This window comes from Lactuca saligna, chromosome 7 (assembly GCF_052625555.1).
Source record: "Lactuca saligna cultivar CGN05327 chromosome 7, ASM5262555v1, whole genome shotgun sequence".
NCBI lineage: Eukaryota > Viridiplantae > Streptophyta > Magnoliopsida > Asterales > Asteraceae > Lactuca > Lactuca saligna.
The window spans coordinates 125,960,354-126,032,442 of NC_136423.1; the positions used below are offsets into that span (position 1 = coordinate 125,960,354).

At 37.5% G+C, this 72,089-nt stretch overlaps 3 protein-coding genes, 1 long non-coding RNA gene and 1 other non-coding gene across 5 annotated transcripts; 2 read left to right on the top strand and 3 right to left on the bottom strand.

Moving 5' to 3' along the window:
* Nucleotides 1-11,153: 11,153 nt before the first annotated feature.
* Nucleotides 11,154-11,227, bottom strand: TRNAR-UCG (transfer RNA arginine (anticodon UCG)). Its single transcript has one exon. It is a non-coding gene; the product is annotated as a tRNA-Arg (tRNA).
* A 6,879-nt stretch (nt 11,228-18,106) lies between these two features.
* Nucleotides 18,107-18,876, bottom strand: LOC145007613 (uncharacterized). The gene is made up of 3 exons (XR_013663008.1): nt 18,627-18,876; nt 18,401-18,505; nt 18,107-18,318 (listed from the first exon to the last, which is right to left on the bottom strand). It is a non-coding gene; the product is annotated as an uncharacterized LOC145007613 (long non-coding RNA).
* A 3,714-nt stretch (nt 18,877-22,590) lies between these two features.
* LOC145004619 (xyloglucan endotransglucosylase protein 1-like) lies at nt 22,591-40,116 on the top strand. The gene is made up of 3 exons (XM_078963574.1): nt 22,591-22,895; nt 39,437-39,630; nt 39,720-40,116. Exons 1-3 carry the CDS (start codon nt 22,713-22,715, stop codon nt 40,114-40,116), a joined length of 774 nt encoding a protein of 257 aa, XP_078819700.1. The 5' UTR covers nt 22,591-22,712.
* LOC145004620 (uncharacterized) lies at nt 22,718-24,001 on the top strand. Its single transcript, XM_078963575.1, has 3 exons — nt 22,718-22,834; nt 23,228-23,548; nt 23,636-24,001. Exons 2-3 carry the CDS (start codon nt 23,378-23,380, stop codon nt 23,891-23,893), a joined length of 429 nt encoding a protein of 142 aa, XP_078819701.1. The 5' UTR covers nt 22,718-22,834; nt 23,228-23,377; the 3' UTR covers nt 23,894-24,001.
* Nucleotides 40,117-48,479: 8,363 nt separating the features above from the next.
* Nucleotides 48,480-52,403, bottom strand: LOC145004879 (transmembrane 9 superfamily member 1-like). Its single transcript, XM_078963896.1, has 12 exons — nt 52,136-52,403; nt 51,120-51,312; nt 50,921-51,025; nt 50,800-50,817; nt 50,623-50,717; nt 50,391-50,543; nt 50,181-50,315; nt 49,939-50,105; nt 49,763-49,857; nt 49,312-49,685; nt 48,945-49,218; nt 48,480-48,843 (listed from the first exon to the last, which is right to left on the bottom strand). Exons 1-12 carry the CDS (start codon nt 52,241-52,243, stop codon nt 48,776-48,778), a joined length of 1,785 nt encoding a protein of 594 aa, XP_078820022.1. The 5' UTR covers nt 52,244-52,403; the 3' UTR covers nt 48,480-48,775.
* Between the last annotated feature and the right edge of the window lie 19,686 nt (nt 52,404-72,089).

Sequence of the window (72,089 nt, forward strand, 5' to 3'; positions counted from 1 at the left end):
AAATGACGAATATGCCCTTTGATAATTCTTTTTTATTTATTTTTAATTTGTTATTACTATTTTAATTAAAAAATAAATTAAAAAATTAAAATAAAATAACCCTACCTCTCTCTCTCTCTCTCTCTCTCTCTCTCTCTCTCTCTCTCTCTCTCTCTCTCTCTCTCTGTAGCCATTCTCCAAACACCACCACTCAGTTTTGATTTAGGGATTTTGAAGATTGCTTCCAAAAATTTAACAAAGAACCACCGATGGACCACCCGATTTCCTCCTTGAACACCACTATTCTCATCACGGTAACCAGAAAACACCACAACCGGGACCATCCTTCTTTCTTCATCTCCAGAAAACACCACCAACGGAAACCTTCTTCATTCATCGGTGGTCCCGATCTATATTTTTAGGGCTATGGTTTCCCTGTGGTGACAAATGGTGATGGTATGCGACAAAAATGGTGGTGGTCAGATCCATTGTGCAGAAGTTCAATCAAACACAGTAGAGCACCAGAAATTAACTTGAGAAGGTGAACGAGATGGAGCCCCCTATAGAAGAAGAGAAGAACGGTCATACACAAGCCCTAATTTTCAAAAACTAGTTCAGGAGTGTCACACCCCCAAACCAGAACGACGGAAACGTTCGGGGGCGGAGGACGTCATATTCAGTATCATAACAGTTCATAGAAAGGAAAGTACACACCACCATATATATTAAAGTTTCCAAGATGTTTACATAATTGTATTCATTACATGTTCAAAAGATAAATACATAAACATCATTCAAAAGAAGTAATTAACGCCAGCGCGTTAATCCCAAAAGTTGATTCCCAAACCTGCTTAGCGGTTCCCTGAGAATACAAGTTATTTCAAAGAAAAAGTGTCAACAATTATGTTGGTGAGTTCAATAGTAGTTTAGAAAAATTGGATGCTATTCCAAAATGGGTGTATGTTTTCCAGAAAAACTCAGTATTTCAAGTGTGAAGAGTTGTGACTTGTTGTATTGAAAATGAATGTATTAGATCCTGAAAATCTCATATTTTCCCTAATGGATGAGATATGATTTGTTGTATCTTCCAAGAAAAACCCTTATTTTCTTATAAAAGTATGAAATGCATATGAATGTTCGTGTCATAAGTTGTAAGTAATTGCACCAGGAAAATCCCTTATCTTCCTATTAGTTGTTTGGTTTGTATACAGGAAAAACCCTTATTTTCCTAACATGGCTGGCAGTCTCTAAGACTGAAAATCGCAAGAAAACGACATTCTTAAAAGTTGTGTCATAGTTTTATATAATAAAGCTATACGAAGATCGCGTTTGTTAGCTGAAGAATAGTTTTAACAGTCACTCGTTCATAAAAGCATAATACCATAATAATTGTATATCCGATGAGTTTTATAACCATACTAAACATAATATGCCTGTAACGACGTTCTTCAGGCGTCGCAGCGTTATGACAACTGTCACCCCAAAGGACGGACTGTAGCTAACAGTCAGGGCGTGGGATCATGACTTCCCGTATAGATCTATACACATTTGACACGTTCTCCGAACGGGAGACTCTGGTTATAGACAGGACTTACAGCATTACTTTCTAATAAAGAAAAGTAACGTTTGAAGATATATACGTCTCATGGATTCTCAACTAAGCCTGTATTAAAGTGATAGTTTTTGTATGCAAAGTTTATCCTTTTTCACAATGTTTGACGAAACATGAATCATAAGTTTTTAGAATGTATAAAACAACTTAACGATGAAAGGTACTTTGAAATCATTATATACTTTGCATAAGTCTAATGCACACAAAGTATGACAGGAGTTTTCCATAATAGTAATGAGTTCCAAGTGATTTATTCGGTAAAACAAGTGAAGTGAAACTTTATAAAATACACGATAATAACCGTATGTTTACTTGTATTCCCCCCTAAAAGAGTATAAAAGCATTTAAAAATGTATTTAAAGTGTGTTTGAAAGGGGTATGAACTCACTTGATTGAAGTGGTTGATTTGAAGTAGTCGAGAGAAGAATCGAGCAGAACTTCGATAGGAAGAGTTGAAAACGCGGGAAATCTCGAGATTCTCGGGAATCTTGGGAACACAAAACCTTCCTTCGGGACTTGAAGGTGAAAACCGGGGCTTCGGGAGGGTCTCGGGGGCTTAAACGCAGAGTTTCGGCGCGAGAAAGAAAGGAACTGAGCAATGGAGCTCGGAACCCTTGAAATCTACTTATAGGGGCGTTTTTGGGGTGTTCCACGTCGTGGCAAGTGATGGCCACGTCGTGGGGAGTCAAGCTTATCCTCTTCCATTGATTGGACGCCCTCAGTCACTTGCCGGGTCGCGGCAAGCTTGTGCCACGTCGTGGCAAGCCTGACAGCCTCAGATTTCGGACCTCGAACTTGTAAAATCCATAACTTTCGCGTACGAACTCCGTTTTCGACGTTCTTTATATGCACGCGTAGCTAAAAACATGATCTACAACTCTCGTTTAGACTTCATCGGCAAATTCTGAATTTTTTTTAATTATTTATTTTTAACGGGCCGGGACGCGATAATTCCGTTAGAAATCCATAACTTCTTCATCCGATGTCCGTTTTCGTCAGACTTTTCATCGTTGCGCTACTAATGTTGAGACCTTAGATTCTCATTTAGGTTGTTTTGGTCAAAAGTATCTTGAGCTATATTTTGAGTTTTTAGCTGTCTACTGCTATACCCGAATCTTGGAAAAATCATAACTTTCTCATACGAAGTCAGATTTGGACGTTATTTTTATGTACGCTCACGGTTTGAGGTTATCTATAACTTTAATTTAGATAATTAAGGCTAAAAACTATTGTATTGAAACTTCGCGTTTTTCGTTTAATCGGTGTTGCCGGTTTTGCCGAGAATCTTCGGTTGGTCATAACTTCTTCGTTATAACTCGGATTTTAGGGTTCTTTATATGTACGAAAACCTTGATACGATTCCTACTACTTTATTTAACCGAAATAAGATTTTAGGAAAGTTATATTTTGACCTAAATTTGATTGGTTTTACATTACATTGTCTCAAAATATCGGGTTGTCACATTATCCCCCCGTTAGAAGGAATTTCATCCCGAAATTAGAATTTAAGCAAGGAAGTATGCACGAATGATCGAGTCGTGAGGAGGAAACTTCCTAATCGATTGGTTCTATTGCACCTAAGTGATAACGGGTTCTCGGTTGGCATTCCAACGAAGGTGAGGATCTCGACGAGTGGACTTGCAAGAGTCCTAACGGAAAGGTATGGTTTCACGATCGAGATGCGAAGAGTAGAAAGTACGTTACTGAGTTCGCGGAGTAGGTCTAGTTTGTGTGAGGCACATGACCGATTCTGATAAGAATCTCGGAGGTCTTGTCTAACTTGTATTTAGCTTTCCACGCTTTACGAAGCATATTAAGCCATTCCCAGAGTGAGTTATCCTAAAGAACTTGGTCACTCACTTGGAATCTCAAAGGTTCCTTTTCTTGCGTAACCTCCCAGTCAAAGGCCATCCCTTGCTGGGTCAAAGTCGTACGAGTTTCTGTAGCTTGCGAGGAGTTCTGAATGAACTAAGGCGGTAGGTCGGTAAGACCTAGAATCTGGCGAAAGACTGTCGGCGTCTCTGATGTCGATAAATGATCAACGGTTTTGACAAATTGCAAAAGTGCTCAATATTTCTCACATTACTAACGGCGTGTCTTTGGAAATTTGACTCTTCAATTTCAAAACTCGTGCTTTGAGAACATCACTAAAAGTTCCTCTGAAGGAAATGTTTTCCCATGGGTTCCTTCTTACCTACTCGTTTAGCTCATAAAAGCTATGGGCGTATTGGTCCTATCCGAAGGGTATCACTACGGACTCGAAGTGTCCGCATCGAGTTCAGGAGATAGTCTTCCAGACATCTTTCCCTAACACTCGAACTAGTGATATTCGGATCCCGGATCCATTCCTGGAAGTAGTTTCTTTCTTTGCGTTTGCTCAACCATTTTGTCTACCCGCGGCAGAGATAACGATTACTAATGAAAAATCTCGACGGAGTCTTCGATAACCGAGGTACATGCAATGCGATCCGTCGATCTCTGGAAGAATATGACCGAGGTTCTCTAGGGTGAGAAACCTAGTCTTCTAATTCTATTTATGTGTAGTTCGCTAAGTTGTCCAAATTGTTCTTGTATCTCCGTGGGTGTTTAAACTATAAGGTGATCTGTTTACGGGAGTCGTACTGGGTTCTATGCTTGTTCTCATGATGATGTGATTACTCGTACTTAGGCAGTTCTCCGTCCTGAAGTTCATATTAGAATTCATACCTAGTTTCACAATCACCCTTTCGTGTATACGAGTCATATATAATTAAGGTTGAAAAGGTAGTCGAATAACTGGTTCTTCTTTAAGTTCACATTCCATCGGGGAAAAAGAATTTAAAGTGGAATCATCAATTCTAAACCTGTAGAACCTTGATTATATATCACTCTTATGCATACATTCTTCAGTGATAGATCAACCGCATGAATCCCTGGATTAAACTTGACGTACTGCACGAGTGGTACTGCGGGGATTTCTTCGGAAAGAAAATAACTAATAGGTACTCCTGGAATGAGTACTTCGGCGTTCTAATGTGACGGTTTCGCTGGAAAAGTGATCTAGAAGAAAGAAATGTACGTATGAAGCTGTTTTCGTGAGGATCAAACTGAATCAATTCGTATGATAATGTTGAAATCATACTGAAACTTAAAGACATTGGATTCGAACATAAGACGTTTACAGACAAAGCACAACCATGCAACCATGAACAGAGTTACAGTACTTTAGATTTACCATAAGACTATTGCTGCGAATAAGATATACTACAAAAGACAAGTATACGCAGCACGAGAATTTCTATACAGACAGGATCTCGCAAAAGGTAAGACTCTAGTTGCACTAGTTTTAGATAGTTTATAAGTCTGTTACAACGAAACGCCTAAATTACATTTAATGTGGTTCCGGAGCAGGCTCTCCTGCAGTTGTGATCCTGAGAATCTTCCCGTCTGCATCAGAGTTTTGTGTTATCGGGCAATCTGTCTAGAGGTGTCCAATTTCACCGCATTGGTAACATATATGGACAGCACCCACATTGGTGGTGGAAGTGAAACGTCGAGTAGGAGTTATGGGGATGCGGGTTCTTTCCTTTTTCGGGCAATCTCTCTTATAGTGCCCAAACTCTCCACAATGATAGCAAGTCTGGTTCCCATCGGCGTTGGGCGAATTGTTGATCGGTTTTGTTAGGCTCTTGCAGTAACGTTTGGTGTGCCCCTTTTTGTTGCAATTTTTTGCATTGCAAGGCTCGGAAGATTCCCTCGTGGTGGTAATTGCACCGGTCGCACTTCGGGAGTGTTCCCTTGTATGGTCTGCTCGGTACTGGGATGGCAGAGGTTTCCGCTTGCTGTTGTTGCACGGAAAGTTTTCGGGGTTTCTCGCGTTCTGTCTGAGTTTGACGCTTCCGTTTCTTGTTCTTTGGTTTTTGGCTTTGCGGGCCTGAGGCCATTACCGTTTTGTGACTTCCTGGATGGATACCACGATTGGAAACTTCATTCCCATCAGTAGCATTGACTGTGCTGTTAGCGCTACGGTGCGCAAGAACCGCGGTTACGACAGCCACTGCGGCAGCTGTAACTGCTATTTGAAAGGTAGTGGCATCCATAGGAAAAGTAGAGGTCTCGTTGCTTGGTTGGTTGTTTCCGGATGACGAAATGATTTTGTTAATACGAAAGAATAAAGGTTTTGTGAGCGATGCTGGTTGACCCTTGATGTACTTAGATTGTCCTTGAAAAGAGTAAGAGTATGATCTCGAAAGTTTGACCTACATCCCTATGATGCAGTCCTAGTAAAGAATGAAAGTATGTTCGCGAAGGTTTGACCTACATCCCTATGATGCAGTCCTAGTACGGAATGGGAGTATGTTCGTAGAATGGTCGCAAGACGTTTGTCATTCGAGCTGAGGTATCATGGGTTGGTGAATAACTAGATCCAACCACAGAAAGAGGCTTGGAAGTGTCTCCGGAGATAAATCGCTATAGTCAAATGACTTGACTAAAGCATGTTTCATATAGACTCCAATGAAAGTATGATAAAAGTACTTGAATGAAGAATGACACAGAAGTTAGCCGGCTGTCAATATCTTTGATATTCACGATGTAAGGATTCTGGAAAATGACCTTGTAAAGGTCTTACATCATATCCGCAGAAGATAGTTCCTGACAGCCTAAAGACCTAGCTAAAGTACTTACGGAACAAGAAAATTTCCTAGAAAATGCCACATCAGGTATGGATAGAAAATTACGATTCTTCTTTACAAGGAAATAAAGTAAAGCGTCTACTACTGGCGACGGTCATCACTCTGGTGAACTCTTAGTTCAGCCAATTGACGTTCCATGTCAAGTAGGTGTCTTTCGTACACCATCTGGCGTACTCGGAGCCCTATGACTTCAGCTCGTGATTCAGCCAGTGCTTGCAGCAGGGTTTCATGGTTTCTCTCTGACCTCTCGTGAGCATCTTCTAGACGAACGGTGCGGAGGGTATGCATTCTAGCATAGGCGACTACTTCTGTAATCTGACTTAGGGCTGTCCTACCTTGAATCTCCTTTCGAGCCATTCTGCGGACCAAGATTGGCAAGACTCTATCTGCTGAGCCCCCATTGCTCAAGTTGGAAAAGCTTCGGTCGCCATCAAATAGCATAGATTGATCTTGTCCTTGGCTCCATATTTCCAAGCATTCCACTCACTCAGGGTCGGGCCATGGAAAATCCGGACGAGGGTTAGGAATTGGAAAAGGAGCTGCTCGGGGTAGGTTTTCAACCTCTGCTTCGGAGTTAGCATCATACGAAAAGTCTTCATCATGGTGATCATTCAAGAGGAAAAGGATGATCATTCTCTGGTTATTCTCCAAACCAACCAGCTATGACTTCATTTGGAAGGTACTGGTTGTCGAGGGGATAGAGTCCAGTTATGTTTTTTATGCGAGAATTTAAGGGTAAGAGAATAATTATTAGACGAGCTATTTAGATAATTATTTAGAAAACCTTCATTAGTTACATCGCTATTTGTGAAGTGCATACCAGCTATGTGTAATCTAAACAGGATAGACCTTCGAATAAGTGACCTTAATTCCAAATTCACACAGAATAGGGGCAAGGCAAAATTATCACAGATTCTAAGTCTATAACATCCTAATTACATATAGCCTCAGTGTATCCACTTAGCAACTATCAACTTAAAAATGAAGATCCCGTTTTAGTTCTCAAGTATAAAGTACTTCTAGTAACACCAAATACTCCTATAGTATTTTAAAATTTATTGTTATGTTCTATTGTTCTCATTGTGGTAGGGTTTGTAAGATTTTAGCATTGTTGCAACCACACACTTAAACTTAGGCACATGTTAGTCAACCCTCGGATAATATAGGTGATCGGACTATATCTTCCCAGTTTTGACCATATGTCTCTAAGCCCACTTGTGTTGTCCAACAATCGTAATTCTTTTGTACTGTCCTAGTGACACTGATTTTAGTATGAATGCAGGCACGTATACTTACTTAAATATTTTATTATTTAAAGTATAAACTCTAAATCAGAGTATTTTTAATCCCATTGTATTTATAGTTAGTATATCTTTTATGGGTTGATATACTAAATTCACTATAAACAATGCTCTGATACCAATCTGTCACACCCCCAAACCAGAACGGCGGAAACGTTCGGGGGCGGAGGACGTCATATTCAGTATCATAACAGTTCATAGAAAGGAAAGTACACACCACCATATATATTAAAGTTTCCAAGATGTTTACATAATTGTATTCATTACATGTTCAAAAGATAAATACATAAACATCATTCAAAAGAAGTAATTAACGCCAGCGCGTTAATCCCAAAAGTTGATTCCCAAACCTGCTTAGCGGTTCCCTGAGAATACAAGTTATTTCAAAGAAAAAGTGTCAACAATTATGTTGGTGAGTTCAATAGTAGTTTAGAAAAATTGGATGCCATTCCAAAATGGGTGTATGTTTTCCAGAAAAACTCAGTATTTCAAGTGTGAAGAGTTGTGACTTGTTGTATTGAAAATGAATGTATTAGATCCTGAAAATCTCATATTTTCCCTAATGGATGAGATATGATTTGTTGTATCTTCCAAGAAAAACCCTTATTTTCTTATAAAAGTATGAAATGCATATGAATGTTCGTGTCATAAGTTGTAAGTAATTGCACCAGGAAAATCCCTTATCTTCCTATTAGTTGTTTGGTTTGTATACAGGAAAAACCCTTATTTTCCTAACATGGCTGGCAGTCTCTAAGACCGAAAATCGCAAGAAAACGATGTTCTTAAAAGTTGTGTCATAGTTTTATATAATAAAGCTATACGAAGATCGCGTTTGTTAGCTGAAGAATAGTTTTAACAGTCACTCGTTCATAAAAGCATAATACCATAATAATTGTATATCCGATGAGTTTTATAACCATACTAAACATAATATGCCTGTAACGACGTTCTTCAGGCATCGCAGCGTTATGACAACTGTCACCCCAAAGGACGGACTGTAGCTAACAGTCAGGGCGCGGGATCATGACTTCCCGTATAGATCTATACACATTTGACACGTTCTCCGAACGGGAGACTCTGGTTATAGACAGGACTTGCAGCATTACTTTCTAATAAAGAAAAGTAACGTTTGAAGATATATACGTCTCATGGATTCTCAACTAAGCCTGTATTAAAGTGATAGTTTTTGTATGCAAAGTTTATCCTTTTTCACAATGTTTGACGAAACATGAATCATAAGTTTTTAGAATGTATAAAACGACTTAACGATGAAAGGTACTTTGAAATCATTATATACTTTGCATAAGTCTAATGCACACAAAGTATGACAAGAGTTTTCCATAATAGTAATGAGTTCCAAGTGATTTATTCGGTAAAACAAGTGAAGTGAAACTTTATAAAATACACGATAATAACCGTATGTTTACTTGTATTCCCCCCTAAAAGAGTATAAAAGCATTTAAAAATGTATTTAAAGTGTGTTTGAAAGGGGTATGAACTCACTTGATTGAAGTGGTTGATTTGAAGTAGTCGAGAGAAGAATCGAGCAGAACTTCGATAGGAAGAGTTGAAAACGCGGGAAATCTCGAGATTCTCGGGAATCTTGGGAACACAAAACCTTCCTTCGGGACTTGAAGGTGAAAACCGGGGCTTCGGGAGGGTCTCGGGGGCTTAAACGCAGAGTTTCGGCGCGAGAAAGAAAGGAACTGAGCAATGGAGCTCGGAACCCATGAAATCTACTTATAGGGGCGTTTTTGGGGTGTTCCACGTCGTGGCAAGTGATGGCCACGTCGTGGGGAGTCAAGCTTATCGTCTTCCATTGATTGGACGCCCTCAGTCACTTGCCGGGTCGCGGCAAGCTTGTGCCACGTCGTGGCAAGCCTGACAGCCTCAGATTTCGGACCTCGAACTTGTAAAATCCATAACTTTCGCGTACGAACTCCGTTTTCGACGTTCTTTATATGCACGCGTAGCTAAAAACATGATCTACAACTCTCGTTTAGACTTCATCGGCAAATTCTGAATTTTTTTTAATTATTTATTTTTAACGGGCCGGGACGCGATAATTCCGTTAGAAATCCATAACTTCTTCATCCGATGTCCGTTTTCGTCAGACTTTTCATCGTTGCGCTAATAATGTTGAGACCTTAGATTCTCATTTAGGTTGTTTTGGTCAAAAGTATCTTGAGCTCTATTTCGAGTTTTTAGCTGTCTACTGCTATACCCGAATCTTGGAAAAATCATAACTTTCTCATACGAAGTCAGATTTGGACGTTCTTTTTATGTACGCTCACGGTTTGAGGTTATCTATAACTTTAATTTAGATACTTAAGGCTAAAAACTATTGTATTGAAACTTCGCGTTTTTCGTTTAATCGGTGTTGCCGGTTTTGCCGAGAATCTTCGGTTGGTCATAACTTCTTCGTTATAACTCGGATTTTAGGGTTCTTTATATGTACGAAAACCTTGATACGATTCCTACTACTTTATTTAACCGAAATAAGATTTTAGGAAAATTATATTTTGACCTAAATTTGATTGGTTTTACATTACATTGTCTCAAAATATCGGGTTGTCACAAGGAGGACTTGGAAGAAGCTCCAATGGAGGATGATGTTGATGGTGGCTTTAAAGAGCGTGATTTTAGAGAAACTCCACCATTTTCGTCCATTAGAAGCCATGTTTCGATGAGTGGTCATAAGATATAGGAGAATGAGAACCAGAGGAAAACAGTGGAGGAGGGAGAAGTGACGAAGATGCTGGTAGTTGACAATGACGAAGGAGTTTGGTGTTCGTCTTCAGAAAATGGAAAAGGGGAACAGATAGAAGAAGAAGAAGAAGAAGAAGAAGAAGAAGAAGAAGAAAAGGAAGAGGACGATTATAGGGGTTGTGTTGGAGTTCAGGTGCTCGCCGGAGTTTTGGTGTTCGTCGGATGTCTTGGTTTTGGATGAAACTCACACTTCCTGTTATGATTTCTGGTGAAAAAATAACATTCCCCTGTAAAGAAGTCTCCTACGTTTTCGGCGAAAATGGTGGGCGTCGGAGGTGGTTTCAGGCGAAACGGCAGCCACCGATGGTGGTTCTGGACAAAAGAGGGTTGCACCGGTTATGGAGGTGGAGTTGGTGATGAATGGGTTTTATGATAAAGATGGAAGAGTAATGGGTTATATATTTATTTATTTATTTATTTTGTTTTAAGATGATATATATATATATATATATATATATATATATATATATATATATATATATATATATATATATATATATAATTAAACTAATTAAAGTATTACAAAAAATAGAAAAAATAAATTATAAAGGTATAAAAGTATTTTCAAGTGTATAGGAACCAAAATCACTAAAAAGATTCAAAATTGGACCACTGGTTCACCACCAAACTTTTTTGAACCAAAATTGTATAATTTTGACAACCACAGGGGCCATTTTTGCAATTTTGTCATGGTGAAACTCAAAAGTAGAGTAGCTAAACACAATAGAAAGAAAGTGCAGGGATCATAACTGCATAAAGGAAAATAGAAAGAGCAGAAATTGAAAATATTCAATGGGTACCAAAAAGTTAATTAAAAAACGACCACAGTGGGAGTCGAACCCACGACCTTCTGATCCGAAGTCAGACGCGCTAATCCACTGCGCTATGCGGTCATTTGTGGTATATTCTTTATTTATTAATATATATATATATATATATATCCAAGATTCTGAATTCAACAATATTATGTTTTTTTTTTTTTTTTTTGATTTTTTAATTGAACCTAGAAATAGCAAGGAAACCTACGAAAATTACGAATCTTTGTTGATAATAATTTCGGAATATAATAAACTTAGTTTGATATAATCCATTTTTCTAATTTATCCTTCCACTTAAAAAAATGGTTTTCCAATTATATCCTTTCACTAATCAAATGAAATCAACAGTATAGTCAACAACTTATGAAAATATTGAAAAACATGTAATCAGCTTGATGATTATCACATTATGAACCAGATGAATCAGAAAACTTATTAATCAGATAAATCAGAAAACTCATTTATCAGATGAATTAGCAACAATGCAACATAACCAATATGTCCTTAAAAAGATGAATAAGAAAACTTATTACTTAGATGAAACAAATGTAATCATCAAACATGTAAGATGCTTTGATAGGAGATCGACGACGAAGCAGCGCCAACCGGCAACCTGCGATGAAGGAATAACGGCCAGAGATGGAAGAGCGGGATTCTTGAAAGTCGATTAGGAAGGAAATTAGGGAAATTCCGTTCAGATTCTTCTTTCCTTTTTCATATATTTTTTAATTAACAAAAGGGTATAAATGGAAAACCAATATTTTTAAGTGAAAGGAAAATTTGGAATAGTGGATAAATATCAAATTGAGAAATTAAATATCCTTCTATATTTTATTTTTATTTATCTTCATTCCCTGTCAAATGTTGATTTGTATCATATTTAAATATGACATATTTAATGAAATTGATAATATTTTAAATCTATTGTAATAAAATGTAGGAGGATTTTTAATTTCTCAAATCAAATCCTATATGTAATACTTTTTATCCAACAATAAAAGCCATTAAATTTTTAAAAACTTTCTATTTGAAGACAATTTTCTTGAGCATTTATAACATGGAATTTGTTTGTAGTATAATCATAACATTGCCCTTCGATTTTAAAACAGAATCCATTTGACTCTTAAAGATGAAATAAAGGGTTTTACATGTTCATGTTGTTTACTTTAAAAATGAATACGATTGTTGAATATTGTTTCTTTTGTTTTTTGTAATATTTATGTGGTAATTTAAATTCATGTATCTTGAGTAGCATTTAAAATTAAAAATTAATTAAAAATCAGTTAAGAATGTTAAGCTTTTTTTCAAAAATAGATAATAATTTAAAAGAATCCACCAATAACCATAACAAAATATTCTACATATTTTTCTCATCTTATACCATATTTAAAATAAAATAAAAAACTTCAACTTAAAACTATGCTTTAAGAATATAAATGTCTATTTTGAGATGAGAAGCGTCTTTGAAAATCACCACTATAAAAAGTTTAAAAAATATTTTCTTGACAGTATTTTCATAGTAAACAGTAATTTTAGAAATTGAAGCTGCAATTATTTTATTTTTTCCGAAATCACATTGTTTAGGGCATTTTCACAGGTCAATCTACGAAATTTGTAGTTATTTGTTGAGAAACCGTAACTTGTACTTAATTTTTTAGAAAAAGCTTAATTTGTTTTATTAGATTAGTTATTTTCTCTTATCTTTATTAAACTCAAAATATTTAGTTGAGGCATACTTATCTAATGAGTTAAACATTTATGCAAGTATGCAATGAAAATGAGGAACACTGCCAAGCCATGTTTTGAAAACCGCACCGGACCGGCCGGTTCGACCGGTTCAACCGGGAATCGGTCCCGGATCCAGTTATTAAAGGCTAAAAAACCGGTATTCGTGTGAACCATTGAAAACCGGCCGAACCGGTAAAACTGTTCAAAACCGGAAATTTTAGAATATATTTATTTTTTTAATTTTTTACATAATTAAATATAATTATGATATCATTCGGTTTTTTCGGTTTTTAAGACCGGTCCGACTAGTTGGACCACTTGAACTATTGAACCAGTAAGACGACCGGTTCGATCTCCGGTCCGGTTTTCAAAACCTTATTTAGACTCCATTGCGGGAGAAACCAATTGTATGATCAGTCCATTTCAACTGAATCCATTGGTTAAACACTTAAATATGAATATGTTTCAATGAAATAGATTGGTCAAAGGATCAAAATGAATAAATTATATCTTTTTTGAATCGATATGCACATCCATTTTGAACCATAGGCCAAAATGAATCTAAATGTGAGTTTATGATTCTATGTATATACAAAAGGGGGGGGGGGGGGGGGGGGGGGGGATAGGTAGCTGCACATGACCCAATTTTTATTTAAAAATACAAAATTATTATAAAGATAAATGTCCTATTTTTCTTGTTCGTCTTAAGCTTTTAAAAATATTTTATTTTTCAGAACCGGCCGTGGGTAAAGATGCCATTAACTAAAACTATGGTCAAGATGAATTCAATGATACATATTAATATGTGTTGGGTTAATTTTTTATTTTTTTGATGTTGCTTTTGTTACGACGAAAACAGAAAAAACATGACGTTGAAATGACAAATCTCAGAGTGTCGTATCACACCCCATAGTAATCATGTTAATAATTTCTCTAACCCATCCCAAAGTTTTATGCAAAATATTATATGTTGTAATGAGATTATAAGTTTTTGAATCTTAAATTTTATTAAGGATTAAAGATTTTCAATCAGCTCAATCCGATCTTATTATCTATTTTGACCTATACAAAAAGTTACAATGTTTTGGTCAATTTGATTTATGGACTAGTTGCTTAAAAACAATTATAGTTTTGTGTTTTTTCATTTTAATAATTATATTTTATTTTTAGCATCAAATCCGTTATATATATATATATATATATATATATATATATATATATATATATATATATATACATTATAATGCATTTATGAATGTGGGTTCCATAAATTTTAAGACTTCTGTCTTAAAACAAAGAGAAGGGATACTAGCCTTTGGATGAAAAATGAAAGGTCTAGATAGTGATCCGTGTGAATGCCTATCGGCTAATCAAAATTAAAACAAACTTAATTTAAAGGGTGGTTTGATTACACAAAAGCTGAACTTACAAACATGTGCACCAGTTACAAGAAACCACACAGATCACCCCACGGGCCGTTGATCCGTAGCTTTTATCCAACAATTTAAACTGAAAGGATACGGATCGCCATTCTTGTTCGTCTACATGTCTCCTTATAAGGCTAAGTGGAGTGACACTCGCCAAAGCCACTCGCTTAGCTCGCCATGGATTTAGATACCACCCCTTAGCTCTCGCTAAGGGGTAAGGGGGTCGCCAAGCTCAAAGCGAGAAGTAAGAGAAAGAAAAAAATAACTTTGATTGGGTGATTTTTTTTTTTGTCCATGCAAAGTAATATATGGCTGAAAATTAAATATCTCAATTCTCAATCTATGAACTCAACAACCTCAACTATTTATTTGTGATTTAATATATATATATATATATATATATATATATATATATATATATATATATATATATATATATATATATATATATTCAACTACCAATTCAACTAATATAAATTAAACCACACTCTCACCAATTTACACACACAAAATACCGTATCTTTTTCACAAACTCTCTCAATTCAAGAAAAAATATCTTCATCTCAAACAAAAAAAAAACCCAAGAACCAACAAAAAAAATCTTCAAACCTTCCATCACTACAAAATATATATTTTTATTAAAATAAAGTAATTAAATTAAATTACAAAAAGTAAATACAAAAAATATATTTATTAAAATATAGTAATTAAATTAAATTATAAAAAAGAACTGCAAAAAGTTGAGTGCTAAGAGTGTTACCATTCCTTACCAAATGTTAAGTGTAGGTGTTAAAAGGAGAAACGTAATGTGACATTTAAAATGCTTATGTGGCAAGGTGACAACTGCCAAGAGTGTCACCACTCCTCTTAGCCTAACCCTCTTCAAATTCATCTTCGTATTTTTGGCATCTCTAAATCCCTTACTCCCTCTCTCAATCAAAAGTTAACAGTTGATACCAACACCTTTTGCCCCTACGACTACGAAATTTTGCTCACTTCATATCTCTGCCATCTCTTCCCATTCAACAATTTCAATCTTAGGGGGTGTTTGGCTTAGTTTTTCAAAGTCCAAAGGTCCTTTTTGGAAAAGTTACAAAAAGTTAGGATTTCCTGACTTTTCCAAAAAGTTCCTTTTACTTGTATAAAAACTCTAAAAGTAGCTTTTAAAACTAGTTTTGACAAACATCTTTTGTTTTTTTTCTTTTCCAAAAAAGACTTTTGGGCTGTGAAAAACTAAACCAAACACCCTCTTAGCCGTCGTCAATACCAGTTGTCGACACATCGATACCTCCCCAGTCTGCCTTGACGAAGCACGACCACCTCTTCCACTACCTTCCTCACACCGAGATCCTCTCTCTGTTTGTCGTCGTTATAGATCTGGAAAAACTCTAGATCTAAAAGTCGAACAACTTCTACACTACCTTCACCACCACTCCGCATTTGTTTCTTTCTAATCATCATGTAGGTATCTAATATTTGTATATTTTTATCTACAGATGTAACATCCCCCTCTGACACGTATCACAATATTGTCCGCTTTGGGCCACTCGGCACGAGGACTTCCCAGGGGGTCACCCATCCCGGTACTACTCCTGCCCGAGCACGCTTAACTGCAGAGTTCTTATGGGATCTGCTGCCCTCACGACTTTAAAACGCGTTGTGACAAGGAAGGTATCCACACCCCTTTATAAGGAAATGTTTCGTTCTCCTTCCAAGCCGATGTGGGATCGGATCTAACCCACTTTAAAAGTGGGTTAGATCTGATCCCACATCGGCTGGGAAGGAGAACTAAGCATTCCTTATAAGGGGTGTGGATACCTTCCCTATCACAACGCGTTTTAAAGCCGTGAGGGCAGCAGATCCCATAAGAACTCTGCAGTTAAGCGTGCTCGGGCGGGAGTACTACCGGGATGGGTGACCCCCTGGGAAGTCCTCGTGCTGAGTGGCCCAAAGCGGACAATATTGTGATACGTGCCAGAGGGGGGTGTTACAACAGATCAAACCCTAACCAAAGGTAGATTCGATTTAGTGTCCACCAGTTCTATTAGGCCGGATGAATAGGAGCGGGAAAGGGTTGAGGGAAGCTTCCCTCACTCCTGCACACCACTCCGTGGGTGAGAGAAAAAATATGCGGGAAAGAGATGGGGGGAGGGGGTGTCGTACTCTCTCCCTTTGTGCTATTGGTCAGTTTTTTATTTCTTTTTTATTTCTTTGTATCTTTTTTAATATTTATAAAATTATATTCCTACTAAAAAAATATAAAAAATATATCAAAATTCATGGTTTTTAATTCTCTACAAAATGAATATAATATATGTATGAAATATATTAAAAAAAAAGTGAGGTAAAGACTTCTCATCTATTTTTTGGCTTTTAGGTGAGGGAAAGAAAAGTGAGGGAAAGGAGGGTATGACCCACAAAAAGTGAGGAAAGCTTCTCTCCCACACCCTCCGGTCTTAGGTTCAGATTTCTTTTTCATATATGTTTTTTACTCTTTTGTGTTCTAACAAGTATTATTCAAAAGGGATGTTTTTAAGTTCTCACAAGTTCCAAATTTTTTCATTGGTGTTCTCACATGTTTGAGTTTTTTCTGTTCAACCAAGAAAACGCTTTTACGTTTATAGGGAACAAGAAGCTGGAAAAAAGATGCATACACCCTAATGTTTTGACAGCATCTGACTATATGCTTGGTTGTTGATGAACTTTTGGTTATGTCCCTTTTATTTTCCATTTGCAAAACCCATATAAAGAATGCAAAACAATTTTAATCAGAGATTGTATAAATATGTGTTTGGATAAATTTTTCTGTGTAGACCCATGTTCATAAAGAAATCTTTGGTTAAATCATTATGTGCATCTGGTATTTGAATCTTCATATTCTTCTGATAGATTTATGTATGTGTTGCATCAATAGATGATGAGCAATAGTTTCATCCATGTGTGAATGTATGATTTTTTTTCTGCATTAAATCAATTTGTTTTCATTTTTTTTATGATATTAAGTTAGGAATATTTTTTTATCGAGATATGAGTTGGAACATTGGTATTGTTATTTGTATACCTTCAAATATTGAAGATTTGTATTTTTGTCAAACTGTATTCATCTATTTTTGGTCGTCCTTAAAGGCGTTATAAATACGCACTACAAGAAATTTGGGTGTTCACCTACACATGTTATGTGTGCCTAAAAACCTATTATGTGTTGGTAAGTGGCTTTACCCACACATAAATTAAATGTCATCATGTGTTGGCTCATGACTGTAGATATAGATTATTACCCACACATCACTTATGTATAGGTATAGATAAAGTTATACCTACACTTGTATGTGTGGCTAAACCTAGTAAGTATGTGTATGTAGAAGTGATATGAGTTGTTTAGATAGATGATGATGTGGTTGATGACATGGCTAATGACATGGAAAATAATATGGACAATGGCGTGGACTAGATAGATGATGTGTTAAGTTACATGACATGTCCCTGGAGGCACGTGTCATAATACAATGTGTGGATAAAAATATTGTATGTGTAGGTAAAAGCGATAACTATATTCATATTGATTTTGATGTGTAGGAAAATTATTGAACTATTGATATGAATAAACTTAGGTCATGGGTCACATTGTTTGGTACATTGTTTATTTGTTTTATTTAACCCATAATTTATCAACATATACATGAAATCAAACGTGCATAAAATTTATATAAAATATGTAGCTTAAAAAGAGAATGATTTGAATCTATTAAAGAAGAGAGAAATCCCATAAATCCTAAACATTACAACGATGAACCAAAAGACAAAATAAACTTCATTTAAAAGTACAAAGTTGAGGTCATACTACTTTAAAAATAATACAAAACTATGTATGTTCAAACTTAAATGATCTATGCTTATGCTTGGTAGCCTTCTTCAATGATCTTTGAACGGAGGAGCACTTCAAAAAAAAAAGATAAGAGTCACGCTCAAACCCTACCATCTGTGAAATTAGTTAAATACACATTGATAATCCTGTAAAAGATAACTAAAAGTCGTGACTACCAGCTCCTTATAAAAAAAATAAAAACTAATGAAATAAATAATAAATGCTAACCTTAAATCTTGTTTGATATCTCTTTGACTCTTCGTTCATCTTCCACCAAATCACAAAGTAACTCGTGCAAAAACATTATAAATAATTTTCATTGCTTCCTCCTTGCTGTCACAATTTAAAAAAACTGCATAAACAAAATTATACCTTCGGGGAGGTCCTGATATCTAATATGACCAAAGCAAAAGAAATCTTGAAAATTCAACGAGAATGGCCAATAAAAACTTACTAGAACACAAGTTGATTAACACATATTTTATACAATCCTACAACAGTGAAGCAAGAAGAAAATAGTCTTTGGCTTCTTTGGTTGCAATATACCGAACAAGACTTTACTGCAATTAAACAAATGGGTTATTTAAATAGCCATAAAAGGAGATGTGGGCAGCGAATTAAGGGTAGACGTGGGTAGAGGAAGCAAAGCCTAGTCGTTTGTGTTTGTGACTTTATGTATATCTATAGGGGAGGGGGGAATTAAAATGAGGAGGGAATTAAAAAAAAAATATTAGAGGGAAAAGAATATGACAGGAGGGAAATGAAAATTTAGAATTTCATTCTCGTGCAGCCTAGTATTGTTTGAATTTGATAGGATTTTGACGTTTTGTGGGGGCGATTTTGTTGGAACAACCGTCTCCATGTATAGCCATAATCTCACCAATTTCGGAAGATATTATCTAGATCTCAAAACCTCATCCTAATTTACATTCTGTTATTGAATTTATACTTTAGTTTTAATTTGTTCTGAATTTTTGTTATAAGTGCCGATTTACATATATTTTTTATTTAAATGTCATTCCATATTTATCTATACATTTTATATAATAGTATTATGGGTAAGAATATGCACACATTAACCACAATTTTTTAGAGTCATAAATATGTGTAGGTATTAATTTGCTACGTCATTAACAAAAATATAAAACAAAACATATAATACTCTATTTAACTACATTTAATATAAAAATATTTTGTGCACGTAAAATTTCAAAAATTACTTACACATGTATTAAGTTTTTATGTATGTGTAGATAGTTTTATTTGCATATAAACAAAATTCAACATATTTGTGGATAATCGTACATGTAATATATAATCAAATTTTGGGGGAAATTTTCCCACCTACAAAAATGTGGCTAAAAAGTATTACCAACATATATTAAGTGTTTGCCTTTATATAAAAATAATTATTGACATTTATCTACACATTACCCACACATTGATATGTGTAGCTAATTTATGTGTGGGTAAATACCCAAATTTCTTGTAGTGACGTTACATTGTTCCAATTTTTGTTTCAAAGGACATGTGTTCGAAATTGAACAACGTGGGAAGAAGTTCTCTCTGCATTTAGATTTAAGTTCTTTGTAGTCAGATCCGTGCATATTTGTGTTTCTAACGAAGGAAAGATACGAGCTACTTTACATGAGTTGTATTTTTGTATATTGGAGTTTGGAATCACTTTCACCTTTTTCAAATTTGAAAAAAAACGAAGGAAAGAAAGAGAACCACAAAAAGGAGAGTATGAGACTGTATTGGGTTTCCGTATATGGTATGAATATGTGTTTTCGGATCTACATTAAGAAGTGTTTTAAGATCCGGATATAAAAAGGGCTTTAGATGTAAATGAGATCCAAACTCTATTTTGTTCTCTTTTTTTTGTTTGTGATATAAACTGTACATTTTCTTACGCTTCAATGTTTTAGTGATGTTAACTAGATTTTTTTATGTGTTGGTAAATCAAACAAAGGAGTGTTAGATGAATTTGTGTCCTGTTTTGTTTGTATGACTATGTTTCGATTGTACGTGTACACGATTATCTAAATTATTCCATTTAGTTATATATTAGTATTTGGATCTTGATAAAATTATTGTGTTACTATTTGGTTAATTTGTTCGATTTTAAAATAAAAGATGACATTTGAATATTTGTTTGTACTTGTCAGAGGTATAAAACAAAAAATGGCATTAACTCTACGTTGTGCATGATATTTTGAGATATTTATTAACTCTACATTGTGCATGATATTAAAAGAGACAATGATATTTTTTGAAAAAAAAAATGACTATCTATTTAGTTATATTTAGCTTTAATAATGATTATTAATTAAATTCGATAGATCTTTTATTTTCAAAAAAAAAAAAAAAATTGTTTTACACTCTATTTATTATATTATAAGTTATTGAAGTACATTGGTATATATTATCATATGATAATATATGAATAATTTTTTTTTTCCAAATTTTATGCTGTGATACGGTTTATATGTATATATGATTTCTTTTTATTTATGTTGGTATATATATTATTATATGATATGGTCGGGGTAGGATTGACCTCTAAGGGTGGGCAAGCTAACGACTTAAGTGTAGTCCAAAGAAATACACACCTAGACGACTTAAAATATTGACTCATTTTCACATCTATACACAAACTAATCTGAAAATAAAAATCAAATTGTAATAAATTAATAAAAGATAAAAAGAATACTAAAATTCATTTTCAACTACTAATAATAGACGTGTTAAAAAAACTAAAACTAATTATATCAAAATTTAAATATAAAATGCTATATACACTAAGATCACTACATGGTCATGATATTCAATAGTTGGTGTAAAAAACAACATATATTACGTACTTTTAAAACAAAATAACAATATGCTTTTATTTTAACCCAAATAATAATGTCCATCAAAACGAAACTATATACTGAAATGATACAATTTAAAGAACGCCAAAATGAAACTCATTTCTGGCCGAAAACTAATTGCTGAAAACAGGCAAATCACCACTGCCACATCGCGCGGGTACACCACTAGTATATATATATATATATATATATATATATATATATATATATATATATATATATATATATATATATATATATATATATATATATATATATATATATATATATATATATATATATATATATATATATATATATATATATATATAGTATTGTTATCCCCTTTTATCGGGTTTAATAGGTCGGTATCATAGTGTAACTTTCTTTTATTCATTAAAACCACCCTTCAACTTTTTTTTTTCTAATTTGGCCATAATAATAACTTTTTATATATTTTTTTGTCATGTTAGGTGTTTTTTTTTGGTAAAAAGAGTAAGAGGATGTAAAAAGAGTAGGAGGATCAATGTGAAACGGAAACTAAACAAACAAGTTGGTGTTAAAGGTGCAAAAGACGTGAATAATTGAAATAATTTGAAAGACATGACATCGCAATAAGTAAGTTTAAATTGTACCCCAAAATGTTCGTTTTTTTCGAAAATGACGAATCAGTGTCTGATATTGGGCAAAAAACTGATACATAGACCGACTCATTTCTTATTTGGGTAGACTCGTTTGGTTAATTGGGTTCAGGTATGAAAAATTAGGTAATTGGTTAATCCGTATTTTTATTTTCAGTTCAAATATCGGGTATGCAAATTTAAATTATGGTATATGCCTGAATACCCGATTTATCGACACGCAAACAAATAAAATCCTATAAAATATATTGGTATGTTAGTAAATTTCACAAAGATGAACATGGGAAAAGCAAACAAATAACCACAAAATTCATAGATGAGAATAACATTATGTTGAAATTTTGTGGTGGAAATGTACCGAACGCATATTTGTAACAAAGAAAAAAAGTTTGGCAGGCTAGCAAGGAAAACTGTAAAACATGCATAATTTATATCAAAAAAAATAAAGATATAAGAACTATATGTAGTAATTATGATGGTTAAAAACCAAAACCCCATAAGTATCATTTTCTGCAAACATGTTGATAGTAGTTAATAAACCACATATTCTAATTAGCTAATATTTAGCTCCTTCAACTTATGTGTGGAAATCAACAAAAACAACGACCAAAATCAAGGAGTAACATGATATGTAGATCACCGGTCCAAAAATGACAAATTTTTAAAGAAATAGATCAATGTTTAAATGTGAGTTGGCACACGTATAGAAACAAACACTACCTCCATTTCCATTTCCATTTCCAGAAGAATAACGTGAGTTGGCACGCGTGACGCGTCAATGCATGTTGGTTCATCCATTTGCCACTATGACATCCTTCTGCAACAAGGATGCTTCCTATTGCAAATTGTCAAATGTCAACCCAATCACACCTTTATATACGATCACTACTACTTCTCACAAACATCACATCTCTCTCGATCTCTCTCTAGTTCTCTCTCATCAAAACAATAATGGGACCTTCCAACAATATTAATCTTTGCGCAGTCGCTCTTATAATTTAAATTCTACTAAAAGCAGCATCAGCAGGAAGTTTTTACGATGACATGGACATCACTTTTGGGGGTGAACGTGCTAAAATTCTGAATGGAGGTCACGATCTTTCACTTTCACTCGACCAATACTCTGGATCGGGTTTCCAGTCCAAGCACGAGTACCTGTTTGGAAGGTTCGACATGCAACTCAAACTAATACCTGGCAATTCTGCTGGCACTGTCACCACATTCTACGTGAGTACTATAACATAATTATTGATTGCATGCATGCATGCAATCTTGAATTTGATCATATATATCTGAATTATATATATGGTCATCTCTCACTTGTATTAATGTTATATATATCGAATCTGATTATAATATATAACCGTGTCTTTAATTAATTTGTATTAAATCATAGGGAAAATGCCTTAAAAGACCAATTAAGTTTCAAAAACGTTCATATTACCCCAATTACGTTTTTGTTGTTCACAAAAAACCAACGAAATAATGTTTTTTATTATAAATACAAATAAAGTTACGAATAAAAATAAGGTTTTTTAATGGTGACCGGCATGTTGCAGGTAAACGATGGGGGTAAATGAGTTGGCATATTTCTGTTGAGTTGGCATATGTGTTGGCATATCTACGTGGCATTTGTGTTAGATAGATATAGGGCATAATGGGGGATACGACTCCTTAATCAATCGACTTCTTCAATCGACTTCTTCAACATGGCTTCTTCGTCTCGATCCTCCAACTCATGCTCAAGATCAAAAATTTCCAAGTCAAAAAGCACAATTGATAAGGCACATCCTTGTGATTGTGGGTTTCCTTCTCGCATCTGGATATCAACAACAAAGGCAAATCCTGGTAAAAAATTTAGGGTTTGTCCTAACTCTTTGGTAAGTATATATCTAAAAGCTTGTTCTTGTTTGGGTCCCTTTTTGTTTTTCATGCTACAATATTGTTTGTTTATGTTATAATTGAAGATGAAGGATCCAAAGGATAAATGTGATTTCTGGGAATGGGTTGATGATGATGAAGAAATTATAACCAAGAACGAGAATAAGAAAGATGAAGAACATGATTTCAATACTGAAGTGAAGATTGCAATATTGGAACATGATTTCAGTGAGTACAAGATGAAGACTGATAAGGAATGTAAGAGTTTTAGAAAGGAATTGGATAAAATGAAATGTTTAGTGTTGATGTTTGTTGTTTTGTTTGTAGTGAAGTACATGATTTAGTGTTAAGTTTATTATGTAAGGAAAATGTACTTTGAAATTATCAGGATATGTATCTTCAAAGTAGTTGCATTGTACTCATGTAAAATGGTTACGAAGTGGGAATGAAAAGAAGGTATTTGTGAAGACTGATACACATAGAAGGTGTTTATGAAGGCTAATAGTCCATAAAAGTAACATACTTTTTATTGATTGAAAATAGCAAGGGCAAAATAGTCCATAATAAGATTACACTTTATCAAATGATAATAAGAAGGGCAAAATAGTCCATAAAAGGATTGCACTTTATCAAATGATAATAACAGGGACAAAATAGTCCATAAAACATGTGTTTGATATTATGCATGTAATTTGTGTTGTAAATGGTTTTTAAACACAAGGGCAGTTTTATTGAAAACACACATAATAGCAACATACTTTTATTGATTGAAAATAGCAAGGGAAAAATAGTCCATAATAAGATTACACTTTATCAAATGATAATAAGAAGGGCAAAATAGTCCATAAAACCTGTGTTTGACATTATGCATGTAATTTGTGTTGTAAATGGTTTTTAAACACAAGGGCAGTTTTATTGACAAAATAGTCCCACAAAACAGCTTTTACCAATTTTAACATAGTTTTAACAAATAGGGGCAAAATGGTACATTGTTATAATATGCATAAAAGGTAATAAACTACATATCAAAGCATAATTAAACCACATAATCAAGCATGTGCACATGGTACTAAATGTTGGTAAATGTGCACAACACCAAAAGACAAGCCTAAGCATCAAAAAGACAAGCCTAAGCACCAAAAGATGTGCTATTTCAAAGTATCTGACATAATCCTAATAGAACACACTTATCCTAGTTTATAGTAACTGGATTTTCAGTACTTTCCCCACTTCCATCTTTTGTTACCACCTTCTTCCTTAACTTCAGTTTCGTGATCCTCTCATAAGGTAATCGCCTTTTGTTCGCAACAAAATGCTGAAAAAAAAAACAGGTTGATGCTGATGGTGATGATTTTCTTGATGGTCAATCTCATCCTCTTGTTGTTCAATTTCATCCTCCTGCTGGTCTTCAATATCGCCTTCTTCAACAGCCTCTTCTTCACCAATTCCATCTTCACTAACCCCATCTTCCTTGACCCTATCTGTCACAACTAGAAATTTTATGTCTTGTAAACACTATACTCAAGTGAATGTGGAAATCAAAAACTCAAAAGCATGTATGATGCTTACTCAATGGAAAACTAAACCCCAAATTCACTACATCAAGCAATTGGAAAACCCTAGAAGTTCTTGTTAAGTCCATTTTGGACTAGAACTTCCTTATTGGACCTAAATGGACCAATAAGCTTCCAATTTGACTATCATGGGTTTAGAACCCTTAAATGGGCTCTAATTGGACCCACATCTATTTATTTCAACATTTTGGGCCATATTGGGCCTAGAATGAAATAAATTAATGACTATGAACCATAACCCTAACAAGTCATAAAAATCACTTTTATATTTATTTGGACCAAAAATCACTCAACTTAACCATGAAAATTGGGCTTAAGCATTTAAGGCCCAAACATTCTCTTTTCCCCCACCATTCTCGGCCCAAGCCCAAGAATAAGGAGGAGTTGACTTTGGATTGCCACCTCACTTTTATTTGATGGATATCCATGCATGCAACTCATACTTCCAAGCATTTATCTTGTCAAAGCCACCCTCTTCTTTCCTCTTTCCCCCTCTCGGCCGAATCCCAAACACACACACAAACATTTCACTCATCTTTTCTCTCAAGGAGCTCTCTCCATTTCTCTCCAAATTTTCGAAGATCTAAGAGGAATTCAAGGGAGTTTTTCCACAAAGATCATCATCTACGTAAATTGAAACTTGGATCCACACTTTAGACTTCTTCTTATATCCAAAAATCTCTTCTTAACTCTCATGAAATCATAAACTTGTGTCTTAGAACTCCATAAACTCGAGATCTTCAACAAGGGGTGCTAGGGTCGAAAATCACCAAGTTTTCTTCCATCCTTTCTTCAAAAACCGAATCAACATCCAAAGGTGAGTTTCATACCCCCTTATTTTCGGTTTTTATAAGTTTTTGTGGGGGAGAATACAAGCAAAGGTGTAGATCCATCATTATGTGTATGTTGTGGTTGATTTCTATGCTTATATGTATGTTTTGTATGATTTTGATGCTAGATCTAGTGATGAAATACTAAAAACCGAGATATATATTTTATTCTAGCATAAAATATACTATTGCATGCAAAGTATACTAAGAAAAATAGCCAAATGGCTTGACAACACTTATTTTGGGCTAAAAACTCATTTTTTTGACATAAAATGTTAAAAATACAAAGTTGAAGGGTCTAAAATGAAATATTTCGAAATCTGATGGGTGAGATGAGTCAAAACAGTTTACATAATGCATTTTCTGAAAATGTACTATTTGGAGGGTTAAAAACATAAATTCCAAGCTTATTGGGCTAAATATGACATTTTCGGCCCAATGAGGCCCAATATGCGAAATTTTCTAATTTGGAGGACCAAAACTACATTTTTCTGTAAAACAGTGGACTATAAGTGTTCCATGTACTTTTCAAAGGTTTAAAATGCTTTTCAAATTTAAAAAGGACCAAAGTTGCAAAAAATTTCCAAATTGGGCCAAAAATGTAAAAATTGTGAAAAAGAGGGGCTATAACCGAGAAAACTGCAATTTCAAGGACTTAAGCTGTTTTCTATGAAAAATATGCTGGAAAATACTTATTTCAATAATTTTTGGTGTTAAAATGTCAAGAAAATGATTTAAGGACCAAACCGGAAAGTTTTTAAATAAAGGGGTGAAAAGGGTAAATTTTACAAATAAGGAGGGACTGAAAACAGAAAATTCTCAAGGCTAGTTCAATACATGCAATTTGACCAAATGATGGTACCACGCCTATCGACGAAATACAATACATTACAATACCAAAAGTCGTTGTCAAACGAATTGGTTTGGTCTCGAACCAATAACAATCCGAAACTACTAACACGACGACACTATGACATTACGACATTACGATTCATAACTAATAACGATTGGGAAGTCACTATACATGCGAGTGTGCACAGACGTCTACGCACCATCTTTGGGCCCCAAAAGTGTAAAATCTTGTTTGTTGAGCCTAGCTAGCCCAATGACCTGATCTTAAGGCCCGAAGACCTCTCTCTCTTACGAAGTGTTGGGTTTTACCGATCCGACATAACGTAAAAGGACTTTCAATGGCAAACATGTTGCTGGTCCCCAAGGGTCCTTCAGTGCTGCTAGTAAAGTCTGTAACTCACGATTGCGGGTTGGGCTTCGGGCCCTTCGCAATTGCAATGGTCTTGAACGACGCGGGGAAATACCGAGGGTTTCGCACCTTCTCTTCTTCCCTCCGGTCGTGGGACTACACAAGTCCGGGAGGATTGAGTGGTGTGAAGAATTACGAGTGACGCCTAAGGGATCGCTTGTAAGGTTGTCGATTGGACGTTTTCATTAACGCACGTCACAACACTTCACCACCCACTGTATTCTCAATGCCTCCAGAGCTCAACGGTTTCCTCTAACACAACGAAACAACGGTACACAAACTAAGTAAAGCAAAGTGATAGGAAAACGTCGGGTTTTCCTAGGGCTTTCAACAATTACATTTATGAATTACCGGTCAAATTTCACAACTCTTACGCTTACATCTACAGAATTCAAACAAGCATACTCATGGATCATCACATATTTTTACACTATTCTATTTTTAGAAAATATCATATTTTCTGATGGTTTTCAAACAATACATTGGATTTCAAACACTACTTATGAACTCACCAACATTTCATATGTTGACGTTTTCAAAATACTTGTATTCTCAGGTAACAGATAAGGTGAAGGATGATTTGTACTCTATGACGTTTTGCTGTGGTTTAAGTAGTATCAAACAGTTATTTTTTTTGAGAATGTAATGTTTTGAACAATGTAATGAATGTAACGTTACCAGTTGTATCATTCCAAATGTTGGTGATGTATAATGTTATGTTTCATGTATATGCATTGTGATGGTATTCAATGAGTCACGATAGCCCTCGGACGTTTCCGCCGTCTGGTTCGGGGGTGTGACACTATCTTCATTGACCCCATCTTCACTAATCCCATCTTCACTAATCCCTTCTTCAACATCCCCTTCTTTAACAGTTGCTTTATTTGCTGCATTGTTAAAACAAAAATAATAATTATTATACAAATGTAGATGAATGAATAATCAAAATAAAAACGAACCTTCTTTGAGCAATGGACATCGCCTCTTGTTGTGTCCTTCTTGATGACAATTGCGCCAGTTGAGGACTAGGGTCGAGCGTGCGGAGCAGGAGACGCGTGACGTCCTTCGAGAGTTTCACATGAGGCAGGTTCGGTGGGAGTCTCGACTTCGGGACGCAGAACGCTTGGTGGCTCGTCTGCAGGGAGCATCCACATCCTCGGCACCACCTCCGGGCGCAACTCATCGCGGTTAGGGATAGACTTATCATAGTAGGTCGTTAGGAAATATGCTATGTACCCCGACTCTATGTTTAAGTGACTACACTACTCATAGAGCCGTTATGCTGTCGAACTAGTATCACTCATGCATGCTCCTACGAGCAAATTTTCATGTATCAAATGCGGATAATATTAATAAATTTTTACGTGTTTTATTACGATATTGCAAATTGCTATGTGTTGAGATATTATTATTGATTGGTAAATGGTAGTAGTGTTTAAGTTCGTACCATGCACCTAGTCAGTAGGATCACGACCTCACCGAAACCACATACCCTCAACATCTTTCCGTTTTGTCACAGAAAGATGCCTCTCCGACCTACTCGCGGAAACCCAGGACCAACCCCACCTGAAGTTGACTCAGCCGCCTTCCAGGCAGCTGTATCTGCAGCAGTCACTGCAGCGATTGCGCAAATTCAACAAGGGAACAATGGAGGAGTCAATGGGCAAGGAGCCGGAAGTTCAAACAATGGAATGAATCAAGGACCCACCAAGACATGTACCTACAAGGACTTCACAAACGCCAAACCACGAACTTTTAATGGCACTGGAGGAGTGATCACTCTGAAGCGATGGATCGAAAAGGTGGAGTCGATATTCGAGATATGCGATTGCCCTGAGCACATGAAGGTGAAGTTCGCAGCCTGCACTTTTGTGGATCAAGCACTCACCTGGTGGAACGGACATGTAGAATCCATGACACTCCCTGTAGCCAACTCTATGCCGTGGACGGAGATGAAAGAAATGTTAATGGCAGAGTACTGCCCACGAGGCGAAATACAGAAGATGGAACAAGAGCTATGGAACCTCACTGTGCAGAACGCGAATATCGATGCCTACATATCGAGATTTAGCGAACTATCTCTGCTGTGCCCGGGTATGATCACCTCGGAAGGAAAGAAGATTGAGCGATTCATCTGGGGACTCACATCACCAATTCAAGGGAATGTAATAGTTGCAAACCCCGAAACATTTGACAGTGCAAAGAGACTGGCAAAAAGGTTGTACGACCATAACAACAAAAAGGGAGAGAAGCCAGTGGAGGCTGAGAAGACGAAGGAAGGAGATGGCAAGAGGGGAAAGAACAATAAGAGAAAGGGGCACCAGGGCCCCGACACCTCCAAGAAGCAGCAGACAGTGGCGGTTAATGCTGTTACCACATCGGTTCCAGCCGCACCACATGCTCCAACCTCAGCCACTTCAAATGCTTCCAAACCTTATTCCGGTAATCTTCCCAAATGCAACAAGTGCGGTTTCCATCACTATGGAGAATGCAAGGATTTTCAGTGCACCATTTGCAACCGAAGGGGTCACACCACAAAGTACTGCAAGGCTTACCCGTCCCATAACCAAAATAAAGGAATCAACAACAACAACCCTCGCAACAACAATAACGCCCATGCCAGCGGCAATAGCGCATGGCCTAGCTACACCTGCTTCGGATGCGGGAAGACTGGACACATCCGCCGAGAATGTCCCAACAACAACAATTTAAGAAATGGAGGAACAAGAAGGATGTTGACCGATGGGTCAGAGTGAGGCTATTCAAGACCCTTCTGTTGTTACCGGTACGTTTCTCTTAAACCACGCATATGCATGCATCTTATTTGACACCGGAGCGGAGCGAAGTTTCGTAAGCAATAAGTTTAAGCACTTATTAAAACAACTTCCCCAAAAGCTAAATGAAGCCTATACGGTGGAAATGGCCAATGGGAAAACCGAATCCACTGGGGAAATCTACACCGGATGTACCCTAACTCTTAATCAACACGTTTTTCGAATAGATCTAATGCCAGTGTCAATTAGGAGCTTCGATGTGATCATCGGCATGGACTGGTTAAGCCCCCACCATGCCGAAATTATGTGTCATGAGAAGGTCGTCCGTCTTCGCCTTCCAAATCACGAAACCCTAGTAATTTACGGAGACAAATCTAGCATGAACCTTCGCCTCATTTCGTGTATCAAAGCACAAAAATATCTACGAAGGAACAATCTGGCGTTCCTGGCTCACGTGGTGGACAAAACCAAGGAGGAGATTAATATTTGAGACATTCCCGTAGTATGTGAATTTCCGGACGTGTTTCCTGAAGATCTTCCGGGAGTACCCCCAGAGAGACAGGTTGAGTTTCGAATCGACCTTATTCCAGGAGCAACTCCTCTCGCTAAATCACCCTACCGGTTGGCTCCTGACGAAATGCAGGAATTATCCAGCCAACTCAGCGAACTTTTGGATAAGGGATTTATACGACCTAGTTACTCGCCATGGGGAGCTCCGGTGCTCTTTGTCAAAAAGAAAGACGGATCTTTTAGAATGTGTATCGATTACAGAGAGTTAAATAAACTCACAATCAAGAACCGCTACCCACTCCCACAATCGATGACCTATTTGACCAGCTCCAAGGAGCTAGTTATTTTTCTAAAATAGATCTACGGTCCAGATACCACCAACTCAAAGTCCGGGAAGAGGATTTTCCAAAAACCGCTTTCCGAACTCGCTACGGACATTATGAATTTTTCGTAATGCTCTTCGGTCTAACGAATGCCCCTGCCGCATTTATGGACCTAATGAATCGAATCTGCCGACCGTTTCTCGACAAATTTGTCATTGTTTTTATCGATGACATCCTCGTCTATTCTCAAAGCAAGGAAGAGCATGGCCAACATCTTCGACAAGTCTTAGAAACTCTACGATCAGAAAAACTTTACGCCAAACTCTCCAAGTGTGAGTTCTGGCTGCGGAGCGTGAACTTCCTTGGTCATGTAGTCAGCCAAGATGGAATCCATGTGGATCCCTCTAAGGTCAAAGCTGTAGAAGGATGGGCAATCCCGACAATGCCCACGGAAATTCGTCAATTCTTGGGATTAGCAGGCTACTATAGGAGATTCATTCAAAACTTCTCTAAGATCGCCAAGCCACTTACCTCGCTTACGCAAAAGGGCGTACCATTCAAATGGACAGACAAACAAGAGATCGCGTTTCGAACCTTGAAACAAGCTCTCTGTAGCGCACATGTACTATCTCTGCCTGAAGGAACGGAAGATTTTGTAGTCTACTGCGACGCGTCAAATCAGGGTTTAGGTTGCGTTCTCATGCAACGTGGGAGAGTGATAGCCTATGCATCCCACCAGCTAAAGACGCATGAAGTAAACTACACGACCCATGACCTAGAGTTGGGAGCTGTAGTCTTTGCCCTAAAAATTTGGAGACATTACCTTTACGGTACAAAGTGCACCAACTTCACGGATCACAAGAGTCTCCAACACATCTTAAACCAAAAGGAGTTAAACATGAGGAAACGAAGATGGCTTGAATTGCTAAACGATTATGAGTGTGAGATTAAGTACCACCCAGGCAAGGCCAACGTGGTAGCTGATGCATTAAGTTGGAAGGAGTACTCTAATCGTTGTACGAAAACTCTCTCGATAACCATCCAATCACACCTGGCCACTCAAATTGCAGTAGCCCAGTCAGAGGCCATGAAGACAGAAAATAGAGCAAGCGAAGTATTGCGCGGAATGGAAAAGAACCTGGAGGCAAAGGAGAATGGAGTATACTATTTCATGAACCGTATTTGGGTCCCTAAATTAGGAGGGTTTAGAGATGTTGTCATGAAGGAAGCCCACAAGACGCAATACTCCATTCATCCCGGTTCTGATAAGATGTATTTGGATATTAAGCAACACTATTGGTGGCCTAACATGAAGGCGGAAATCGCGACCTACGTCAGTAAGTGCCTTACGTGTGCCAAAGTAAAAGTGGAATACCAAAAACCCTCAGGATTGTTACAACAACCGACAATCCCTGAGTGGAAATGGGAGGGGATTTCTATGGATTTCGTGACCAAGCTACCCAAAACGTCGGATGGATTAGACACTATATGGGTAATAATCGACCGACTAACGAAATCTGCCCATTTCCTGCCAATTAAAGAATCGTACAAGATGGAGAGATTGACGCGTTTATACATTCGAGAGATTGTGAGACTCCACGGAATACCAACATCTATCATCTCGGATAGGGACAGTAGGTTCACGTCCCGATTTTGGCAATCACTCCATAAGGCGATGGGAACAAACCTCGATATGAGCACCGCTTATCATCCACAAACGGATGGTCAAAGCGAGCGAACCATCCAAACGCTCGAAGATATGCTCCGCGCATGCATGATAGACTTTGGAAAGTCTTGGGATACCCACCTACCCTTAATCGAGTTCTCATACAACAATAGTTACCATTCGAGCATCAAGGTGGCTCCTTTCGAAGCACTGTACGGGCGTAAATGTAGATCACCGTTATGTTGGGCTGAAGTAGGTGACACCCAGCTAGCAAAAACACACACATCGGACAAAACACTAACGGGACCAGAGATCATCCGTGAAACCACTGAAAAGATCGTTCAAATCAGAGCTCGATTGCAAGCATCGTGTGACCGAAAAAAGAGCTACGTTGACAAACGACGAAAGCCCTTAGAATTTCAGGTCGGTGATCGAGTACTGTTAAAAGTCTCGCCCTGGAAAGGGGTTATACGTTTCGGAAAATGGGGAAAGCTAAATCCACGATACATTGGACCTTTCGAAATCGTCGCCCGAATTGGTCCAGTAGCATACAGACTGCAACTACCCATAGAGCTAAACGGTGTACACCCCGTGTTTCACGTCTCTAATCTGAATAAGTGTCTCTCAGATGAAACACTCGTCATTCCCCTTGACGAAATCAAAATCAATGAGAATCTCCTGTTCGTTGAAGAACCAATCGAAATCATGGACAGGGAGGTGAAGCGTACTAAGCAGAGTCGCATCCCGATCGTGAAAGTACAGTGGAATGCAAAGCGTGGTCCAGAATTCACTTGGGAACGCGAAGACCAAATGAAGCAAAAGTACCCTCACCTAAATCTAGCTTTCAAACAGAATTTCGGGACGAAATTCCCTCTAACGGGGGGATGATGTCACAACTAGAAATTTTATGTCTTGTAAACACTATACTCAAGTGAATGTGGAAATCAAAAACTCAAAAGCATGTATGATGCTTACTCAATGGAAAACTAAACCCCAAATTCACTACATCAAGCAATTGGAAAACCCTAGAAGTTCTTGTTAAGTCCATTTTGGACTAGAACTTCCTTATTGGACCTAAATGGACCAATAAGCTTCCAATTTGACTATCATGGGTTTAGAACCCTTAAATGGGCTCTAATTGGACCCACATCTATTTATTTCAACATTTTGGGCCATATTGGGCCTAGAATGAAATAAATTAATGACTATGAACCATAACCCTAACAAGTCATAAAAATCACTTTTATATTTATTTGGACCAAAAATCACTCAACTTAACCATGAAAATTGGGCTTAAGCATTTAAGGCCCAAACATTCTCTTTTCCCCCACCATTCTCGGCCCAAGCCCAAGAATAAGGAGGAGTTGACTTTGGATTGCCACCTCACTTTTATTTGATGGATATCCATGCATGCAACTCATACTTCCAAGCATCTATCTTGTCAAAGCCACCCTCTTCTTTCCTCTTTCCCCCTCTCGGCCGAATCCCAAACACACACACAAACATTTCACTCATCTTTTCTCTCAAGGAGCTCTCTCCATTTCTCTCCAAATTTTCGAAGATCTAAGAGGAATTCAAGGGAGTTCTTCCACAAAGATCATCATCTAGGTAAATTGAAACTTGGATCCACACTTTAGACTTCTTCTTATATCCAAAAATCTCTTCTTAACTCTCATGAAATCATAAACTTGTGTCTTAGAACTCCATAAACTCGAGATCTTCAACAAGGGGTGCTAGGGTCGAAAATCACCAAGTTTTCTTCCATCCTTTCTTCAAAAACCGAATCAACATCCAAAGGTGAGTTTCATACCCCCTTATTTTCGGTTTTTATAAGTTTTTGTGGGGGAGAATACAAGCAAAGGTGTAGATCCATCATTATGTGTATGTTGTGGTTGATTTCTATGCTTATATGTATGTTTTGTATGATTTTGATGCTAGATCTAGTGATGAAATACTAAAAACCGAGATATATATTTTATTCTAGCATAAAATATACTATTACATGCAAAGTATACTAAGAAAAATAGCCAAATGGCTTGACAACACTTATTTTGGGCTAAAAACTCATTTTTTTGACATAAAATGTTAAAAATACAAAGTTGAAGGGTCTAAAATGAAATATTTCGAAATCTGATGGGTGAGATGAGTCAAAACAGTTTACATAATGCATTTTCTGAAAATGTACTATTTGGAGGGTTAAAAACATAAATTCCAAGCTTATTGGGCTAAATATGACATTTTCGGCCCAATGAGGCCCAATATGCGAAATTTTCTAATTTGGAGGACCAAAACTACATTTTTCTGTAAAACAGTGGACTATAAGTGTTCCATGTACTTTTCAAAGGTTTAAAATGCTTTTCAAATTTAAAAAGGACCAAAGTTGCAAAAAATTTCCAAATTGGGCCAAAAATGTAAAAATTGTGAAAAAGAGGGGCTATAACCGAGAAAACTGCAATTTCAAGGACTTAAGCTGTTTTCTATGAAAAATATGCTGGAAAATACTTATTTCAATAATTTTTGGTGTTAAAATGTCAAGAAAATGATTTAAGGACCAAACCGGAAAGTTTTTAAATAAAGGGGTGAAAAGGGTAAATTTTACAAATAAGGAGGGACTGAAAACAGAAAATTCTCAAGGCTAGTTCAATACATGCAATTTGACCAAATGATGGTACCACGCCTATCGACGAAATACAATACATTACAATACCAAAAGTCGTTGTCAAACGAATTGGTTTGGTCTCGAACCAATAACAATCCGAAACTACTAACACGACGACACTATGACATTACGACATTACGATTCATAACTAATAACGATTGGGAAGTCACTATACATGCGAGTGTGCACAGACATCTACGCACCATCTTTGGGCCCCAAAAGTGTAAAATCTTGTTTGTTGAGCCTAGCTAGCCCAATGACCTGATCTTAAGGCCCGAAGACCTCTCTCTCTTACGAAGTGTTGGGTTTTACCGATCCGACATAACGTAAAAGGACTTTCAATGGCAAACATGTTGCTGGTCCCCAAGGGTCCTTCAGTGCTGCTAGTAAAGTCTGTAACTCACGATTGCGGGTTGGGCTTCGGGCCCTTCGCAATTGCAATGGTCTTGAACGACGCGGGGAAATACCGAGGGTTTCGCACCTTCTCTTCTTCCCTCCGGTCGTGGGACTACACAAGTCCGGGAGGATTGAGTGGTGTGAAGAATTACGAGTGACGCCTAAGGGATCGCTTGTAAGGTTGTCGATTGGACGTTTTCATTAACGCACGTCACAACACTTCACCACCCACTGTATTCTCAATGCCTCCAGAGCTCAACGGTTTCCTCTAACACAACGAAACAACGGTACACAAACTAAGTAAAGCAAAGTGATAGGAAAACGTCGGGTTTTCCTAGGGCTTTCAACAATTACATTTATGAATTACCGGTCAAATTTCACAACTCTTACGCTTACATCTACAGAATTCAAACAAGCATACTCATGGATCATCACATATTTTTACACTATTCTATTTTTAGAAAATATCATATTTTCTGATGGTTTTCAAACAATACATTGGATTTCAAACACTACTTATGAACTCACCAACATTTCATATGTTGACGTTTTCAAAATACTTGTATTCTCAGGTAACAGATAAGGTGAAGGATGATTTGTACTCTATGACGTTTTGCTGTGGTTTAAGTAGTATCAAACAGTTATTTTTTTTGAGAATGTAATGTTTTGAACAATGTAATGAATGTAACGTTACCAGTTGTATCATTCCAAATGTTGGTGATGTATAATGTTATGTTTCATGTATATGCATTGTGATGGTATTCAATGAGTCACGATAGCCCTCGGACGTTTCCGCCGTCTGGTTCGGGGGTGTGACACTATCTTCATTGACCCCATCTTCACTAATCCCATCTTCACTAATCCCTTCTTCAACATCCCCTTCTTTAACAGTTGCTTTATTTGCTGCATTGTTAAAAACAAAAATAATAATTATTATACAAATGTAGATGAATGAATAATCAAAATAAAAACGAACCTTCTTTGAGCAATGGACATCGCCTCTTGTTGTGTCCTTCTTGATGACAATTACTACATCTTGAGATGGACATCCCTGTCTTGTTAATTTTATGCTTTCCTTCATTTTCTGTAGGACATTTCATTCTGTTTACTTTGGGCCTTCCTGGCATTCTCCTACGCCGAGGTGGTAATATGGGATCAAATAGAACATCAGGCCACATGTTAGCTCCATTTATTGGTTTGACTGGATACCTATAGCAACTTCCAAACATGCTTGTTTTAAACCATACGACTACATAGTCCTCTGCATTTCCATTCAGGTATAATGTAGCAGCAATGGCATGCACACAAGGGATACCACTGAGTTGCCAGGCTCTGCAACCACAAGTTTTGCTTTCAAGGTGAACAACATAAACTTCATGGGCTAATTTCACTTCATATTCTTCCTCGCCACTTGGAATAACATCCAAGTACCTGAAATCATATTAAGAAGGTAAGTTATTTCATATTAACTCACTTACAATTAAATAATATACCTTTGTTCTTCTTTCATCTTCTCAATCCTCTTTCTAATAGAGGGGCAGATTTCCATGTCCCACTTATGCCCCTTAATCTTTTGATTGTACATCCTCTCCATCACGTACAATCTGATTTCTTCCAGCATTGTTATTATTGGTTTCTTCCGGGCCTCTACAATTGCTGCATTGAAAGATTCAGATATACCATTTTCCACCGCATCACAACAAGTCTGAGGTTCAAAGAATGCTCTACACCATGTATTTGGGTCTCTTTCTATCAGGTGCTCATAAGCTTCTGTGGACATTGTACGAATTTCCCTCATGTATGATCGGAAATTGGAATCGGTTGTAGCCTTTGCAGCACTCCAAAATAACCTCCTAAACTCAACACCCGTGAACCCCTTCTTCTTAAAGTTGGCATAGATGTGTCGGGCACAATTCCTATGCTCACATGATGGTGCCCTTTCCTTAACAGCCTCCATTAAACCCTACAAGGTGATAACAAATTTCAGTTTTAAAGTACATAATAACACATAATACAGTAAGTAAAATGTAAACTATAACACACCTTTTGTTGGTCTGAAATAATTGTAAGACCCCTACCATCTCCCATCTCAATGTCCTCAAGTAGAAGATCAATGAACCACATCCAAGTTTCCTTGTTTTCAACTGGCACAACAGCCCATGCTAGAGGATACATTTGGTTGTTTGCGTCCCTACCAACGGCTGTTAACAACTCACCTCTGCAAATACCCTTCAAAAAACAGCCATCAACACCGATAACCCTTCTATATCCTTCAATCCAGCCATCCTTGATAGACTTCAGGCAAATATACATCCTTTTGAAGTAGTGTGTAGCATCAGGCATATGATTTGTCTCGATCAAGACTGTTGACCCAGGATTAACCCTCAATAACTCAACACCATAATTCCACAGTTTCTCATAATGGCTTACCAAATTGCCTGAAATCTCATCTAGTGCAAAGTACTTGGCATTTCTACATTGCCCAAGACTTACCTTGAGACCATAGTCTTTCCTAACCACTTCTACCATTTTCCTATAGCTAAACTTAGGCCTTTCCAAAATGTCAGGTATTAACATTTTTCCAATCCACTTATACGTAACAAGACAACCCAATTTTTGTTGTCTAGCACAATTATGTTTATCAATTAGTGACTTGATCTGGAATGAATTTTCCTTGTTCATGGGACTAGCCCATAGTCTAAAAGGGCAAGATGGCTTCCCTTTTTCATTTTTACTGCACCTTACTAACAATGCTTTTGCCTCATTTTTTTCATACCACAATGAATAACCCTTAGACACAGCATAATTTGTTAACATATGTTTCAGTTCATCTCGATCAGAGAATTTCATACCTAACTCAGGCATCATAGTGTCCCATTTTTGGTTTGGATCGTGAATAGGATGTTTTTTTACCTTACCACCAACTTCTTCCTCTATGCCTCTTTGTGGAATAAGGTTCTTCTGTGACAAAAAAGGATCAACAACTTCAGGCCATTGAATGTCCTCATCATCAGCTTCATGGTCCACCGATAGATCATCCGATAATACCGAGTCCACATCATCTTCATATGTTTCAGTACCACTATCCCATTCTTCAGCTTTTTCTTCTTCAATCCAATCTAATAAGGGTTCATGATGGTCATCAATGTAGATACTTATTTGATTATCATCATCATCAAACCCAGCATCAAGGAACCTAACATAATCATCTTCATCCCTGAGCTCCCTTAACCCATCTACGAAGGACCGATTTTTAAGACAGTAATACATATCCCGACATCTATTGTTGATCAATTTTTGGAGATAGGTCTTGAACTTCTTGAAATCCATGTTACGTACATCTAGCCCCATAACAGGTACTTTATCAGGATGAAAGTAAACCAAGGGATTAGGAGAAAAAACACCTTGATGGTAGACATCAATGTTGAGTGAGTCACGAGACACGCTTGCTGCACGAGACATCAATGTTGAGTGAGTCACGAGACACGCTTGCTGCTGAGAACCCTTGCTGCACAATCGACTAACTTTCCTTCACCTTCTGTAAAAATCAATTTCACTGTCACGAGTTCACCGTTATGTAAGAACCCTAGATATCGATTTCACCCTTCACTGAGAACCCTTGATGGTGAATCGATATCCTTGTGGCACTTATGTTTGATGTAATGTGTTTTAATAATCCATGTCAGATTATCACCGGTAAACAAAGAATCGTAATCCACAGATGCCGGTCACCATTAAAAAACCTTATTTTTATTCGTAACTTTATTTGGATTTATAATAAAAAACATTATTTCGTTGGTTTTTTGTGAACAACAAAAACGTAATTGGGGTAATATGAACGTTTTTGAAACTTAATTGGTCTTTTAAGGCATTTTCCCTAAATCATATGATCAGTTGTCATCACAAGGTGCGGGTCACGATGAGATAGACTTCGAGTTCTTAGGCAACTCCACTAGAAACCCTTACACAATCCACACCAACGTGTATTCACAAGGGAAAGGAAACAAAGAACAGCAGTTCCACCTTTGGTTTGACCCTACTGCAGCCTTCCACACCTACACCATCGTATGGAACAGTCTAAGAATTATGTAAGTCAGGCATCCAACGTAAACATTAATTGGTTCATGTTTTTCTAGCTACTGTTCCTAAAGCTCTTAATTTGTCTCTGCATGCGCAGTTTCTTGATAGATAACATACCAGTAAGGGTGTTCAATAACAATGATGCTGCTGGAGTGCCATTTCCCAAGAGCCAACCCATGAGGGTGTATGGCAGCCTGTGGAACGCGGATGACTGGGCAACCCAAGGTGGGCGTGTGAAGACTGACTGGGCTAATGCGCCTTTCACTGCGTCATACAGGAAATTCAATGCCAATGCCAAAAAAGTTGATCCCAATTCAGTATCTACAAGCTCAATAAATGATAACCAGTCATGGAGTACCCAAGGACTTGATGCAGCAGGCAGAAACAGGATTCGATGGGTGCAAACAAAACACATGATCTACAACTACTGCAATGATCACAAACGGTTTCCCAATGGTCTTTCCCAGGAATGCAAGCGCTCTAGATTCCTCTAATTAACCCTACTTGCGAGCTTCATTATATATCAACATATATTTTGTTATTTTAATTGTTTTTTGATTGATTTCTGATCTTGATGATTGGTTATTCTTTGATTTATATATTGTAGTCGTTCAAATTGCGATTATAAATAAATACACAAGTATAATTAAGATTCCATTTGCACTTTAAGAACACATTCTATATACGGCCAGCTACAATATAATTCACAATACATTTTTCTTTCGTTTATAGTTATTAGTTCATTGGCTCAAAAAATCTTTAAATTATTAGCAGGGCCGGTTCAGACGGTGGGCAACCTTGCAACCGCCCAGGACCCACGTCTTCAGGGGCCCCAATATGTTTGGGCTATGTAGTGTATATATATAAAAAATTATTACCTAAATTATTTTTAGGGCTAAAGTTGGTTCAAACTCAAACTAACTCAAAAGATAAACAATTTGACTTGCTTGTTATTGCTAATTGAAAGCGTTTATAATGAAGAATAAATGATATTTTTTTTTAATCTTTATTATATTTTGTCTTTAAGATGTCATTTTTTTTTTCTTTTTGTTCCGAGCCCATATATGTTTGAACCAACCCTGATTATTAGTACACCCATTCGAAATTCTAAAACCTTTTTTTTCCTATGGTACTACTAACAAAAATTATTATATGTGGAGCAAACTACAAAAATGGATCTTATGGTTTGTCATTTTCTTTAGATTGTGTCTAATTTTGCAAAAAAAAAGCAACTAATCTTGTAAACTTAACAATTAATCTAAGGTAACTAAAATACATTAAACTCCTTATAATTTTATACAATGTATGAACTCTACAAAAGTTAATGGAATATTTATTTTAAACTTATAAAAGTTTCATTATATTCATTGAAGAGTTGATTAATAGCTATTGAACTAGCCATTGTACTTCGGTGGTGGTAGAAGCTACTGCTCGAAACTCAGCTTCAGTTGAGGACCGAGCTAGAGTTGGCTGCCGTTTAGAACTCCAGGCAATAGGATTAGTGCCCAAGTAGACGATGTAACCTGTTGTACTACGATATGTGTCCTTGTCGCCGGCCCAATCGGCGTCGGTAAAAGCATGGAGTTGTAGAGGTGAGTTGCGACGTAAAAGTAATCCGTGTGACATTGTTCCATGCAAGTAACGTAGTAGCCTTTTTAACGTTGACCAGTGAACATCAGTGGGTCGGTGCATAAATTGAGATAGTTTGTTAACTGTAAACGCGACATCCGGACGAGTGAGTGATAAATATTGCAATGCTCCCACAACTGAACGATACTCAGTAGGATTTGGAAGTGGAGTGCCGTCATCGATAGTAAGTTGCTTTGAGCTTGACATTGGGGTGATACTTGGCTTACAATCACTCATGTTAGTCTTATGTAAAAGGTCAAGAATGTATTTGGTTTGAGATAGAAAAAGACCCGTGGGATGAGGGATAACCTCAACTCCAAGAAAATATGAAAGAGATCCAAGATCTTTTAGAGAAAAACGAGAGGATAAGGAAGAAATAAAGGAGGAAACGTGAGAAGAGTTTGAGCCGGTGAGTATAATATCATCGACATAGACTAAAACATAGACGGAGGAAGTGGGAGATTTGTGAACAAACAAGGAGGAATCAGAGACTGTTGGTTTGAAGTGAGAAGATAATAGGAAGGATTTAAGTTCGTTATACCAAGCACGTGAGGCTTGACGGAGTCCGTAGATTGCTTTGTTCAATTTACAGACATGAGTTGGAAGAGAAGGGTCGACGAAACCGGGAGGCTGAGACATGTAGACAGATTCGGTTAAGTGACCTTGTAAGAAAGCATTATTTACGTCAAGTTGACGAAGAGGCCAATTGTTGGAAGTGGCTAATGAAAGGATGAGACGGAGAGTTGCAGGTTTGATGACGGGACTAAAAGTCTCAACATAATCTAGTCCGGGTCTTTGATGAAATCCCTTAGCTACTAAGCGAGCCTTGAGACGATCGATAGTGCCGTCGGGTTTATATTTAGTTCTATAAACCCATTTACATCCAACAACGTTGGGGGCAGAATCACGAGGAACTAGCGTCCATGTGTTGTTTCGAAGCAAGGCGTCATGTTCGTTCTGCATGGCAGTGCGCCATGCAGGTTGCTTTAATGCTTGGGTAATAGTTGTGGGTTCTGGAAAGGAGATGGGGGTGGTATGATATAGTACCATATTTTCGTTGTGATATTTAGGATTTGGTTTAGGATTCCTTCGAGTGGAATAATTGGGAGGAGGAGGTGGGGTGGGTGGGGGTGATGATGAAGGTGTTTGAGTGGGTGGGGGTGATGTATTATTTGTGTGGTTTGGATCGATAGGAGTTGTATTAGATGGAGATGGATTTGGAATAAAATTAAGAGTGAGTAATGAATCGGGTTCAGGGGTAACCGAGGGGGTAGTATTGGTGAGTTTGGAGTAAGGAAAATTAGTTTCAACAAAGTATACATGACGTGATGTATATAGTTTATTTGTTGTGGGTTCGAGTAAATGATAGGCGCTCTGTGATGAAGAGTAGCCAACAAAAATGCATGGTTTAGATTTTGGCTCAAGTTTATGTTTTGTGTATGGTCTTAACCAAGGATAAGCAAGGCAACCGAAGCTGCGGAGTTTAGTATAGTTCGGAGATTTTTTGAAGAGTTTGGAAAAAGGAGATTGATTGTCGAGAGTTTGTGTAGGCAAACGATTTATTAAATATGTGGCAGTAGTAGCAGCGAAAGTCCAGAAAGAGAGAGGTAATTTCGCATGGGATAGAAGTGAAAGGGCTGTTTCGACAATATGCCTATGTCTTCGTTCAGCATACCCGTTATGTTCGGGAGTATGAGGAGGAGATGTCATGTGAGTAATGCCACATGAAGAAAAATGAGAAGCTAGTTTAATATATTCTCCTCCATTGTCGGAGAAAAATTGTTTGATCTTGATTTGAAAGAAGTTTTCAACAAGGTTTTGAAAGTGGATGAAAGTAGATAATGAATCGGACTTATGTTTGAGAGGATAAAGCCATGTATATTTTGTGTAGTGGTCAACAAATATTATGTAATACTTATAGCCATCGATAGATTGAACTGGTGAAGTCCATACATCAGAAAAGATAAGTTCAAGTGGACAAGAAGAAGTAAGAGATGTATTATGAAAAGGTAGTTTGTGACTTTTATTGATGCAACAAGCATTACAATCATTATTCAATGAAGAAACTGCAGGAAAAGTAGAAGCTAAATGTTTTAAAACTCTAGAATGCGGATGTCCAAGCCGGTGGTGCCAAGGTATGGACGTGTTGGAAAGAAAAGCGAGATGTGGAGAATTGGAACGCAGCTCATAGATTCCTCTACTGGCTAGTCCCTGGAGAAGGATCCGGTTGGTGTGGAAATCCTTGATAAAAAAATAGAAAGAGTGAAATTGAATTAGTATAGGGTTGTCAATACATAATTGAGAGATAGAGATTATATTTTTGGAGATAGAAGGGACGCATAGGACGTTTGTGAGTTTAAAAGCTGTGGCAGAAAATTTAAGAGTTAAAGAGCCAACATGAGTAATTAAAAGAGACGAACCATCCCCAATGACGAGCTCATCAGTACCATCGTATGGAGAGTGGAGTGACAGGGCATTGAGATCACTTGTAATGTGGTGGGAAGCTCCACTGTCAAATAACCAAGTTGTGTTTGTGTTGTTGGTGGTATTCATTGCGTGAGCTTGAGGGAGGTTGTTGTTGTTGTATGTGGTTCGAGGTAATGGTGGCAGGTTTACCTGAGGATACTTGTTCTTGAATTGATAGCATGAAGTCAAGGAGTGACCTTTGTTGAAGCAGAACTGACACTTGCCCAAAAACTGTCGAGGTGAGTTCTGGTTGGTGGAGTTTTGATAGTTTTGTGGTGTTTGTAAGATGGCATTGGTAGAAGGGTTTCTGTTGGTGTTATTCCAGGGTCGATATGGTGGTTTCTTGTTAGCAACGAAGGCTGTGGTTGGATGGTGAATGACTGACGGCATGGGAGAATTTTGAAGTAGTGAAAGTTCATGATTGATTAATTTTTCGTGTAGCTCATTAAAGGAAATTGGGGTATCACGTGCATGAATTGAGTCAATAACAGATTTATAAGCTGTAGTGTCTAGACCTGTTAAGATTGCGTCGGTGACGTCCTCGGAATCCATCTTCTTACCGAGAATGCTCAATTCATCGACTAAGGTTTTGATGGCTTGCATGTAATCGGTGATGGATTGATCAGCCGTCTTGGTGGTGGTTTTGAGTCGATGCTGTAGTTGCTTTATGTGACCTCTGGAGGGATTTGCATAAGTGTTGGATAGAGTTTTCCAAGCGTCATAGGATGTGGCAGAACTGGAGATAAGTGGAACCATCGTTGGTGAGAGAGTTCCAACCAAAGCACCAAAAAGTAGACGGTCTTGGCGAAACCAGGCAGCGTAGTCTTTGTGTGGTTTGGAGACCCCATCGGTTACAGTAGGTGATGGTGGAAGATGAGTACCATCAATGTATTTATAAAGATCGAGGCCATAAAGGAGAGCCTCAATTTGAGTCTTCCAGCTTATGTAATTCGTAGATTGAAGTTTTAGTGAGGAGGGGAATTGGACGAGAGTGAGAGATGGTGTTGAGAGGGGAAGCGAATTAACCACAGATGTAGAAAGAGCTGGTTCGGAGGCCATAGAAGGAGCTGGTTCAAAGACTATGAGGGCGGCGGTAGGATTAATTTAGGGGAGAGGATGTATCCTGCTCTGATACCATATAAGAGATTGGTATTCAGTGAAAAACTTTTCATTGTCATTAATTGAAAAACTATCGGTACATATACATGATTAAGATCCGATAAACTTGGATCTGTTACGTCAAATAAGGAAGACTAAAAGACTACTTCAAATATGCAAATACAACACATGTAAATAATGTATATAATTAAATATCGGTTGATATTATATAATAATAACTATGGTTTAATAATAATTTTATACAATGTATGAACTCTACAAAAGTTAATGGAATATTTATTTTAAACTTATAAAAGTTTCATTATATTCATTGAAGAGTTGATTAATAGCTATTGAACTAGCCATTCCATCTCATTAAACTCTTCCATTAAATCTGCGAGGAATGTAATTATTGTTATACCATGTCCACTAATGAGAAGCCTATTCATTGACCAGAAGTCGCCAAATCAAATTCATTCCCCTAGTAGCTGTATCAGTAGACGACGTACATGATATTATTATCGAATGCGTGAAGAAGGGTGTGTGCACTCAGTTACTGAAACTAGTGGTGATTGAGAATATTAAGGATCGGCAAATTACGATGACTTATCAACAAATTTACGACGAATAACAAATTAGCAAGATTAGTAGTGGATTGGCAACGAATTAAAATTTTGGGCCCTTCACGACACAGGCATTACATATCGAACATGCCGACACCTCTTAGGGTTGGCTCCAGGATTTATGTGGGGCTATATGTTATATTTATAAGGCCTCTCGGAGTCGTTGCGGTTTCAAATACGGAATTACACGGTACCGTCAGGAAACGATGCCTAGCGATGCTGGGTTCAACGGGTTCACTATTGATGCTTTTAAAATGGGTTAGTGAACCCGCTAGTGCGAGTGTTGAATATATTGGATATTTTGTCTTCATTGGCTTTAAGTCATGGACAGAGATAGAGATTGAATGTATGTCTTCGCCAACTTCATTAAATGCAACTTTATTGAACGCAATTAGACGATACCATCATCTTTTATTTATTTATTTATTTCTTGTTTATTATTTTTTTTGTTTTATAAGTTTATAAAATATGAATACACAATTCATTTATTTGTAGAGTTTTATTTTAATTCATATTTTCTAATTTAATTAAATAAAACAGAATGATATGGAAAGTGGGTCGAGAAAGATAGGGTTTCCATATGTTGTGGGTTGGGTAAGATAGAAGAAAAAGAAATAAAAAAGCTGATATGATAGTGGGTTGAGTGGGTTGAAAGGGAAGGACTCCCTCCTCCCTAAGAGGGGACGGAGTCGACAATCGGGTTGGAAATGGGTTGGGGCGATACCGACAGTATCATCGGGTTGTGAATCCTTGATCGGCGGTTCCAGTGGGCTGGAGCCTTTAATCGCTTGCATCGGTTTGGTGAAGTTGTCTCTTTCTCTTCTCTTCTTACGTTGAATTGAAGGGTGAGGAAAACCCTAACTTGCTTGGAGGAAGAGAAGGTTGTTGCTATTGATTTGGGAACTTAAAACGTATTAATCGGAAGTGTTTTGTAATGGCCTAAACTTTCTAGGATTATGCACTTGGGTTGAATATTGGGCTCAATAAAATAAAATAAATAATTTATCAAATTTTTATTGGACTCAAGATATAATATTAGAATTAGATGATTACATTGCAAACTTCTTTTGTTTGCGGTCTAAATATATTTTTAATGAGTTGTTCTTATTTTATTATTTTATAGCATTTGAGTTTCAATCTACTAAATCTTTGACAAATGATTCTTTTGTCTCTAGTAATTTTTTATGTTTAATTGATTGTCCTTGTATCAAAATAATTTTGTATGTTGTTAAATTAGTTTGGTATTTTTTTAATATTTTGTAAATTAGTTTTGTATTGTTTTTATTAGTTTATGTTTATTTTAAAATTAAAAATTGAATGAGTTGAGTGCATTGCTAAAGATACAATTTCCATGTATTCTGGATTAAAAAGGAGATAGAAAAAAGATGAGAGATAAACTTATGTGGAGTTGATATAACAGTGAGTTGAGTGAATTGGAAGGGAATACCCTAATAGGAAACTACAAACATGGTCTCTGATTTGGTGCTTTTCGGTTCAATTGGTTTCAATGTGAGTTTTATTTTTGGCATAACTTTATTGTGGTTTTTGATCATTATAAAACTTGAAATGATGATTATACTTAGGCCCTCTGGTATGGGTATCACGAAGCCATTCGTGGTCCAGGTGGCCACGGTGGTTTTCCGTTCACACCATCATGTTCCTCTCGTGGTACTGATCTGGAACCACGAGCGTGGTCTCTCGTGTTGGCCACCACAATTCACCACGAACTATTTCTTCTCTCTTCCTCTCCCCTTCTCTCTTGCAACTTACACCCACAACGACCACATTCCTTCGTTGTGAGTATACCGGATTGAGAATAGAAGGAGGGTGGAAGAAGAAGATAATGAGATGTATACACACCACCAGCCTTCTCGTGATGTGTATACAGGATGGCCTTATACGACTTCTCTCCCATATTTTTCTCATATTAAATTTAATAGTTTTATGAGGATAGTATTATATAAAAGGGCTAACCACCACCCACCCCATAACACCTACATTTCAAGACAGGAATTTTAGAGTTAATTAAATCAAATTTATAATTTCAAATTTAAATTTAATTAAATAAGCTTTATTAATTGAAAATGTTTATTGAAGTTTTAGAATTGAAGCTTAACAGTTTATATTTAGGAATTGACTTCATAAGAAATATAGTTGTGGTTTGCAACTTAGACTTAACATTATTAGCTTGTGTTAGACCTTAAGTGTAAGAACAAGCAAGTATTGGGGTCAAATTAGTAATTATGAAACATAAAAGGTTAAGAAAATATGTGTAAAGGTGCAGTTTTTAAAATAAATAAATAAATAAATAAATTAAAAAAAAAAAAAAAAAAAGTTGATTGGTTGTTAAGTTGTGAAAGACTTAGAAGTTTAAACTATAGATTTGAGTACTTCTTTTCAATAGGACAATTTTGAGAGAAGAAAGAACAGGAAGCTTCATTTCAAAGAGTATATATCAAATTTGAAGAACAATTGGTGAATCGTTCCAATTCTAGTACCATTTTCATTTGGTGAAATATCTAGGTAATCTCCTTGTTCATTTGAGACTTTTGTACCGAGCTTTGAATCTCAATAATGGTGGATTATCAAAATTGAAGTTGTCGGTGTTTTTAGGTATTGAATGTTGTTCAAGTATAGACTACTTCTAGTTCTGCATGTCCAATCTATTGAATCAAATCTATACAAATACTCACTTGGTGAAGCTATGAAGCTCCATCAATGGTGGACTACACTTAGTTCATTGAAGAATGAAGAAATCCATTTTAGTTCAAAATTAATGATCAATGATGTTTAGACATATACACTTAGTTCATTGAAGAATGAAGAAATCCATTTAAGATGGTCATTAATAGGTTTTTGAGTTTGGAATGTTGTTGGTAATTATTATAAATACCTCAATTTGACATCCAGAAGTTTTAAACCTTAACTGAAATTCCATTATAAATAATTAAATTTTAAAATTTAAATTAATTCGTTTAAAATTTTTAATTTTAATTAATTATTAGGCGAAAGCTGTTCGTTAAAAACTTAGAAAACGACACTTGACAAAAAAACAATCTCTGCAATATTTCTCTAAATCAAGTAAGGTGCCTTTCTTCTACATTTTATAAAAAAAAAAAATAATAAGAAAAAGAAAAATTAACAAGGTTTCCCTCAGTCTCAATAGTCTCAGTCCTCAAGAGTTTTACATATATATATTAACCTTGTGAATTACCTGTTTCACCCTCTCCTCAATCAACATTCAATACATGATCCAAGCCACGGGTTTTCCCCTTGGTATGTCAAATCGGCAACAAACTGCCACCTGTCCTTTTCTTCTTCACACAAAACAAGACTTTTAGTCGCATTTGATGTTTCGGTAGATCCTTCTAACAAACAAGTTAGACCCCAGATGCCCAACAGCTCCTACAAAAAAAAAAAAAAAAAAAAAAAAAAGTACCAAACTTGCAATTTTGAGTAAAGCACAGGGACCAAATCTGTAATTTAGTGTATCCTAAAAAACTTACCACATAGAATTCCTAAGCCGAGGCAAAACATGGCTGTATATCCAAAGTAGAAGCTGGTTTGGAAGAAGCCTGACATTTTGGTCTTGACATAATAATAATATATCGAATATAAATACACGTAAATAGCTGTAGAAGCTGCTGAGAAAAAGGAAGTCCATTGCCAGTAGTAATTCTCAGCATTCAGCAAGAAATACGTCCCCACAATCGTAACACAAACCGTAACAATAATAAGAATTATAAAAACCAGCAGCATAAACCCATACACATAGTACACCTGTCCAATATCCAAATCCAATTAAAAAAAAAAAAAAAAATCACAATTCACATGTTACGTTAAAAATTATAATCAAGGTATATAATCACATACCTTGTAATTCCAGAAGGATGTGAAGACGAAATACATCTCAATGAAAATAGATCCAAAAGGAAGAAGTCCTCCCATGATCGATACAACAGAAGGCGTGAGGTACCATTTCTTTTCGGGAATCGGGCGAGGGATTGTTTTCACGCGACACGGGTTATTCGGGGCCCCGCTCCAGTTCCTTCCCACAACCGTTCCAAGTAGCGCAAGAGGGAAAGAGATAAACGCCCAAATGACGAAAACAACCACCATTGTTCCAAACGGAATTGCAGCTAACGACCCGTAAAATATTGCAATTGTGTTTAAAACGAAACCGATCCCGAAGCATAAAAATGGAAATAGCGAAGCTGTTAGAATCATCGACTTTATCCACTTCTTCCCTGTTCATTTAAATCAAACAAATTACCACGTTATAACAAACAAGGTAAAAGTAAAAGGTAAAGGTAAAGGTATATACCGCCATTGCGTGAATACATCCCACCACTCACGTAGCCGGAAACGAAAGAGGTGAGAGCGTAACAAACTATAAATGTAGTCACAATTGCTCCTCTCCTAAAAAAAAATAACTTAATACACATATTATAGTTTGTTGAAGTGACAAGTGAGTGTTTTAATAAGTGATAACATGCATACCCGATATACAACATGCCGATAATTGCAAGCAAGATGACAAGAAGGATTAATAGTGCGAATTGGGCACCTGTCCCCACAACAGCTGACAGCAACACTAAACTGCGAGGTGGGCGGAAAACATCACCATGAACAAGTTTCCAACCAGATTCTTCGCTTACGTCTCTTTCCTGAATTATTATGATTTAAGAAAATGTAATTAAATAGATCGTTAATTATTTCACGAGAATTTAGTTTGCAAATACCAGAGTTTCGAGATCATCGTCTTCGCGTGCGTATTTGGCGTAGTCGTTTCTAAGGGTGCGCATTAGTATCATTGAGACCAATCCAGTAAGGAAAATAACCATCATGAATGAATTGAATATGGAGAACCAATGAATCTGTGTATTGTAACAAAATTAATAAATGAATAGACCAAAATCGGTATATAAAAAAAATATGTATATGAAGTTTACCTGATGCTCAAAAAAATGGTAATCTAGGTAAACATCAAAACGGCGACCAAATGTGATGTTAGTTTCGCTCCATTTGACTGAATATGTCATGTCTAATTTTCTACCAACTTCTAAGGCTTTTGGATTTTCTTGAGTCAGATTAACATGGATGATCTGCAAAAGGAAGAGATCTGAGTGTAAAAAAAATGGTGATATAGATACCCAACAAAATACAAGATATTAAAATACAGACCTGGTCTTTGTTGTATCTTATTGTAATGTTTTTATGTGTGAAAAGCATATACTTGTTGTCATTATTCCTATCAGAATGTAGCTCCCCAACAAAACCTGTATGATAGTAAAAATGGGATTATTATAAATATAAAAGATGGGGGGAAAAAAAGTTTAAGAGAGTTGGATGAATACATACCCCACAGTGGTAGATCATCTGAGTTCATGTTCAAACAAGAAAAAATGAGGTGAGGTGAGGTGAGATACATTGAAAAGTAAAAACTTATAACAAAACATATTACATATTACATGATACATACCCATGAAAAATTCAAACCAATAATTATGCTCAATGGCATGTGTAAACTGCAAGACCTGTGGTTCATCAAGTTCAAGCTCACAAATAGTAGTCTTTTCCACATTCTCTGTGAAAGCATAAAGAATGTATTTGTCATGTAAGCATAAACTCTTAGCTACAAATGCTAATCATACTAGAATTATATAAGGAGACCTGCATACTTTGAAACTTGACATCAATTTGACTATCAATCAGTTCATTTCCACCCAATACTTCACCCAAACCACCCCATTTGTGCCCAGCATGACCAGGTGGACGACAAAAAGGAAGGCTGTAATAATTATATGTCTCTTGTGGATTATTATAAGGCCCAACTTTATTCACCCAAAGGTCAACAGTGTCATCTGGTTGATACTGCAAAATAAAAGAACACAAATGTTAAAGCTTGTCTCTTTTAACTTACACTCCCAGATAACACCTCACATGAAAACTGCAAACTGCAAACTGACTTAACATATATCATATATCAATGGAAGAATTGCTTATGTAACTAAGCTAAATACTTGACTACTTGAGACAGATGTGATCAAGTGCATGGATATATTGTGATGTAATCCAGTGACTCCTCGGATGAAGAATATATTCATTAGTTCACAAAATCTCCATTGATATGACAAGTATTCTTCCTGCATTTCATTTTCCATCATTTCCCAATATGATAGATCAAAACATTCAGCTGCAAGATTCAAACAATCTGTCCACACACAGGCTCCCAGTACCTCGTATTTACCCCCTAATTTAGACAAAACACATCCACCTACTAACTGTCTACATATGAATCATATAGCAAATCTCATGCCAAAATCCTTGGTATTACCATGAACAAAGATCGGATTTCACATTATCACCCAGCTAGGACTCCCCAGCCAACAACATTACTGGATCCAAAATTTCGTTTAAGGCTTGTAGCTAGATAAGCGTGTGTGTAGTGTGTGTGTGTGTGTGCACTGTAACGCAATGTCAGATACTTATACCAGAAACACGGATGTTACTAGAGACGTAAACCCTAACACAAATAGAAACCTCAATTCTGGAGCTAGATTTCCTCACAAACTAAACAAATGCTCGTACCTAGATCTAACGAGAATTAGCAAATACTGACATTTGAGACCAAAGATCTAAAGACTAAATGTCCACAGCCGAAATGAAGGATAATCAGGTAGAACCGTTACATAACCTTGTGATCATAGTCGGAAGCGAACACCGGCGATGAAATGAGGAGGAACGAAGCGATGAACACTGTGACGAACGTGAGGCCGGAGGAGGAATGGACGGTGGACCACATCGGGATCGCCGGCGAATGGATTTGGATCTAACGGCAATTGCTCAGAAAGAGGGGAATATTATGGGCAATTGACGTTCTTTCAATGTCCGATCCGTGTAAAGGTTCCACTCTGTTTTGCTTAATATTTTGATCTTTTTGCGACTTTGCGAACAAGATACGTACTGCTCTGTGTATTTTAATCCTCTAAAATCACACATAATCACCAAGATTACAAAAAGTAATATATTATTCTAATTTTTGAATTTGTAATAGAACTAGTTGCCCACTGTTGAGCCTAACCATTATGTTTTATAAATTAAATTTTAATGATTATTTTGACAAAAAATCATGTATCATTGTATTTGTTATTTGTTGATAAATAAATTTACAAGATCGGTAATGACCGACTAATTCTAATTTATATCGACGAATGAAAACGTAAGTATATGTGACCTAACTAATGTGTAGAAAAATATATATAAAAATAAGCACGAAAACGTATCGAATTTATACCCATACATATATGGTAAAAAACAAGTCAGTTATTTAAAAAAAAATTAATGAACGAAAATTCTATATTTATGTTGAAACGTTGATTACCTCGAATTTCTACCAACACATAAATAAAAATAAGCATATGATAAATTAGTTTTTTTTTTAAGTTAGCGAACGAAAGTTATTAAGAAAAATCAAATTATATATATTACGGGGGTAAACATGAAAGTTTAGAAAGTCGAGGGGGTTAAAATGACATTTTACAAAATTCAAAGCTGAGGGGTCAAAGTAACATTTTACAAAATTGATGGATAGTGATTGTCAATGGATGGGGTAAACACTAAAGTTTAGAAAATCATAATTAAAAGTGATATTTTACAAAGTTCAAAGTTGAATGGATCAAAATCACATTTTATAAAGTTGAGCATGCCAACTATAGGATAATCATATATATATATATATATATATATATATATATATATATATATATATATATATATATATATATATATATATATATATATATATATATATATATAAAACGAGGATAAAAATAAAAGTTCAGAAAATGAAAGAGATAAAAATAATGTTTTAGAAAGTTCAAAGTTGAGGGATGAAAGTGATGTTTTACCAAGTAGATAGGTGGAAAGTGTCATTTTACAAAATAGATGGGTGGAAAATATCATTATACAAAGTAGAGGGATGGAAATGTTGGATTTTGATATGAATTATAAGTTTGTTTTTCATAAAAACGGCAACGGAAGACTTTAAAAATAACAAGTTTATTTTTAATTCATAACAAAACCAAACTATCATGGATCCATTTATAGATATTAAAATGAAATAAAAACAATCATAAGATGTTTTAAAGATAACATTTGAAGCCTTTGAACCCACTTGGTTTGGAGTGTTGATGAAGATGTAAAGATCAAAGAACATGATCTTCTCTACAAGTATTCACCATCAAAGATTAAGGTACTTGGAATGCTAGTTTCTTCTTGTATAAAGTATTTCTTAAGCCTTTAAGTGCTTAACTCAAATAAGCATTTTGGACTACTAAAGACTTGAATGATCTTCAAAAAAATGAGAGCTCCAAGCCCTGTTCATGCCCACGGTTTTAGAGAGAAAAAGAGAAGAAGAATAATTGTTTCACACACACTAAAATGCAAGCTCCATACATCTCTTATATAGCGCATGCAACGTAAGGCCTAACCATTAAAATAATTTAAAGTAATGGTAGCCTTTCGAAGCATGAGAGACAAAATGATGAAGGTTGACATGCAACCTCCCATATCATCATCAACTTTCGGCCATGTCTAATTAAATAAGAAAGATTCTTTGATTTTTATAAACTCTAAGTTTATAAAATATGTAACACCCATAAAAATCATGATAATTTATAACTTTTGAAACATTCAAAAACCAACAGTTTATGACAAATTTGTTTTCAAAATAGTTACATATTAGAGTATCCCAGAAACAAGGTCATAAAATGTGAGGAGTTGTACGATCACGCATTTGCCTTCTCGCGATCGTCCGAAGTACCTGAAACCAAAACTGAAACTGTAAGCCCAAAGCTTAGTGAGTTCCCCCAAAATACCCATACACACAACAATACACATATGATCACAAACAACATACTATGGGTCCAGTCAACCATCGGGTTGGAATACCCCAGACCCTCAACCATCGAATTAGAATGTTAACATATTATGGGTCCAATCATCATCGGGATGGAATACCCCATGCCCCTAACCATCGGGTTGGAATGCCCACCTACCACGAGTCCAATCATCCTCGGGATGGAATACTCATGGCCCACAACCATCAGGTTGGAATGCCCAGGTCTATTGGCTTTCGTACAAAGCAGATAAGCCTTAACCACCAATCAAACATACACACACACACACACACACACACACATATATATATATATATATATATATATATATATAAGATCATCACGTAACAGTGTATAGACATACAAACTGACCTAACATGCCATAACAACATAATAACACCCTATCTACCAGGATACCAATCTAACAGATCATAACAGTATAACATCATCCTATCTACTAGGATACTTATCTAACGGATCATACTAGCATAACATATCAGGATAACAATCCAAAAGGGCTAGCCGTGGTGCCTTCGACCCTTGAGTACGGTGAAGAAAACTCACCTCGCAATTGTTGAACTGTAGTGATAAAGTCAAATCTCGAATCACAGTCGCGAACTCCACCACCTATATTCACCATAGAACCACTTCCATAAATTTCCAATTTACTAGAATACCCCCATAAGTCAAACTAGTCAACCCTTGGTCAAAGTCAAAGTCAACGGTTAAGGTCAACAATCCTTGTTGACCCAACTCGTCGAGTGCAGTTCATTGACTCGTTGAGTCCTTCCAGAACTCGATAAATCGCGAAACCTAGCTGACTCGCCGATTTTCCAGGCAACTCATCGAGTCCTTGCGTTTCCAAAAGTCGGGAAAAGCCTAACTGACTCGTCGAATCGTCTTGCTGACTCGCCGAGTTCATGCAGAACCAACAACTGCTATTCTTCACCGGACTCGCCGAGTTGACCATGCAACTCATTGAGTCCCTTCAGTCCATTTTCCATTCAGACGTTTTAAGCTACCCTAAAGCTCCAAATCGTAGATCCAACTTCCTAATACACATATTTCACCTAAAATTGCAAACTTTACGTCCATGGAAGGTCTTAAAAGCTTAAAACACTAAGAACCAAGTCTAGAACGAGTTTTAGGGCATGGTGAGAGGTTTATATGAGATAAAGTCGATAGCTTTATAAGTTTGAGACCTAGAGGAGTCCAGATCTGAAGCTGCAACTTCAGATCATGGCTAATACCCGAAATGGCTCACATATATGCTAAAAAATGGCCCTAAACTTAAGCATGGAGAGATCTAGCCACGGAGAAGTCAAGGTAACGACTTGTTACCTTCCAAATGATGCCAAGATGAGATAGAGTCAGATTCACAAGCCCTCCTTTGCTCCAAGTCCCTTAAACTTCAAGCCTTATTCTTAAACACCACTTCCTAAGCTCTTTAACACACAAAATAGAGTAAAATTGTGATTAGGGTTTCTTCTGGCCGTCAAGACGTGGTAAGGGACTGAAGGTGAAGGCTTAAGGTACTTTAAATACGGTGCAAACCCTAAAAATTAGGGTTTCATCTTTCAGCTCCTACTCGTCGAGTCCAGGTCCTCTGATGCGTCGAGTAGGTCCAATAATCCACATGGGCTAACCCGTCTCTAGACGACGAGTTAGTGGCAACCAACTCGTCGACTAAGTCCATAAACATGTACAAAGTGCTTCAAAACTTATACCTAGGAGTCGGGGTGTTACGATCTTCCCCACCTTGAACTAGACTTTGTCCTCAAAGTCTGATACAGCGAACAAGTATGGATAGTGCTCCCTCATTTCTACCTCCGACTCCCATGTCCACTCAGATCCTTTCATGTGTTCCCATTGTACCTTTACCAGAGGTTCTTCCTCGTTCCATAGAACTTTTACTTTCCTCTCAAGAACGATCATTGGCCTCTCCACGTAATTCAGGCACTCGTCGACCTGAATATCGTCTAATGATACCACTGCCCCCTCAACTGCTATGCACTTCCACAATTGTGATACGTGGAAAGTGTTGTGGACCTGACTAAGCTCCTCTGGGAGATCCAGTCTATAAGCCACCTTGCCAACCCTGAAAATGATCCTGAATGGCCCAATGTATCAGGGACCCAAATTCACCCTCTTCCTGAAGCGAATCACACCCTCCAGGGTAAGACCTTCAGGAGTATCATGTCACCCACCTGAAACTCCAACTTAGATCAGCGTTTGTTAGCGTAACTCTTATGTAGACTCTGAGCGGTCTGCAAATGATGTCTGATCTATTGAATCCTCTCAGTAGTCTGTAGAACTACCTATGTCCGTCCCATCACCCTGTGACCGATCTCACCCCAACAGACTGGGGTGCGACATCTCTGCCTATAAAACAGCTCGTATAGTCGGGCACCAATACTAGAATGAAAGTTGTTGTTGTAGGACAACTCTGCAAGGGGTAGGTAGGAGTCCCAACTCCCACCAAAGTCAATAACGCAGTCTCTCAGCATATCCTTGAGAGTTTGTATGGTCCGCTCACTCTGGCCATTTGTTTGTAGATGGTAGGATGTACTGAAGTGCAGTCGAGTGCCCAGTTCCTCGTGGAACTTCTGCCAAAAGTGGGAGGTGAACCGAACATCATAGTTTCAAACAATAGAGATCGACTGTGACATCCCCATTTTCACGGCAAGAAAAGACCGATTTTGTTTATGCTTTGTAAAAATCAGAGTACCTCTCTTAATAAAAATGTTCCGGAATTTGTTCCCAGTAAAACATGATAAATACGTTATCAAAGCATTTCCGAAGAAAAGTATTTTTATTCATTTAAAAACATTTGGGATGTCATCGTCGATACAGAAACATAAGCATAAACAGAACTTACATTCATTATCACTAGTGATTTATATCTCCTTAATCTTTCAGTGTAGTGTGACTTCATATCAACACCTGTAATATAAATAAACTGAGTGGTTCATGTTGGGAAACCTGGTGAGTACATAGGGTTTTCAACCCACAATAATATAATTATTATGTTTAAACATCAAACAATCAACCTAATTACCCATCCCCATTATCTTCTTTACTCTTAAGGATCTACCCTACGAATCAGCTATTCCTCGTTCATTTATTCCTAAGGATCATCCTAAGGAATCGGCACAAAGTCCATCGTTGCCACAGTTTACACAATAGGCACTAAGTCTGCATAGCCGGCAGGGATTAGGCAACAAGACTGCATGGTCACCAGGGTTTAGGCATCAAGTCTGCATGATCGCTAAGGTTTAGGCACTAAGTCTGCATAGTCACCAGGGTTTAGGCATTAAGTGTGCATGATCACCAAGGTTTAGAGTACACCGGGTGAACACATTGTTCACAACACCTACATGTTGCGAGTCTGCTAGTGTTCCACTTGACTGTCTAGAATAGTCTGTGGTTGTCATCCATACTCCGCTAGATGATGGAGCCGTCATTTGGGAACAAGGCTTCTCACATCGTCCACCTCTCACCCTTACCTCACGGTCTATATCACCTCTAAACTCATCATCCAACTCATATTTCATCTAACCATGTTCTACCCAACATATTATGTGTAACGTCCCAAAAATTCGTACCAAAAATTTTCTTTAAATCATTATCAAAGCCATATTCATAAAAACATATCATAAGTCATAACATAAATTCAGAGTATTTATTTCCAAGACATATTTCATTATCAAAGTAAAACATCCCAGACTGACTAATCAATGGTGTGTGCCATGCGATCATCCCGAGCTCTTCCCTCCGCTACCGGAAGTACTTGAAACCAAAACTGAAAACCGTAAGCAAGAAGCTTAGTGAGTTCCCCAACCTACTACATACCTTGCACAAACACATACAACATATATTGGGCCACGCCCGCTACTTCGGGCCCCGCCGCTCTAGGCCCCGCCTGGCTTCGAGCCCCGCTCGGATACATATCTGTTTTTTTAGGCCCCGCCTGTCTCTAGGCCCCGCCCGCTAACCACATATAGTACAAAATAGCATATAACACATAACTGAACATACCCTACTGCATTCTTGTCCTTAGGCCTCTCCTATCTTGGGCCTCGCCCCTGTCCTATCACTAGTGAGTCATGGAACCTCGTCCAAGCTCCTACGGTAAGTGAGATACGGGCCCATGCCCACACTCACTCCATGCCTATCTCGGGCCTCGTCCATGCTCTGCTACTAATGAGATATGGAGCACCGTCCATACTCTTCTATTGGTGAGATACGGGACCTCGCCCACACTCACCTTCCTACCAGGCATATACATGTATCACACATACAACAAATATGCTCTATCATGCAAACCATTCCTTGGGCACCCGCCCGACATCGGACCTTGGTCTGGGATATCATACTAGCAAACAGTGCCTAGGGCTAACCCCCGAGTCTTCCTACTCATGACTACATAGTTCGTCATTGTGGTCGTAGACCCATTCACACAAAGTGAAACACACATGCACTGCTGAACTTGTTGATAACCCTCTTGCTGCTGACCGGCATTTCTCTGAACCGCTGCTCCACCAGCTCCCCGAGCTACCAATATCAATACATATATCACTTAGTTCCAACTGAACTCTAGAAGCCAAACTAAGTCAACTCTGTTCAAAGTCAATCTTTTTGACTGACTCTACTCGCCGAGTCAGTCCTTTGACTCGTCGATTACATATACTCAGAACTCTCATAATGCGACCCAACTCGCCGAGTCACCCCAAGACTCGTCAAGTTCAACGATCTCTGAGTCCCATCCTGTACAACTCATTGGGTCACCATTCAACTCACTGATCTGAGCCTTAACCAGAAGGGGTTAGTGTTTCGTTACCTGACTCACCGAGTCCAAGAACAGACTCGTTGAGTCCATGACAATCTTCAACAGACTCGTCGAGTTGTTCTTCCAACTTGTCGAGTCCATGCCCACCTTCATCCAACTCGCCGAGTCCACCCATGTGACTCGCTGAGTCGCTTCAGTTCTTAATCCATACAGTGGTTTTTCGAGCCATGTAGGGGCTCTAACTCATAGATCCACTATTCCCAAGTCTATTCCTCACGTAAAGTTGCAAACTTTACGTGAAACCAAAGAGATATGGGCTTACAACACTTAAGGTCTAGGGTTTGTGACCAAGAGGCTTCACCAACAACTTATTGGCATAAACGTTATGGCTTTCTGGATCCTTAATAGCCTAGATCTGAGGTAGCAACCTTAGATCTACTCCAAACTCGAAATAAACTTCCTCCATACTCAAAATGCCCAAATCTCAACCATAAGATAGATCTAAATGCAATAAGGTCAGCTTATTACCTCAAAGGATTTGAAAAGTCACACCAACTATGTATCCAAGGCTTCCTCTTGCACCACTATGAACCTCCTCCCCTTCCAAGCTTCAAATCACTTCACCAAGGCTAGATCTTGCTCAAAATGGATATGGTGGATAGGGTTCGGTATTCTGGGTGAGAGGGACTAAATATGAACCCTAGGGAAGAGAATGAGACGTTTAAATAGGGCACCAAGTCCCGAACTTAGGGTTTCCCAATCCAGACCGGACTCGCCGAGTCCACTTTCCGACTCATCGAGTCGGTCACTTACTCTTCGACTTGGATCCCACTCGGACTCGTCGAGTTCCACCCTGGACTCGACGAGTTGACCCCTTTGACCTAGGCTTTTTCCTTTCCTTTCTTGGTCTTTCTGATTATGGGTGTTACACTATGTAGATATAAATACATATACACTTTAAATCATATAAAACTTGTATAAAATCGTTCATCCAGCATAAATAGCAATTATACATATAATATGCTGACATAGCACGTAGTTTATATAAAATACTTCATATCTATGTGTAAGATGAAAGAGACCATGCACTTACTTGATAAGGTGGTGACTCGGTACTCGGACAGCTTTGTTTACTTTAAAATAATTTCCTTCGATGAAACCTAGTATTATTACCACTAGATTTAGTATAATGTTTACCGTGACTAATTATTAGTCTTATTATTATTATCTAAGCGTTTAAACAATATTTTCCAACCACTATGTACATACAGGGGCCAAACATAAAACACCAGAGGGTAGGACCATTTTGGTATATAGCACTTCTGAAATCCAACAACCCTATGCAACTCTTTAAACCAGATTCCCCGTACTCAGAGTAGTTAAAAAGATATTATAACGACACTTATATAATAATAGCTCAAATATTTATTATAAGTTCATAATAACAATACTAATTTTAAATATAATCTATATTAAAATAGGGTAAGCATAACTTACTTACAAAGGGGTTTTAGCTAGGAGTCGGGCTCTGCAGGGACATAACTTCGTCACTGAATCTTTCTAAGAAAGATTCGTGCACCACTTCAGCACTCACCTTAATGATCGGGAGGATAAGAAGAGAAAGAGAAAGACTCTTGAATCAAGAGAATGGTGCAAGAAATACGAGAGCCCAAACCTCTTATTTATAGTAATTGAATTAACAAAAACTACCCTCTATAATTACTTAATGACCTTATAGTCATATAAACGACTAAACACTCCTTCAAAATACTATTTTAAATAGATTTAATGATATTTGTACTAAACTAATGTCGAAAGTACTCAAAACTAGTCTTATAACAACCGCTTCGTCAATACCTTTCTAATGATATATATATATATATATATATATATATATATATTTGTATATATATGTGTACGTATATATGATTTATACTTTATTTTAATACATAAATATGCTATTATAATTTGTAAATCGTTCATACAAACTCCATTTTTTGACATTCTTTATATCCACGCTTTGTTATTTACGAGTACTACAACTTTCATTTAGATGTCGTCGGCTAATTCTCAATCTATCTCAAATTTACAAAACTGTATCGAATTTATCGCGCTCGAAGAGTAGGGACCAAGTTTCATCTATATCTTTAACATACGAGCTCTACTCTCGACATTCTTTATAATCACATGTAGGTAAAAACAAGATCTAAAAGTTTCATTTACACTTCGTCGGCTAATTCTCGACCGATCTTAAATTTAACAGTAGGAAGAGATTATATTGTTAAATGTTCGCGTAAAATTCATAACTTCTACATACGGACTCTGTTTTCATCTGCCTTTTTACCATTGAGGTCCTATTAATGAGATCTTCAACTCTCATTTAGGTCGCGTAGGCCAAAAACCGCTCGGACTAAAATTCAAGTTTCGGGTTGTGCACTGTTATGCCAAATGTTAGAAAATTCATAACTTCCTCATACGAAGTTAGATTTGGGCGTTCTTTTTATGGACGCTCTCAGTTTCACATATTCTATGACTTTTGTTTAGATTACTAATGTTAAAAAGTCCTCTATCGTAAATTCACTATTTACGTCTCCCGGTGCCGTGCCGGTTTTGCCGTAAAACTTCGACGGGTCGTAACTTCTTCGTTATAACTCGGATTTCGGCGTTCTTTATATGTATTGAACCCTTGTAACATATACTACAACTTGGTTAAGATTAATACTTCTAAATAATTTTCCATTAAAAATGCATTTTCGATGCTTATTGTCTCTAAATTGACTAGCCCAGATCTGCGGGCGTTACACCGGCACCCCATGGCGAGCAACAATCTCGAAAATATACAAGTCGACCAGCTTCTTCGGATGATGAACTCTCCCGTATCACTAAAATGTGGGTGCTCTTGGTCAATCGATCCACGATGACCCAAATATCGTTGATGCCCCTCGTCGTCCTCAAAAGTTTGGTGATGAAATCCATCGTGATCTATTCCCACTTCCATCTTCTTTGATTATTTAAATGAGAGAATGATTCTTTGATTGTTTAAATAAGGACATGGTCTTTTGATTAGTTTATTTTAAAAAGTAGGAAATGTTTCTACTATAAATACAAGGCTCAAAGCTTTCATTTGTGGCTTGATTCATACTCTCAAAACCATAACCTCCTAAGAGGAGGTTACTCTCTCTCTCTCTCTCTATCTATCTCTCTCTCTCCCCCCTTTCTCTTTCTCTTTTCTTCATCTTTTCTTGAAGTTACTTGCATCTTCATGCCCTCTTTAAGTTCAAATTGGTTATGAACTTAAAGCTTAAGGGATTAAGAGTTTATGAACTAGCATCTACTTCAAGTTGAGTCATTGTTGGTGTGTCAAAGGTTCCAAATTCTTCATCAACTTCCAAGCCTCCCAAGAGGACCCAAAGAACTACAAAGGTTGTTATTTCTTCATCGTTTCTTTGGTTGGTGTTTAAATCTTTCTATAACTTGCAAGAAGATCCTTGGTGGATATAAAATGTTATGTTATGTTCAAAATCTTAAATCTTCCGTTACCATATTTTTCAAGTTTATGAAACAAGTTTTGAACTAAAACCCAACAAACGGGCGCCATCCAAACTACATGATGGGCCCCGCCTGCCATACATAACCATACATAGAGACTACACATTAAGTCTTATTGATACATGCACATAGAAGCTATACAGTTGGCTCCATTTTACTGACTTCTATCTCCTAACATAAATGGATATATATATATATATATATATATATATATATATATATATATATATATATATATATATATATATATATATATAATATACATGATATAGTGAGATAACTCACCTGGACAATTACTCTGACGATTGACATATATCTCTCCAACGTAATAGGTAATACGTCTAACAAATATTAACCTGGAATACTATAAATTATCGGTTCCTATGATAATTTGATCATGAAAGTTAGATCCATCACTAATCCCAATGAATACCGAGAGTTATATTTAATAAGGATCAACGAGATCGTGCAGTTGGAAGGCAAGATCATTATGGCATATAGCCTTTCTGAAATCCAACAACCAAGCCAACATAACCATTCTAAACATCTCTATCGTAAGTATATCAATCAGCATTATAATTGGAATTACTAATAAATCATATTTATACATTCATCACAACGACTATGAATATAAAAATAAGCTACACTTAAAACATAGTAAGTAGCCTAACTTATAGATAGTTACTAATGAAACCAAAAGATTGTACAGGTAGAACTCCGACCTGAGAGCTTCTTATCACAACCTATTTGACATCTCAGAGCCATGCTAACATGGCCAAAAACTCGGGAGTAAAAGGCTAAAGGTTGGAAAGAGATCCAAACTGAATTATGTGGAAAGTGAGTGAGAAATGAGCATAAATTGAATGTTTGTATAGGCTGAAAAGGTGATGCACGCTGCATACCCAGCCTATGTGTGTTACGCACTTCCTCAGAGGCGATGACGTGTCCATTTTCTAGTGGTGACATGTGTCACGATTTGGGTGGTGTGTCAGGTGCGCCGAGCATCTGGTCTGTGTGCATGGCCGCACATGAAGATTTCTGATTTCTTAAAAATTCCATATTTTCTCCGTACAAACTTCGTTTTTAACGGGTTTTACATCCACGCATAGCTATCATCGATATCTACAACTTTTATTTAGACTATGTTGGCTAATTTTGACTTTATTTTGAAAGCTATATTTTTAACAGGCTTAGACTGTTAAAGCCCGTATAAAAATCATAACTCTCTCATTTGAATTTCATTCTCGAATGTCTTTATATCAATGTGATCATATGGACGAGATCTTCAACTCTCATTTGTATAGTTTTTCATAACAATCGACCGATTTCTATTTCGGTTTCTGTGTCGTACATTGTTACGTTGAAACTTCTAAAAATCATAACTTCTTTATACGGAGTCAGATTTAAGCATTCTTTATATGTACGCTCTCGCCTTTATTCTTTTATCCTAAATAGTATTTTTTTTTTTCAAAAACATTCATTTACGTGATTGATCGTTTATACTATAATGCAAAAATGGAGTGTTACAAACCGAGTATATAGATCGATGTTGGATCGATTAGTGATTATGTTTAATGATGATATATCGGTGTGTTCTAAGGCCAAAGAACATCATGAGTGGAATTTTCTGGGGTGGGGGGATCCTCGAGACTCTAATGAGGGAGAGACTTTATGTCGAGTTCTCCAAATTTGAGTTTTGGTTGGAAGAGGTGCAGTTCATGGGCCACTTTGACAACCAAAAAGGTATCTTGATTGATCCAGCCAACATTTAGGCGGTCATGCAGTGGGAGATTCCAAGGTATCTATCCGAGATTAGGAGTTTCCTTGGTTTGGCTGTGTATTATTGGAGGTTCATTTAGGATTTTTACAAGTTTGCGATATCTAGGACTCGTTTTACCTAGAAGAGTGTTGCTTTTTCTATGGGGGCCGGAGCAACAGATGACATTTGAGTTTCTAAAAAAAGAAGTTATTGTGACAACCCGAAATTTCTATCTTGCACAACCATTCAATTCAATCAAAGACATACTTGTTTCTGCTAACTTTTAGCACTGTTTAGAGTCTGCTTGAGTATTCTGAGCCTAGTACACCAAAGGATTAAGTGTTTGGATGTGTCAACTAAAGTACCAAACCATCAAACAAGCCATAAACCCTCAAATGATGAGTTTACGGTCAGGATCCATGAGTTTATGGTCGTAACTCATGGTAGTCGTAAACTCCAACCTATAAGTGTGAAATTGGCCATTTTTCTTCACTTTTACCAATTCCAAGTTTATAACTCGGTTTTGCTCTCAACTATCATTAAGGATTCTTCACTTTTCTTCACAAATGTAAGTGATTTCCTTCCTTTATGAGTTTATACTCCTCTTATCTATGAATCCCCATTGATTTCATACATGGATTTCATCCTTGAGTCTAGATCTTCAAAGATTCTCAAGAACATCAAGAACACTTAGGTGTTTTGGGCCGAAGACACCCTCCTTTGTCTTCAAATCGTAAGTATCTACCTCCTATACTTGCTATTTAGTTAGGATATTGGATTAAGGCCTTGAAAATAATCTTTTCAGAGAACATAAGGTGTTTACAGCCAAGAGCATCTCCCTTAGCTATAAACCCTAATTAGTGGTGCTTATGGACCATAACTTCTTCCTAAGGCTTGGATAAGAAACTAGAACACTTCATTATGATTGTATGACCTTCAATCCACTCTTTAGCACTAAACTTTATGAGTTTACGGTCGTAAACACATAGGGCCGAAAACCCTATGGCCGTAAACTCACATGAAGCATACCACTTGGCCGTAAACACTAATGCGTGGCCATACATCCCTTAGATGCAACCCTTTGTACTTCTAGCACTTGAATCTGTGACAACCCAAATTTATTTCCGTTACATAACCCCGTTTTCACTAACGGAATTCGTCGTTATATATATATTCCCGTAATATTTGGAGTCGTCAATAAATAAATATCTATTTATCTGTATTTCTCGACGTTATCATTTTAGTATAGGTAAATATAACTTGTAAGTGTTAACCCCGTTAACAAAATAAAGTTATATTACTTTTCAACCACTTCACCCGGGTAAAAAGTTTAAACCCCGTTAAACTTGAGCATCGGGTAGTCGTGTACCGGGTGCAATACCCGAGGCATATTTAAGAAAATTTGATGCCACTTTACACCCTTTTACCACCCCCAAACTTACACTCTCTCACTACTTTCTCTCTCTAGACCCGATTCCGACTCCAAAACCGCGAATTCCGGCTTCCAAACGTAAGAGATTCTTCCCTAACTTGTTCTAAACATACTCCATTGTATTTAGAACACAAAAATCATGTGAATTAGTGGAAAACAAGGAGTTTACGGCCTAAGAGGCCCCTTAGTCCGTAAACACCCCAAATCATTACCAAAGTCCCCTTTTTCCTTCCTTTAAGCTAGTATACTAATTAAGGAAATTACCTAGATGAGTTTGGACATTAAAACACAAGTTTTTAAAGCCTAAAAGGGAGTTTACGGCTCAAGCTTGTGCTTAGGCCGTAAACACCCAATTTCCATGTCAAATTGTCCCAAAAACTCATCTAAGGCATACGAGAATTTAGTTATGAGTTTAGGAAGTGCTTAGGACCATTTAACAACTCATTTTGAGGGACAAAATGGATTTTACGGCCCAAGCACAAGCTAGGACCATAAAATCCCCAAAACATAACCAAATGAAGGTTTTAAACCCCCAAATTGGCCCTAGACATTCACTAGAATTATGGAGGATTGAATTAAGGCCTTAAACATCCATTTTGGGAGGAGAACAAGAGTTCACGGCCAAGCCTAGGGGCTTACGGTTGTAAACTCCCAAGGATTGGCCTTTGGGCCGTAAAATCCAAGGGAGTAAACTCTTGGACTCCCCCGTAAACCCTTCTTGGCCTTGTACAATCCCCGAGAACCACTTATAAGCCCTAAGACCCTGAATCAATGCTAGAATGTATAAATGTTTTCATAAAAGGCATAAAATGATTAATTCTTTGTAAAACACATATTCCCCATGTTATTAGGGTCTTGAAAGGTGTACAACTCCTTATTTGGCACCGAATGCTCAACCGACACTTTCACCCGATTCACCCGATTTACCCGATATACCCGATTTACTCGATTTCAGGTGAGTTCATACCCCTTTAATGAACCTTTCAAATGTTTGTATATGTTTTAGGGGGTGGGGATACAAGTCAATTATACATGTTTATGGAAATTAATCACATGTGATTCACTATCCGTAGTTCAAATCACATTTGATATACCACTACGCCTTATAAAAGGATTTTACGTTTTCAAAACTATTTTGAATAAATAAACAAGTTTTTAAATGTTCCCTTTAGACAAGATTTTTCTTAAATAAATTTTCTTATAAAATTTAACCACACTAATATATTTATATAAGTAAGAATTGAAGGACTTAGGACCGATAGCTCGCCTTATTTCCTGTTCTTGTTTGATTGTGGGCTTAGGGTAGTTGTTATTCGTCCGACTGTTGTTGATTTCTTAGTTATGTATCATGTATATTAGTGTTGGATACGAGCATTTTCATTTCATCCGATGCTTAAACTACTAAATTGGTAAGAACTATACACACTAAGTTAACTATAATAGGTATAGTTAAGGCCATTACTACTCGTTATAACTACTACTCTACACACTATAATACACTCTATTACGAGATGATACACTAATAAGAGAACACACTACGAGCGATACAAAAGACTACTACACTATAATACAAGAAAAGGCACTAAACATAAGATAACACACTAACTCACTACGAGATACTCTATTCGCTACATACTATGCCTAGAGTTTTTCCGACCGGAAGACGACACTACATGTATAGAACTATATGGGGCAAACACTATTACATCCCGACTGTTAACTTCAGTCCGAGCCGTGCAGGCCCAGGGATGCCACTACTTCACTACACTGTGTATGACCGGGAAGGTCATGGGATTCTCTATTGCTCACACTGTCGGTAACATACAAGGAATACACTATATCCACACTAAAATACTAAACTAAAGTCTAATTTAACATCCTGAAGTAAATAAGTATCTATCACTAAAGGGACTTTGCACCTCTATTACTACTACAGGCATATCCTATCTTATTACATTACTTATTGGAGATTTCATAATATACTTTTACAATAAACGGTTTTCAAAGATGAAGATTTTTTGTTTCTTAAAGGTTTTCACTTACAATGTATTTTCTGGAAAATATAGGATTTTCTAGGGTTTTCTACTACTTATAAATGTAAATTTCAGCTTTTCATACTATCGGTTCTAATGCATGTTATACAAAAACTCACACTAAACTCTTATGAACTCACCAGCTTTATGCTAATATTCGTTTTCAAAATAACTTGTATCCTCATGTCAAAGATAGACAAGTACAGGTGCAACATTTTAGAGAAGGTGGAGCATACAAGATCTATCTCTTATTTTTGTATGTTTCTTGTTTTTACTATTATGCAATTGTGATGATACTGTACATGACGTCCTCCACCCCGAAACGTATTCCGCCGTTATCGGTTTTGGGGTGTGACAGATTGGTATCAGAGCATTGTTTATAGTGAATCAAGTATATCAACCTATAAAAGATATACGAACTATAAACGCTTCGGGACTAAAACACTCTGACCAAGAATATATATTGATAAGTATCTAAAAGATTTAACTAAGTATATATACACACACCACTATAAAATACAGAAGTCAGTATCGCACTAGAACAGAACAAAAGTATTAAGATTGTTGGATAGCACAATTGGACTTAGAGACATATGGTCACATTTGGGGGGATGTAGCCTGATCAACTACGTTTTCCTGGGAGTGAATAGCATGTGCCTAAGCTTGGTTGTGGTGTGCAACAAGTCTAAAAACTTACCAACACTACCACGATAACGTTAGCATAAGAATACTATAGGAGTATTCTGTACCTCTAAAATATACATGCGTGAGAACTAAAAAGGGTCGTTAATAGTGGAGTAATAGTTGCTAAATGGATACTTTCCGATTACATGTGACTAGGGCGTTATAGACTTAGAATCTGTGATCTTTGCTTTACTTCCTGTTCCTTGTCTGGTTGTGGATTTAGAGTTAGGGTCACTTATTCGACGGACTATCCTGCCCCTGGTCACATGTAATTAGTATGCATTATGCAAGTATTAGTCTAACTCGTGACGATCATCTTATAAGTATTTTAGGTTAGTGCGTCTATTAATCTTCTTTTCCCCTTTTCTCGCATAGATATCATGGTTGGCTTCCACCTTCCAGGCGACCCGTACTACCTAAACCAGGGCAATGGAGGATGGCTCGATGAAGAGTCGGACGATGATCACCCAATCCCTCTGGATGACCACCGAGCAGAAGGCTTTTCGGATAACTCCGACTCCAAGCTAGAAGTTAATAACCTACCTCCCGATGCTCCAAACCCCAACCCCCGTCCGACATTTCAGGGTCCCACTCCTATGTGGGCCATATCCTTGCACTGATGGAGCGAGGAGCAGGGCCAGCCCTTACCTTAAAATGGAGATCAAAGCTTCTACAACATAAACGAAGGAGGATCAGCGGACCGAGTTCTACCCATCATGGTCCGAAGGATCGCCAGGAATGTTGAGCAGGGTCAAGCAGCCATTGGTCGAGTTGTAGAAGTGGATGCCAACTCGAATCTCAACACTGTTCTCATCCGCCAACTCGAAGAAGTTGTAGACAGGACAAGGAGGACCAACGAGGCTCTGCACCATCAGTTAGCTGCATCCTGAGCTGAAGTTAGGGAACTCCGAGCACGTCAAAGGATGCATGATCAACACCTTCAGGAAGTTATACGTCAACTAGTGGATCTGAGGGTTCGCCCAACAAGTAACCGTCGCCAGTAGAAGACGTCTATTTATCTCACTCTTTTGATTAAAGGACTAGCCTTCCCTCTCTATGTTTCGTAGATCACTTGCCTGTGAACATTCCTAGCTTTGAAAGTACTCTAACTAGACCTCTAAACCTCCAACATTTTCCTTATGGTCTGATGTAAGACCTACTGTTAGGTCAATTTTCATGAACTTGTATTACACCATCTATACCAGTATATTGGCAGTTGACTACTCTATTTCTATGACTCTCATTCTGATCTTGAATTATGTGATTTAATCCATGAAACACTCTATTCATATTCGCAATAGACTCTTACTATTGCTATCATTTCTATGGTCTTCCAGTGAAAGATGCCTCCATGAAAGCGTCCAAACAGAGGAAGACCAGCAACTCAAACCCCTCCTCCACCACCTCCTCCTCCGCAGTTCGATCTAGTGTTGTTTCAAACGGCTATGACTGCAGCTGTGACAGCAGCCATGGCTCAAGTGAACTCCGGTGATGCAAGCGGTGGCAACTCTAGATTTGGTGAAGTCCATCAAAGAGTGCAGGGATGCACTTATAAGGACTTCAAGAACTGTAAACCTACCTTCTTCGATGGTACCAGAGGAATTATGGCATTGTCCCAATGGTTCGAAAGAACCAAAGCTGTCTTTGAAATGTGCTCTTGCCCCGAAGAGAGCAAAATCAAGTTCGAAACTGCCACCCTCACTAACAGGGCATTAACATGGTGGAACGACCATGTCAGTGCACTCTCCTTGGTTACAGCCAATGCCATGGGCTGGGACACTCTAAAGGATCTCATGAGAAAGGAGTACTGCCCTAGGGGCGAAATTCAGAAACTTGAGGAGGAACTCTGGAACCTCAAGATGAAAGGGACCGACATAATAGCATATACGGCCAGGTTCTGTGACTTGGCGGCTATGTGTCCCAATATGATACCATTCGAAAGCAAGAAGAATGAACGGTACATCTAGGGTTTAGTGCCCCCGTATCGAGGAAATGTTCTAGCCTCACGCCCTACCACCTTCGACAGTGCCAAGGAATTGGCCCAGAGTCTGATCAACCATGAAATCTCTTCCACTCCAGCAACAGCAACCACAACTACCACTGCACCACCCGATTCATCTGACAGAAAGAGGAAGCGATGGGATAAGAAGAAGGGTAAGAAGACTCAAACCTCCTCTAGGGACCCGCAAATTGTAGCGGTCCATGCTGCCACTACTCCAGCCACTCCTGCACAGCCAAAGCCTTATAGTGGGAATCTGCCCAAATGTCCAAAGTGTCCTTACCACCATAACGGCCCCTGCCGTGAATTGCAGTGTTCTAACTACGGTCGAAAGGGCCATACGGTGCGATTCTGAAAAGCCCCTCCTAAACCCATTTCGCAAGTTCCCGGTTCGGGAATGACCCCGACGTGTTACGGTTGCGGTGAAGCTGGTCACTTCAAGAAAAACTGTCTGAGGGCTGCGAATGTTGGGGGAACCGGAAGACTACTTGCTATTGGTCACAATGAAACGGTGGCGGATCCCACAGTACTCACAGGTACGTTTCTTCTCAACAACTCTTATGCCTGTGTCTTATTCGATAGTGGTGCCGAAAGAAGCTTCGTAAACCAAAGCTTTAAACACTTACTCAAACAAACCCCTCAACCACTAAAAGAAACATTCTTCATAGAAATGGCTAACGGGAAGACCGAAAGCTCTAACGAAATCTACGTAGGTTGTACCCTCACGTTAGACGATCACTCATTTCCAATCGATCTCATACCAGTATCAATCAAGAGTTTCGATGTCATTGTTGGTATGGACTGGTTGAGTCTTTATCGTGCCGATATCTTATGCTTTGACAAAGCCATTCGCCTAAATCTTCCAAATTATGAAACCCTACTGATCTATTGAGATAAACCCGGTACGAGTCTTCGTATCATCTCCAATATTCAGGCTCATAAATACTTACGTAAGGAATACCGCACCTTCCTTTCTCACGTCGTCGACACAAGCCAGAAATCAAAGAACCCAAAAGACATCCCCGTCGTATGTGATTTCCCTGATGTCTTCCCAGAGGACCTTCCAGGTTTACCTCCCAAACGTCAGGTTGAGTTCAGAATCGACCTATTTCCAGGGGCTACTCCCGTAGCTAAGTCGCCCTATCATCTAGCACCTGCCGAGATGCAGGAACTATCCGATCAACTTAACGAACTGCTCAACAAAGGCTTTATAAGACCAAGCTTCTCACCTTGGGGAGCTCCGGTCTTGTTCGTGAAGAAGAAGGACGGATCGTTCCGTATGTGCATCGATTATAGGGAACTCAACAAACTCACGGTTAAAAATCGCTACCCCCTCCCTCGTATCGACAATCTATTTGACCAACTACAAGGAGCGAGTTACTTCTCCAAGATTGATCTTAGGTCCGGGTATCACCAGTTACGGGTTCTTGAGGAAGATGTTCCGAAAACAGCCTTCCGAACCCGTTACGGGCACTACGAGTTCGTGGTGATGCCCTTTGGACTGAC

What these genes read in the sequence shown, in the direction of transcription:
- LOC145004619 (XM_078963574.1), top strand. Translation starts at nt 22,713, where the DNA reads ATGGACATCACTTTTGGGGGTGAACGTGCTAAAATTCTGAATGGAGGT. An exon ending in GCACTGTCACCACATTCTAC is followed by an intron (nt 22,896 to 39,436) that starts GTGAGTACTATA and finishes TCATATGATCAG; the next exon opens with TTGTCATCACAAGGTGCGGG. An exon ending in TGGAACAGTCTAAGAATTAT is followed by an intron (nt 39,631 to 39,719) that starts GTAAGTCAGGCA and finishes CTGCATGCGCAG; the next exon opens with TTTCTTGATAGATAACATAC.
- LOC145004879 (XM_078963896.1), bottom strand. Translation starts at nt 52,243, where the DNA reads ATGTGGTCCACCGTCCATTCCTCCTCCGGCCTCACGTTCGTCACAGTG. An exon ending in CTTCCGACTATGATCACAAG is followed by an intron (nt 51,313 to 52,135) that starts GTTATGTAACGG and finishes TTTATTTTGCAG; the next exon opens with TATCAACCAGATGACACTGT. An exon ending in CGGCTTAGGAATTCTATGTG is followed by an intron (nt 48,844 to 48,944) that starts GTAAGTTTTTTA and finishes TTTTTTTTGTAG; the next exon opens with GAGCTGTTGGGCATCTGGGG.
- LOC145004620 (XM_078963575.1), top strand. Translation starts at nt 23,378, where the DNA reads ATGGCTTCTTCGTCTCGATCCTCCAACTCATGCTCAAGATCAAAAATT. An exon ending in GGGTTTGTCCTAACTCTTTG is followed by an intron (nt 23,549 to 23,635) that starts GTAAGTATATAT and finishes TTATAATTGAAG; the next exon opens with ATGAAGGATCCAAAGGATAA.